This window comes from Ochotona curzoniae, unplaced genomic scaffold (genome assembly GCF_017591425.1).
Source record: "Ochotona curzoniae isolate NIBS_2020 unplaced genomic scaffold, NIBS_Ocur_1.0 contig_2305, whole genome shotgun sequence".
NCBI classification, from domain to species: domain Eukaryota; kingdom Metazoa; phylum Chordata; class Mammalia; order Lagomorpha; family Ochotonidae; genus Ochotona; species Ochotona curzoniae.
Window position 1 is genome coordinate 1 of NW_024465411.1, and position 72,089 is coordinate 72,089.

General features: G+C 43.3%; 1 protein-coding gene across 5 annotated transcripts; it reads left to right on the forward strand.

Moving 5' to 3' along the window:
- The first annotated feature begins 6,646 nt into the window (after window positions 1-6,646).
- LOC121151239 (ATP-dependent RNA helicase DDX3X-like) lies at window positions 6,647-20,359 on the forward strand. Of its 5 annotated transcripts, XM_040972514.1 has the most exons (18): window positions 6,647-6,753; window positions 8,657-8,717; window positions 9,165-9,212; window positions 11,452-11,581; window positions 11,991-12,149; window positions 12,226-12,325; window positions 12,671-12,806; window positions 13,470-13,555; window positions 13,852-13,950; window positions 14,031-14,191; window positions 15,097-15,241; window positions 15,342-15,486; window positions 15,686-15,867; window positions 15,952-16,069; window positions 16,627-16,629; window positions 17,376-17,457; window positions 17,738-17,865; window positions 18,025-20,359. In XM_040972514.1, exons 1-18 carry the CDS (start codon window positions 6,697-6,699, stop codon window positions 18,102-18,104), a joined length of 1,920 nt encoding a protein of 639 aa, XP_040828448.1. In that variant the 5' UTR covers window positions 6,647-6,696; the 3' UTR covers window positions 18,105-20,359. The 5 variants fall into 5 exon arrangements, with proteins under 5 accessions (XP_040828448.1, XP_040828444.1, XP_040828446.1 ...); XM_040972510.1 differs by lacking the exon at window positions 16,627-16,629 and having other exon boundaries at window positions 17,304-17,457; XM_040972512.1 differs by lacking the exon at window positions 16,627-16,629 and having other exon boundaries at window positions 9,168-9,212; window positions 17,304-17,457.
- The last annotated feature ends 51,730 nt before the right edge of the window (window positions 20,360-72,089 follow it).

Here is a 72,089-nt window from a genome sequence, read left to right on the forward strand (position 1 = left end):
TTTTTTTTTAAGATTTATTTTTATTATTTTTTCATTGGAAAGGCGGATATACAGAGAGGAGAGACAGAGAGGAAGATCTTCCGTCCGATGATTCACTCCCCAAGTGAGCACAACGGGCCGATACTATGCCGATCCGAAGCCAGGAGCCTCTTCCGGGTCTCCCACGCGGGTGCAGGTTCCCAAAGCTTTGGGCCGTCCTCGACTGCTTTCCCAGGCCACAGGCAGGGAGCTGGAAGGGAAGCGGGGCTGCCGGGATTAGAACCGGCGCCCATATGGGATCTCGGGCGTGCAAGGCAAGGACTTTAACCACTTGCGTCATCGCGCCGGGCCCGTAAATATAGGTTTTCAGATCCCCCTTTTTTGGGTATATTATTAGGAGCAGCACAGCTGGATCCTATGGCAGATTTATTTGCAATTTTCCAAGCACTGTCCATACTGATCTCCACAGTGGTAGTACTAGCCTACACTCCCACCAGCTGTGAAGGAGGGTGCCTTTCTCACCACACTCACACCAGCAGGTGTTGGTGAAAATGTCTGTTCATTTCCTTTGCCCATTTTTTACAGGTTTTTTTTTTTTTTCAAATGTTCTTGGGTTTCTGAAGCCCTTCATAAATCCTGGATATTAGTCCCCTATCACCTGTGTAGTGTACAACATTTTTTCTCCCATTCTGTTGGTTGCTTCTTCACTTTGTTTCCTTCAGCAAAGGTTTTAAAATGCTGTTCTGTATTAGAGCAATAATTCATATGCATGGTAGATGACTTGAGAAAATCAGAAAACTATGGATAGCAAAAATATTCAGCAGTAGAATCCCTCTTGGATATCATTGCCGTTGACATTTGGATGTGTATCCTTGTCCTCTGTGTGCCTTTGCATAGCTAGGGTCATAATTCATGTGTATCCAACTTAGTCTAGTCTCTTAACTTAGCATAATAAGCATTCTATAGCTAACATTATTTATTCTCATTGGAAGCATAATATTCCTATCTTGTGACTAAAATTTAACTCAGTCTTCTAGATTATTACTTTTACAGGTTATTGCTACTCTTTTCCAATATACATAATGCTTTATTATTTTTAACTAGTGCCTCAATAAGCATTTTATGCACAAATATTAGGCTGTACTTCAGATTTGTTTTCCTGATGACAGATTCCAGAGGTGGAATTAGCAAGTCAAGTTGAGAACATATTTTAGCTTTTGAAACTCACTATCAAATTATTTTCCGAAAAGGTCAATGCCTCTATAAATCCCCCCAAGTTTCCCAAAGTCATAAACAACATTTAAGGAAGAAAAAAAAAACCTCATTCGTATCATCTTTAAAATCATCTCTTTTTCAAATGAGAAAGTACTAGGATTTCACATATCATATGCGTGGCAGAGAGGGTGAAAAATAAGATTCTGCGTATGAGAACATCATTCGAATTTTGAGACCAAAACTGCAGCTCAATTATGAGCCAGCTAGAAGAGAACAAGTGAAACCGAGTGCACGTCAGACGTGTTCTGTAGGCATAGAAGTAGTCGTTACTAAATACATGTTGTTGCCCAGATGCAAGAGACTAAGAATTAAATTTAACACATTCTCTCTGAGTTATTCCAGGACTCACCTTCTCTCCTCTTCAGGTAGTGTAACGTGGAGCCTTCTGGGACAAACTCAAGTTTACCTAGAAGAAATGAAGCATGTGATGAACAGGAATATGTGGGTTCTAGAACAATTTATCACTTTTTAAGACAGTCATTTTAGCCTTTGTGTCAAGTAGGAATAATACTCCCATTGTGTGTCATGTCTCACAAAGCTTTTATGCAGATCAAATACACTAAAGAAATGGCAATGTACATATAAATATAATATATAATGTCTATATTACATAATATGTTTTCTCTCTCTCTCTCTCTCTCTCTCTGTCTGCATCAGGTGATACTACAGCTGTATTTAAGTCTCCAGCCCATTGTTTTGGGTACTTAAATGGGATCAGGGTCATTAATTCCTTTTTTTTCTGGGTTTGTCTTGTATTTTCAACAATTTACTTTTGGAGGACTCATTGGAATCACCCTGCTGTCCCTTTTCTCCTTCGCATCTAGTTCGGCATCCAGCACACACACACTCCACAAGGCTCTTTATAAATAAAGGACCGAGTGGGTGTCAAAGGGCTGAGGTCATGAGAAGAGGTCACTTGCCCATTGACGGGGACATTGAAGCCATCGATGTGTTTTGGTGTCTGAAGCAATCGTCATCACTTCCTGTACATACACACACGATTATGTACAGAAATATATTTGTATTTATCAGTATATATCAGTATATATATATGTGTGTGTGTGTATATATATCAGTATTCTCTTGGTACCATAAAACCCTGAGAATAGGGCCCAGCGCGGTGATGCAAGTGGTTAAGGTCCTTGCCTTGCACACCCGAGATCCCATATGGGCACCGGTTCTAATCCCGGCAGCCCCGCTTCCCTTCCAGCTCCCTGCCTGTGGCCTGGGAAAGCAGTCGAGGACGGCCCAAAGCCTTGGGACCCTGCACCTGCGTGGGAGACCCGGAAGAGGCTCCTGGCTTCGGATCGGCACAGCATCATCCGCCGTTGCGCTCACTTGGGGAGTGAATCATCGGACGGAAGATCTTCCTCTCTGTCTCTCCTCTCTGTATATCCACCTTTCCAATAAAAAAAATAATAAAAAGAAAAAAGAAAAAAAAAGAAAATCTATATTTACAGCAGCACAATCCACAATAGCAAAGACAGGAAGCAACCCAGACGCCTGTCCAAACAGGAGTGGGTAAAGAAATTGTGGTATATCTATTCTGTGGAATATTACTCAGCCATTAAAAGGAACAGTTCAGCTCTTGAACATAGCTCCAAAGCCCCGTGAGTGCACTCCTGTCGCTTTGCTGTGCTCACCTCCTCTCTTACTTCATTCTAGGCACGAGGCTTAACCTCACTTGTCCAGTTGTCTATTTTCCCACTCTCATTTGCCTTTTTTTTGTGTGTCACTTATCACACTTTGACACTAAGTTTGCTGATTTAATTTATGTGTGTCTCTCTCTGATTTAATGCAAGTGCCTGTGGGTGGGGATATGCTTTGTCCTTGACCACTGCCTGGTTTTTGTGTTCAGTCAACATTTGTGTGATGACATAAATATTATTATACTGGCTAGGAGAACTCTGCGGGAAATGAGTAATGGGTGAAAGCATAGTTATTGGCTCTACCCATGGCCAACAGTCAAAGTCAAGTCTGTCAAAGGCAGCCTAGCTTTAGCAGGAGAACAGAGTTCAGAAACAAACTAAAACTGCAACCAAAGCCATGTGGCAAATCAAAAAAAGAACAGATTACCTAATAATGGTTTTGGAATACTTCAGTCACTTACAAGAAAAAAAAAAAAAAGAAATCTCTGTATCTTCCCTTAGGCCAGATGGATCAAAGAAACATGTGAAAAACAAAAACATTTTGAAATCTTGAGGACAAAATCAGGAGGAATCTGCAATTTGCACTCAACACTAACCCTAACCCTAACCTAACGCTGACCCTAACCGTAACACTAGCTCTGACCCTGAACGTGACCCTGACCCTGACCCTAACCCTAACCCCAACCCCTAACCCCTAACCCCTAACCTCAACCCCTAACCCTAACCCCAACCCCTAACCCCTAACCCTAACCCTAACCCCAACCCCTAACCCCTAACCCCTAACCCCTAACCCTAACCCTAACCCTGCTTCTGGAGTCTCAGAGAAGGCAATCAGCCTCCCAGATGAAAACTATCCCAGTTGCAGGAGGCTTTCAGGTTGTGACCAGCACCCATTCTACAGACAAAAAAAGCGAGGCCCGGGGGCCCAAGGACACAGAGTTGCCTCCATGCACAGTGCTGAATCCTTTTGCTCAGTTATCGGTTGTGAATACTGAGTTAATTCACGGGGTTTTCAATCCCATCTACAACTAACCATCAGCTGTCTGAGTTCTGAGCATCCTCAGTGCCTCCCGCTTCCCCGAGTGGAGTGGCGGCGGCCAAAGTGCCAAAGCTCCCCAGGAGATTGCACCGTGCAGGCAGGAGTGGGTGTTACTTCCCTGGGGAGAGCAAATGACCCCGAAGGGCGCAAGAAGCTGTGCTGCAATATGCTGTGCTGCTCATACCGGGCAAATAGAAACGCTATGATGGATAATGTCAATGAATGGATTTTTTTCAACAACCTCATCGTGTTTGGAGAGGCAAGATTGGCAGCAGTTTCAAAACAGGGGACCTATTGAAACCACTTCAACGAGCATCTCGGAGCACGCCCCACACAGAGGACTTGGAGTGGGTGGGAAACCGGGTGGGGCTTCTCCCTCAATATCCCCCTCTACCTCAGGTAGATGAAGGAAACAATATGGAAATAATAGTCTTACCCACTTTCCTGTAGCCCTTGACCCTTTATGCACAAATTAACCATGTAAAGATTGTTAAAATAAAAAATATTAAAAAAAAAATATGCTGTGCTGCTCAGCCCACTTCCCAGACTCCCTGCAGCCACATATGCCTCTGCTCGGACCTTGCACTTGAGCCTGGAAAAGAATTAATGCGTTTGACAAATGTCCAAAGCTTAAATTCCTTCTGTCTCCTTAGAGAATGTTCCTGTTTCTAGGGATATCAGAACATCCACGAGACCCTTACATTTAATGCTTTCTAATGTCATTTCTGAGGCCAATGGGCCTCCCCAATACTCTATGCCGTGTTCCTTCATCGTTTTGGAAATACGCTGTGACTTGAACAGAGGGTGACGTAAACAAGGGACATTTAAGCCAGCAGAGAGCAGCTCTGGGATTGAGATGGGATGGAGGAGGCCAACATTTCATCTGATGACATTTATTACATTAGGAAAGATTTTTTTATCAAGATCTGGCTCTAGACAGCCCAATAACACTTGACATAAAAGGATGAAGATGTGTGCTAGGCGGATCACCGACTCATTCTTCCAATTCCATAGAAGTGTCGTTCCTAAGCAATTGCCATGCAGTACTACAATGGCAGGGAACTCGGAGGGTTACATTTTTGTGCCCCTGCGAGGTAATGCATGCACTTGCAGGGTTCCTTCACGTGGGTTCTGGAAGGACTCCAACCAGTGCTAAGATAATTGCAAGCTGTCTGCAGGGGCACAAAAGGACAGAGGCCATTTGGACACTGGCCGGGAGGCATCCACAGGAAGCTCTAGTTTAGGGGACAGTATCTGTTGGAAGGGTCTTGGTCAGGAGGTTCCTGGTTGCTCAAGAGGGTAGTTGCCCAGGAGCCAATGAGGTTTGAGCATGGCCCATCTACAGCAACATCCCGGCACCACTGGACCTCCAGGAGAGCTGGGAGGGGCTGGAGTCATGGATTAGGAACCCCATTCTATTCTTCCAAATGGCTGGCAGGGGCCCAAGGACTTGGACCATGTCCTGCTTCTTGCCAGGGGCATCAGCCAGGGAACTGGAGCAGAAGAGGAGCAGCCAGGACCAACTGACACGCTGTTATGGGATGCTGATGGCTTACATGATGGCTTAACCTACTGTAGCACAATGGCAACCCTGAAGGTTTAATTCTAACAGCGAGGAGAACTAAATCAATAGAAACATATGAATGTCGTTTCTATCTTTTGTGACCCCCCAGACCTAAACAAAGTACTCTAGGAATGGAAGGATGGTCATAAATCAAATAAATGATTCACATTTTAGTAGGCACATCATGCAAGTAACAATGTGACATTCTCAATGGGAGGCGGGTCCACCAATAGAGGTGGGTGAAACCCACTGCAGAATAAGGTCCTAATGAAAAAAAATGATTTTTTTTTTTCAGGCAGTTATCCCCAATTACCATGAAATAGGAATGTTCAACACACTGGACAAGTGTTCCCCTTCAGTCCCATACAGTTCTGGCTACCAGTTTCTGCTGGCCCAAATCCCCAGCTATTGTAGGCATTAGGGAATAAACCATTGGATGGGAGACCTCTACCTGCCTGCCTTTCAAATATAGAAAATAATATTTTTTTTCAAAATATTTTTAAAACGTTATTTTTATTTGAAAAGCAGATTTATAGAGAGAAAAAGAAGAGACAGTCTTCTGTCTGCTGGTTCACTCCCCAAAATGGCTCCAGTGCTAGGAGCTGGGCTGGTCTGAAGCCAGGAGCCAGGAGCTTCTTCCATGTCTCTCATGCGGGTGCAGGGGCCCAAACATTTTGGAGCCATCCTCTGCTGCTTTTGCAGGCATAAGCAGAGGGAGCTGGGTCAGAAGTGGAACAGCTGGGACTCAAACTTGGATGCTGACCCACATATGGAGTCTTAATTTACTGTACCACATGGTACTGGCTCTTCTTTTGAGGAGAATTTTACTCATTTTAAAAATTTACTCATTTATTTAATCAGTAAAATTTCATGAGTAAATTTTAAAAATGGAGGCTGAGCAGTTAAACGAAAGGGGGAGATTATCTCCCAAAGGCACCTCCCACATTATGGACTGGACAAAGAGTGCATGTTTCCACAAGGTTCTTTCCCTGCTCTTGTGCTGCCATATTGACCCACATCAACAAAGCGGCCGGTGGGAGGGGCGCAGCAGTCCGTAATCAGAACGTGCGTCTTGCGTGCTGACGTAATTGCTTGGGAAACCGTACGTTACGACCGGGGAGTACATTTTACACCGCCTAGAAGCCTATTATTAGGGCTCTTTATCCTCTAAGTGTAAAATCTGTCGTCCCATGTTTTCAGGAATGAGTCATGTGGCACTGGGAAATACGGTGGACCTGGACGAGCAGGTGAGTTGTAGTCACCGTACTGACGTTTTATAGTACCGTTACTGTGTTATGTTCGACTGCAGCAGTATACTAAGCAGTTACTACCCTGCTGGTAGGCGTCACTTATGTTGGGATTGTCTCTGCGGCGCGCCACGGTAGAAAAGCAAATGAATTAAATTCCGTGGCGGTTTGAGGCGCTGGTAATCACCGTTATCTGTAACGTTTATCACGTGTGTTCCGCTTGCGGAGAATTGAACTGTACCGGCCGCGCGCCATAGCGGCTTTTGTGCATGCGCCGTGCTCCGCATGCGCATGCGCAACTCTCCAGTGCTTGTCAACAACGGTTTCCCTAATTCGGACTTAATGTTTCTCCTGTTTTTCACCTATTTGTGTTTAAACGGCCCTGAGATAAATTTTACATGTTTCTGCGTGCTCATTCGAAAAAGTAATAAAGCTCCGGGATTTTAGAAATACCGCAATCAAACAGAAGGGAAATGGCGTTGCTTTTTGTATTAATACTAGCTTCCTTCTACAAACCTGGAGTACAGAGAGGTGGGAAAAAAAAAACCTGGTGATGATAAAGGAAAAATAAACGCCATGTAGTTTTTTAAATGGTCGTTCCTCCCCGCCCCGCGCCCCGCGCCCCGCGCCCCGCGCCCCGCGCCCCGCGCCCCGCGCCCCGCGCCCCGCGCCCCGCGCCCCGCCCCCCGTCCCCCGCCCCCCGTCCCCCGCCCCCCGGTCGCGGACGTTGGGAGCCCGCTGACGCAGCGGTGTTTCCGGAGTGGAAAGTTTTGTGACGCAGAACAACCGGAAGCGGATGCTGGCGAGGGAGGGAGGGAGGGAGGCGAGCCGACCGTACCAGAGGAGAAGAGGAATGGCCGCCGCGTGTTTCCGTTGACCTGTATGTGGAGATAATGGACGGTAGAAGCCAGCAAGACGACATCTGTGAGGTTAGAAACTGAGGATTGTAATAATTTCCATCCACAGAACAACTTAGATTCTTAATTGGGCGGTAAAAGGGCGTTTTGTGTCGTTAACTTGAGAATTTCATTCCCAATCGGCCACCATAAACTAAAGCCGCTTTGTTGATTCCACGCGTACTTTAGGTTTTAGTAAACAGGAAGATGCGGAAATACAATTACTTCTTTCTTATTTTTTATCGTTAGTACCTTATTCTTCTGTATCGTTGAGCCAGTCAGCTGTAACCTGCTTTTTTAACAAGTTTTACCGGCGTCTTAGTCGCGGTAATGAAATTCCAACCGGCTCAAGTCGTTTGGTCTCCTAAAACCTGTTCCACGCTGTGAGCTATGTGACTTGCCGTCTCCTCTACCTACTGTGACTAGTACATTACGTGGATATAAGAACTACAACCTTAATCTTGGTCCTAAATTTCATGGTAACTTGAAACATTCCCACCCTCCCTCTTTAGTAGATGTTTATTTATTGAAATTTATACAGTAGAAATGTAAAATGTCATTTTTCTCCCGTCATATATTTACTATCATTTTTTAGCATTCATAAATCATATATTCCTTACATTGCTAGCATTATATATTAAATGAACTAGCTTTACGAATTTGAAGTGTTAATGCTTAATTTCCTGTGATTTTATAGCTCTATATTGTATATTTGTTATTTATATATTTGTTATTACCCTTTATTTACATTTAGCAGTATTCCAGTTCACCCTGCAAACGAAATTTCATTTTTCTTGTGTATAGCTCACTTTAACATTTAGATTACTGAATTTTCATCAATTCAGTTAAGAAATTTTACAGAGGTTATAACATCGGCTTGGATTGGGTAAATTTCAACATTTTACAGAGGTATTTGTGACATCCAGGTGCTCCTTAACCGAATCATCCTTTGTAAACTGGGAGGGTTCTAAGGACAAGGATAAGAATTATTGATAACTCTTTTCCAGTTGGCTGGTCTAGACCTGAATGCTTCTGGTACTCAGTCTGCAGGAGGAAGCACTGCAAGCAGTAAGTAAAAAGTTTTAAATATACAGAAAAGCTTTATTACATTGATGCTAGGTTGTGACACATAATTAGATTTAAATTAAACATTTTTTTCTGCTGAATTTAACATAAACACATAATGACATATTTGAATTTAGTTAGTATATGTTCTCTTCTCTCCTAACTTTAACTAGCTTTTAACAGGCTGTCCTAGTAAAATAATGGTCTTATTTAATGTTAGTAAATGTTCTTTACATAAACCACTTAGGACATTTTAAGTCATGACTAGTAACTACTGAACTGTTGGAATATTTTTATTCTTGTGACCCAAGGGTCTGAACTTATTTACAAGCTTAGTTTTTGTTTAGAGAAAATGTTAGATTGGTGAACCATTAAGTTTGCATTTAAATTGAGCTTGAAAACTTGCTCAGCTTGTAGTTTTCCAAGTTCCTTCCTTTTTTTCTTTTATAGAAGGGCGCTATATACCTCCTCACTTGCGGAATAGAGAAGCTTCTAAAGGTATGTCATTTAAAAAAACGCTCATAATCTCACTTTTATTCCCAAAAGTAATTAAACCATAGGAAAAATATTTTTCAGAAATTTTAACACTTTATTTCTCCAGTGTTTCTGTTAGATATTTCTTTTGGGACCTAGCACTTACTAACTTTGGAAATGTTCATGTGATAACAATAATGAGCAATTCTTGTTTCTTTTGATTGTGAAAAACTTGAGTTTTGTTGTTTTATTACTGTAGTGCGTTACTTGTAGACGTTGATAGATTTGTTTGAAAGAGGTGCCTTTGTGGTGATGCTTCAGAAAAAGCCTCATGATGATAAAGCACTGTTTAAACCCTGTGTTAAAGTTTTCACAATTGAAATGTGAGTTTTGAGGAAGAGTAAATTTTGGCCACAGTCAGTAGTATGTGTGGTTGGTTTTTTTAGTGTTTTGCCTGAAATGCTTAATTTAAAAATTTTGACACATGTAGTGTGTTTTCACTTGTAAGAATGGATAGATTAGAAAAATATTTATTATTATTTTAACCTTTTTTAAAGATAACTCATTTACACTGCTCTGGTTTAGTCCCCAACACTTGTGGTTTTGCAGTGTCAAAAGGGGAAGGTGTGCATCTGGCCTACGACTTTCAGGTTGGTGGCGGAGACTCACCTACTGGAACTATAAGTTGATAACTCAGGATACACATTGGCATGGCCCAATAATGAAACTAACTTGAACTCAGCTTCTCTTGTGGAAAGCAGATACTGCAACCCAAGGGGTATTAATTTGAAATTTGTATATATACCAAAAAGAATGACCTCAAATTTTTGAAAGACAACAAGGTCATGGAGTATGTAAGCAAAAAGAGACTGATAATAGAGTTTAGAGAAGTATTGAGTATTGAAGGTGAAAAGATAAATCATTTATGGTTGAGTGCTTTTTTTTTCCATTTAATTTGTGATTGCCAGGAGATTATTTAGATAATGATGGCAGTTTTCCAAAGAAACAATTTCTTTTGTTGATGTTGTTGGTGTTGCTTAGAAGTATTGTTGACTAACTATAACTAAGCTATACTAAACACCTAAACTATAATAAACATTGTGAAGGGAATGGCAGTATTTTAAGGTTTTTTGAGATGGAAGAGATGTTAGAAATGTTTTTCCTATACTAAGAAGCTATTGATCAGCTGCCTGATAGTGGAGTTTTAACTGATAGCAACTTTTCCATCTTATGTCTGAATTTGATGAAGCATCTAAATTGATGGTGGGATGAAGTTACGCTTGGCTTTTAACTCTACTCTCGATACCTGTCTGCTTGCAAAATAGGCAGCAATGAGGTCACCCCCTATTCCTAACTAGATAATGTTTTACCTGGTTCAGATTTAGTACAATGTTGGTAGCTTCCTTAAGTTAGACAGAATATGTACATGAATTTAGCACAATGATATTTATAGAAGTTGTTAATTATTAATGTTGAAACACGTTTGACAGTGGGAATTAATAGGAAACTCTTAAGTTTATTTTGATTGTTATGCTGTCACATATGGCTGAAGTTCTGAGTGATAGTTTTGAAGACATGCACTTTTTTACAGAGGCATTTGCTCTCTAAGAAAAACGTGTGTATATAAAAGATAGTGGACAAGTCATGTTTAGTTTGCTGAATGGTTACCCAGTAAACTTGTTCTGGAATAAATGGTTAAGCAATGAAGTTCCAGCATATTTTGAAGGTTTGTAATTGCCCAAATAACTAGTATAGAGGTATGGAATTGCAAATTTTTAGTAAGATTTCTCAAAGCTGTAATGCCTAATATTAGTATAGTTAATTACAGCCACATACTAGCAACCAAATTTTTGTACCAAATTGTTCATGTTAATTTTTCTCTAGGGATAAACATAACTGGAAGTTAGTGTCATAACTGCCCCTGAGCAACTTCCTTTGAGCTCAGATTTCATGGAGGCACTTCAGTTCTTAATTCCTACTTTATTTTTTTTTATTTGCTTCTAAACAGTCTAATCAAAATAGAGTATACTTGTATTTTGAGTGCAGCTTATACTGTTGAAGCAAATGGAAACTGAAGAAATGATGCTTACTCAGCCTACTTTTATGCAGTGAGATGGTTTTTCTTGCTCAAAATAATTTCTGTTGATTAAAAATTCTGTGGGACTACTGACCTTAAGAACACAAAAAGTAAGATTATAGAAAGCTATGTGCTTGTTTATATTTAAGAAGGCAGCAAGGTTTAATTTTTGGTGTTCTATTGAAGGGTTTTATGATAAGGACAGTTCAGGCTGGAGTTCTTCTAAAGATAAGGATGCATACAGCAGTTTTGGGTCTCGTGATTCAAGAGGAAAGTCCAGTTACTTCAGTGACCGTGGAAGTGGATCAAGGGGAAGGTAAATTCTTGTGCATATACAGAAGTGATTTAGAATTCTAAGTTGGTAAGTCTTCATTTTTTTTAATGTTTCAAGTTCTCAAGCTTTTTGCATTTTTGGGTTGGTAAGCTTTTTTTTTTCTTTAATTGATCCTCTGTTAAAAACCATTGGCTTATTGCCTGTTAAATTTGTTACTAAAAATAGTCTTAAATAATGTAGTTAATAACTAAGTTTGACAGAATGTGAAAATAGATAAAAGATACCTGTATGGTTAGTTCTTAAATATTTTTATTATTGATGTGATGCCTTGATCATGATGTCATGGCTGTATTTAATCCTTGTATTGTTTTCACATGTAAAAAGTTTTTCTTTATTCTGAATTTCATTATGAGTAGAACTGACTAAAAAGCATTCTGATTGTGCTGTACAGATTTGAAGATCGTGGACGGAGTGACTATGATGGTATTGGCAGCCGTGGTGATAGAACTGGCTTTGGCAAATTTGAACGCAGTGGCCACAGTCGTTGGTGTGACAAATCAGATGATGATGATTGGTCAAAACCACTTCCACCAAGTGAACGCTTAGAACAGTAAGTTGCTGAAATGTGCTGTAACTGTTAGAATTCTTACTATCCTACATAATGTATAATAATTATTTGACTTCAGGGAACTGTTTTCTGGAGGAAACACTGGAATAAACTTTGAGAAGTATGATGATATACCAGTAGAAGCGACCGGCAATAACTGTCCTCCACATATAGAAAGTGTAAGTTTTTACCAAAGTCATTTGTTTACTTGTTCTAAAGATTATTTATGTTTATTTAAAAGGCAAATTGGATAGATACAGAAAGAGGGAACTCTCTCTTTGTCTCCTTCCCTAAATGGCTGCAACAGCTGTACCTAGCCCAGTAAGGAGCCAGGAGCTTCTTCCAGGTCTTCAATGTGGGTGTGGAGTCCTAGACCATGAGCAGGGAGCTGGATCAGAAGTGGTGCAGCAGTGGAACCAGTAGCTATTAGATGCCATCATTGTGCTTGACCCAATTTTTAGTGACTTTAGAAAATGTTTCTCTTTTTGCTTGTATTTGATTAACTTGTTTAAATTTCTTAACAGTTCAGTGATGTTGAAATGGGAGAGATTATCATGGGGAATATTGAGCTTACCCGTTACTCTCGTCCTACTCCAGTGCAAAAACATGCCATTCCCATTATCAAAGAAAAAAGAGATTTAATGGCTTGTGCCCAAACAGGTGAGCTGACTTGATAAAGAGTGAAAATGAAGAATACTTTAACTGGGCTTGCTACAGAAGTGTTGAGAAGACAGGAATTATGTATTGAGGATGCTTTTGAGATAGCTTGATTCTGTCAGTTTTGCCATTGAACCCCAGGGATCAAACTAGGATTTCTACAAGGGTGTCTTTGGGAGTCCTGTCTAGATTGACTTGCTGATATAATGCAACAGGGAGAATATTGAGTTTGAGAAATGCCTTTTTTTTTTAAGTAAGAATATGGTTTCCAAAAAAAGAAAAGAATCTGGCCTCAATTATTCTCTATTTAATACACCTTTATCAGGAAATAAAATTGTGTATTGTAGATAAAAAAGCAAAACCAACACTTGCTTAGTTTTTATGTTTTGCTGAAAAATTTATACCCATTTGTTCCTTTATATATCAAGATTATAAAACACACTGGCTTGCATAGGCTCATATTGTTATTTCAGAAAGAAAGTTTAAGTCAGCCTGTTTTGTGCTATTGTACTGTTGAAGTTGATGCTGTCGGTACTGTGAGGGAAAAATTAGTATCTTTTCAGAAAAGTATAGATAGGATACAAAAATTTCAGTAGGAAGACATAGGGTGTATGAAATACTTGATTTTTATTCACGTCATTAATGGTTAAACATTTTCTTAACCAGGGTCTGGAAAAACTGCAGCATTTCTTCTGCCTATTCTGAGTCAGATATATACAGATGGTCCAGGTGAAGCTCTAAAGGCTGTGAAGGTAAAAATTTTCTTACTAAGTAGGAAATTAAGATTTTGTAAATATTATTTTTAGGCATATGTAACTTTGTTTTAGACATGTACTTATTTGAGATGCAATAGAGAAGGGAGCTTTATTTCTTGGTTTATTCGTGAAAGATCCACAACAGCTAGGAGCTGGGAACTGAATCCACTTAGATTTGCCAAGGTATTGTGTGTTACATCCCAGTGTCTGGTGTTTGTAGGAAGTTGAGCAGGTAGCAAATGGGCACTTTAATTATAGAAGTCATAAAGCTAAAAATTTTATGTATTTCTCAGGAAAATGGAAGATATGGACGTCGTAAACAATACCCGATATCTTTGGTTTTAGCACCAACAAGAGAATTGGCAGTACAGATCTATGAGGAAGCCAGAAAAGTAAGTAGTGCCTTGGTAAGGTACTTTTCATCTAGTACAATGGTGAAAAATTATAAATGCTTAATAAATATTTTGTTTAGTTTTCATACCGATCTAGAGTTCGCCCTTGCGTGGTTTATGGTGGTGCAGATATTGGTCAGCAGATTCGAGATTTGGAACGTGGATGCCACTTATTAGTAGCCACTCCAGGACGTCTGGTGGACATGATGGAAAGAGGAAAAATTGGGCTAGATTTCTGCAAGTATGTTTAAATTTTTTAGTATGAAATGTATTTTAATTAATGCTTTCTCTCTTTTCCTCTAAGATTTATTTATTTTTTTTAATTGGAAAGTCAGGTATATAGAGAGCAGGAAAGACAGAGAGCAAGATCTTCCATCTGATGATTCACTCCCCAAGTAGCTACAATGGCCAGAGCTGTGCTGATCTGAAACCAGGAGCCCAGATCCTCTTCCGGGTCTCCCACGCGGGTGCAGGGTTCCAAAGCCTTGGGCCGTCCTCGACTGCTTTCCCGGGCCACAGGCAGGGAGCTGGAAGGGAAGCGGGGCTGCCGGGATAGAACTGGCGCCTGTACAGAATTTCAGTGCTTGCAAGGTGAGGTCTTTAGCGTCTAGGCTACTGTGCCTGATCCCTTTTTTGTTTGTTAAGTGTTCTGATAATTGTGTGGTTTTAAAGAATTAACAGTATGAACAATTATATTCTACAAGACTGTATTGTTCACTTACATAGCTGAATAGTAATATTCAAAATTAGATTTTAGGCACAGTAGCATAGAGGCAACCTCTGGGATCCCATATGAGCACTGGTTCTAGTCCCAGCAGCGCCACTTCCCATCCGGCTCCCTGCCTGTGGCCTGGAAAAGCAGTCGAGGACGGCCCAAAGCCTTGGGACCCTGCACTCATATGGGAGACCTGGAAGAGGCTCCTGGCTCCTGACTTGGATCGGTTCAGCTCCAGCTGTTGTGGCTAGTTGGGGTAAGCCAGAGTGAGGAAGATTTTTACCTGTCTTCTTCTCTGCGTATCTGACTTTGCAATTAAAATAAATCCAAGGAAAAAAATTAGAAGTTAGATTTAATAACTAAATAGTAATGTGATTGATATTGCTTGACGCAGTAACCAATGGAGAATTTACTGAGTGTTTTTCAACCAGGTATTTAGTGTTGGATGAAGCTGACCGAATGCTGGATATGGGATTTGAACCTCAGATCCGTCGTATAGTTGAACAAGATACTATGCCACCAAAAGGTGTTCGTCACACCATGATGTTTAGTGCTACTTTTCCTAAGGAAATACAGGTACTGCTTCATGCTAATGATTTTTCTTTGGTACTCTGAACTTGAATATAAAATAATTGTTAAAATAATGAGATTTTAAAAATTCTTTGCTGTTTTTCAGATGCTTGCCCGTGACTTCTTGGATGAATATATCTTTTTGGCTGTAGGTCGAGTTGGTTCTACTTCTGAGAACATCACGCAGAAAGTAGTTTGGGTGGAAGAGTCAGATAAACGATCCTTTCTACTTGATCTCTTAAATGCAACAGGTAAGATTTTAATTCATGCTCTCTGTTAGATGTGAGAAAAATATTCTGATATTTTCTTTCTACTCACCACCTTTCCTTTAATTTTTAATCATTAGTAAAACTTCTTAATTTGCATGCTTAACAGGTGCAAGAAAAATTAAGCCAGATATTTTTCAGATCAGTACATGATGCTAACTTGGAAAACATTCTGATTTTTCAGGGAAGGAATCATTAACTTTAGTGTTCGTGGAGACCAAAAAAGGTGCCGATTCTCTGGAGGACTTTTTATACCATGAAGGATATGCTTGTACCAGCATTCATGGAGATCGATCTCAGAGAGATCGGGAGGAAGCCCTTCACCAATTCCGCTCTGGGAAAAGTCCAATTCTAGTAGCTACAGCTGTATGTATATTAAACATTTGAGCTGATTATATCTCAATACTTTTTCTTTTTTTTAAATTTTTTTTAATTAATCTTATTTTTTAGGTGGCTGCAAGAGGGCTAGACATTTCCAATGTGAAACATGTTATCAATTTTGATTTGCCAAGTGATATTGAAGAGTATGTACATCGTATAGGCCGTACAGGACGTGTAGGAAATCTTGGTAAGAGTTTGTAAAATAGTTTGATAGGTTATTTTGAGTTGTGCATTTACTAAAGGATTTGACCACAATCTTAAAAATAGATCTTTGCAAATAATCATTTTAATATTTCATCTAAAAGAGTGGCTACTGCATTGTAAATTAATTTTTATTTTAGGATCTACTTAATATTTTAGAGACCTTTTTTTTTAAGGTTTATTTTTATTGTAAGGTAAGATATACAGACAGCAGTGGAAAGAGAGAGAGGAAGTCTGCCACAATAACCAGAGCTGAGCGAGTCCAGAGTCAGGAGCCAGGAGCCAGGAGCCTCTTCCGGGTCTCCCTCTTGGGTGCAGGGTCCCAAGGCTTTGGGCCGTCCTCCACTGCTTTCCCAGGCCACAGGGAGGGAGCTGGATGGGAAGTGGCGCTGCCGGGATTAGAACCAGTGCCCATATGGGATCCTGGTATGTTCACAGTGAAGACTTTACAACTAGGCCTTTACGCCAGGCTTTAGAAGTGCTTTTAAAAATTTTGCAAGTAATGCATACTATGCAGCAATGTGGGTTTCTCATTGTTACCAGAAGGTGGTAGATAACACCTTGTAATTTCACTTTTCCACAACCTTTTTTAATTTTAAGAGTTATTTTTACTGGGAAGGCAGAATTATAGAGAGAAGAGATGTAAAAATCTGCATCCACTCATTTACTCCCTGAATGGCCACAGCAGACTTAACTGGGCCCATTTGAAGCCAGAATCCAGGAGCACCTTACAGGTCTTTCATGTATGTCCTAGGTCTACAGGCCACCAGCGGGGAGCTGGGAACACAAACCAGAGCCCATATAGGATCCTGGAGATAGCAAGGCAAGAACTTCAGCTGCTGCGGCTGACTTGTGTGTGAAAAAAAAATTTTTTTGTGTGTGAAAGGTAGAGTAACACACCCTCTTCTGCTAGTATGCTTAACTCAAGAGCAGTGATTGGGCTGAAGCTGTGAGTCCAAATCTAATTCTGGATCTCATGTGTGAACTGACAAGGACATGACTAATAAATGCGTCTAAGGTACATATTAGGAGGAAACTTAATTTAGAAATGAAGCTGGACACACCTAAGTGACTTAAAAGGGACACATGCGTTTCAGGCAATACCCTAACCACTATATTAAGTTCTGGCCTGTCCTACAATTTTTGGAGTAAGTAAAAGTAACGGCAAAATACACATTGCTGTAATTAAGTCTGACCTTTTACGTACTTTGTTAATTCAGGCCTTGCTACCTCTTTCTTCAATGAACGAAATGCAAATATCACAAAGGATTTGTTGGATCTGCTTGTTGAAGCTAAACAAGAAGTTCCATCTTGGTTGGAAAATATGGCTTATGAACACCACTACAAAGGTGGTAGTCGTGGACGTTCCAAGAGGTACACATTGTTTTCAGTTTTCACTTGTGTAATTGAAAAGTGTTGGTTAGACAGCTGTATTGTACTCACTTTGGATGAGGAATAATCATTAAAAAAGATGCCAACTAATAAATCATCTGTTCATTGCTAATGAGTTGAAAACACTAAATTTGAATCTGATGAACTGGAGCTTGAATTTATCATGTGAGAATTGGAATTTCAAGTAGCAATTATTTCATTCTATTTTTATAGTCATGTGACATGCAAAATTTTTTTTGTGTGTTTTGTGTTGTTAAACTAGATTCAGTGGAGGGTTTGGTGCCAGAGACTATCGTCAAAGTAGTTCCAGCAGTTCTGGCTTCGGTAGTCGTACAGGCAGCAACCGGAGCAGTGGAAGTGGTCACAGCAGCAACAGAGGGTACGGCGGAGGTAATAGAAATTTTTTCCTTTGGGTTTACTGTGGAATTTTAATTTTAAAGAGCACAAAATCAAATAGTTTTTTTATATTTATATCAAAGAACTGAAGAAAATGGGGAAAACTTCTGAGGGTAGATGGCTTAATTTCTCTTTCTGAACATTTCTTAATAGGTGCCTATGGAGGCTTCTACACTAGTGATGGATACGGAGGAAATTATAGCTCACAAGGAGTTGACTGGTGGGGCAACTGAAAATCCTTTGCAGTAAAGTCAAACAAGCTAATGTGTACCTTTAGCCAGACTGTGTTGTATAGCTTCAAGAACATAGCAGTATGTTACCAGTTGATTCTCGTGAAAATGCAAGAGAGCTCACAAGTCACAAAGAAGAAATGAACAATCAGCAGCCCTGTTAAGAAATTTGAAGACTTAATTGCTATCATTTGGATAACTCCTCTCCTGCTTTGTTCAATCCCAAACTGCATTTGTAACTGTGACTGAGGATCATTTGTTAGTATTCTGTGACTTTTAACTTTAGTCAATGTTTTGATACCTGTTGGCTCAATAATACTCAAGGTAACAGTTGTTTGACAAAATAAATTTACTGAATTGAGCTACCATCAACCTTGGCACACAAGTGTTATGATACAACTTTAGTGATTATTTTTCCACAAATAGAAAAAAATATGATGTCTTTCTTTTGATCCTGGAAGTCGAGTTAAAAACAACTTAAAAATAAGTAATTTTCAGTATGGCCAGCTGTATTAAGTTAAAGTTCTGATTTGCTCACTCTATCCTTAAAAGGAGTTTAGAACCTCCATCTAGTTAAGCCATTTCAATGGTGAAGAGATAGGATGTAAGAATACACCCAAAACATTTTTGAAACCATTCTTCAAAGTTAATACAAATATCGACAGTAATTTTTCATTTGATATTTGCGCAGGGTATTCTAGGATACACAAATATGGGCGCATTGTTACAGAGAAAATTTAGAGTTCTATTGTCTTAATTTCGCAAACATTTAAATTTTTAATGCCTACCATAATAAAATGAAAGTGTTAGGCTGGCTGACACTGTTAGTCAACAAATCTTACTGCAGATTGGGTTCAATTTTGATCTTCAGGGCATGCTAGCTGTTAATGTTTTTTGGTCAAGAGGGTTTGAGCAGGAAGGGCTATGCAGCAGGCTTTGAGTTAATTTGGATTCACATTGCATTGTAGAGCTGCATTAAAAAGTTAAAATGGCTTACATTTGCAAATTTTTGTAAATTTCAAAAGTAAATAAATCCTTGCAATCACACAGGTCGGAAATACATGCTAAGCTGCAAAGGGAATCAATTTGATATTTTTAAAGATAATATTTAAGGCAGTATTTTAGTTGAGTAGGTTTCCATTGAATTTGTAGTCCTTGTACTAAATTTGGCCAAAGATGATTGTCCATTACTGAAAATGCCTCTGCTGCTTGGAGTTCTGTGCTTTTTGGGCCAGAATACAGTTTTAAAAAAAATGTGTTTTACAGTAAGCATAAAAACTGGCAGGAATTCTTGAAGTGCAATATATTTTCAAGTGTGTTGTGCCTTGTTCTAAAACTTTAATAAAGTAGGTGCAGTTGACCACTTGACAGTTTTAAGGTCATTTGTTATGGTGCTATTTAAATTAGTATAGATTAGACACCTGGACATTTTGCCCATAACTTTTTACAAAGTACCTATTTTATTGCACATTCAGAAAATTTATATATGTATGTGCATGTTTGTCTTATGTGTAAGTTTTTCAATTTCAAATATTTGTCTCTTGGAAATGCAGCTTGTTAAGTTTCATCTGGGACCATTGCTTGTTGAAAATTTTTTGCACATGGCAGATTTTGGTAGATATTTTTTTGCTTGTGTAATATTTATTGAGCCTTTTGAAAGATATTTATTTTTATTTTTGTAAGCCTAAAAATGATTCTTAGAAAGTTTAATGAAACTTGACCAAAAGTACACAAACACTGGCACTTGAATGTTGATTGTCACCATATGTGAAAAAATTTATTGTGGGGTAGTGTGAGCTTTTAATGTCAAGTCCTATTAAACTTGAGTCAAATTAAGCAGACCCAAAATTGGCAGCATAGCTACAATTTCGTGATAAAATTTAGAGCAAAATTAGCAGTGTGAAACTAAAGCATGCCAAGGTTATGATAACACTTCTGAAAGCAGATAGGAATAATCCAAATTCTCAAAGGTTCTCAGATTTTATTTAGATAATGTGTTTTGTTGTGTTTGATTTCTTTAACTGTCTGGCATTTGCAGTTCTCAAACATGCTTGTTTTTCTGTATTGCCATGCTCAGTGACTTCTGCATTCAGTTTAATTACTCAGCAATACTTGGAGTAAAAAATAAAAGTGGATTTAGTTTGCTGAATGGAACCTGAAGTCACTGCTTAGTAATTGCCTATTGTATTGTGTTAGATGGTAGCACTGCATGTGCTGCTCTTTGTTCTGATTTTACTTAAATAAAAAGTTAAAGTCTTTTTATGGTATTAGTTGAAGTTTGCTGCTATTGAGAAAGGTGAAGATAAAAGTTTGAAGAACTGGAAATTTTCTAGCTCCCCAGCAAGCTGTGAAACACCTATGAAGCCACGATATTTCTATGCTTTCAGTAGTTGAGTAATGGATGGTTTAAGTTGACGTACAGGAGAAAAATGAATTTACATAAACACAAATGGAATTCTGTAAGGTGTGTGTAGTATGTTTTGAGTGATATTTCTTTTAACATTACAGAATGCTATAATTCAACTTGCTGGTGTTTCACAGTCAGTAAATGAGGATAGGAAGATGGCACATACACCTACGCTGGCTTAGGGTGAACAATACATTGTCAGATGAATTGATACCTTTTTAATGGAATCTTATTTTTTCATCTAGCATCTTAATCATGGAAAGCAAGCAGTATATTGGTAAGGTAGTATAGATTAAATTGCATCTTTCTAAATCTTATATGAAATCACACAGCTTTTAAATTTGTGGGGTGAGATCTATTGTCAGAGCTTTCAGATGAAAAACAGGCTTGTAGTTAGTGGCTGTTACAAATTGCATGTAGAATTATTTCAAAACACCAATGCGAGCCTTCATTGTAGTTCCATTGCCAAAAGACTGGCATTCATCCCCAATTTTCCATCTGGTGGCAAGTAAACTACTTAAGTTTCCCTGTGATCTCCTAGGGAATCTAGTGTCAGGAAGCTACAATTGCTGCTTCTGGAAGGTGGCAACTCACAGGGAATAATTGGATTAAAGGACACAGGGATCTTCACTGCTATGTCACATGTCCATCAAAAAGTCACAAGTGTGTTTTACAATGAGACAAGTTCATTTTCTCAAAGGGAATTCTTGGATCTACATGTTCTAAACATTTTCAGTAAATGCTACCACTCACATTTTAGAAATACACAGTTTATACTTTATGAGGCTATGTATATATAAAACTTTGTCAATATGAATCATTACATAGAATAAATCATTTAAATTTTTTTTTATTGGAAAGTCAGAATTACACAGAGAAAAGGAGGAAGATCCTCCTTTTTGGTTGGTTTGCTCAACTAGAACGGTTACAACAGCTAGAGATGACTCAGTTCATAAAAAGGAGCCAGGAGCCTCTTCCAGGTCTCCCACGCGGGTGCAGGGTCCCAAAGCTTTGGGCCGTCCTCGACTGCTTTTCCAGGCCACAGGCAGGGAGCTGGAAGGGAAGTGGAGCAGTGCCCATGTAGAATCCTGTGCATGCAAAGTGAGGACTTGAGCACCAGGCCTGTGGGTGTGTTTTAAGTAATATTTTCCTTCATTGATGACAAGGGACCAGAAGTTTCATACACTATTTGAAATGATTTAGCATGGACTGAGTGCAATAGCCTAGCAGCTAAAGTCCTCGGCTTGTATGTCCTGCATCCATGTGGGAGAACCAAAGAAGTCTCTGGCTTCAGGCTTCACATCAGCTTAGCTCTGGCAAGTGAATCAACGGATGGAAGATCCTCTCCCCTTGTCTCTGTACATCTGATTTTTCGATAAAAATTTTAAAAAGAAATGGGTTAACAGTAAAAGAGGGAGGAGGTGGGACAGGCTGAGCTTCCCCTACCTTTGTGGCTCTGCAAGGTAATCTAGGAAACCTGGGGAGACTTAAGAATACTGGCAGGTGGTTTTTATTTTGTTTTTGCTTAGTCCTCACAGCATGATGTGGAATAAAGGAGTGAATAAAATTTTTTTTTTAAAAGTAACACATGCAGAAGGGAATACAAATCAGATATACAAACCATGAAATCAACCTTTTATGGAAACAAGGCTAAACATAGAAGGGCATAAACTGAAAAGACAGAGGCATAGACAAACAGCATGTTTACACATGTTGAATTTCAAAAGATAATTTCATGAAACTACGGAGTGTGTAGGTATTAAGCTACAGAATGATAAATCATTGCTTGGAATGGCTAAATCCATCAGTGAGACCTTTTAAGTTTTTTTATTATTATTATTATTTTTTTTTATTGGAAAGGCGGATATACAGAGAGGAGAGACAGAGAGGAAGATCTTCCATCCGATGATTCACTCCCCAAGTGAGTGCAACAGCCGATACTATGCCGATCCGAAGCCAGGAGACTCTTCGGGTCTCCCACATGGGTGCAGGGTCCCAAAGCTTTGGGCCATCCTCGACTGCTTTCCCAGGCCACAGGCAGGGAGCTGGAAGGGAAGGGGGGCTGGCGGGATTAGAACAGGCAGTGCCCATATGGGATCCCAGCACAGTAAAGCTAGTCTAACATGCTGGGCCTTTTTTTTTTTTTCTTAAGATTTATTCACCTTTATTCATTTCTGACCCAGCTTGCTGCTAATGCTTACTCTGGCAGATAGCATGTAATGATACAAGTATTTAAGTTTTGTAACTTTAACTGGGATCTCACATGGAACAATCTCCTTGCTTCAGCTTTACCTGATGCCAGCTGCATAACATTTGAGGTTGGACCAATGGAAGTGAGATATCTCCTCCCCCTTATTCTGTTTAAAAATTTATGTATAAAGTAGGAAATATTATGCTAGTTAGAGGAAGATGTAAAGTGGAAAGAGTTGACTACAGTTTATATAGTTAGGGCTGGTCCTGTTACATAGTTGATTAAATTGCAGCCAGTAACTACTAACATCCCAAATCAGTGCTAGTTTTAAGTTCTGCTACTGATGTGGTGTAGCTCCCAATTATGCCCCTGGAAAGCAGTGAAAGATAACCCAGGTGCTAGGACTTCTGAGTAACCACCTGAGAGATGCAGCCAGGATGAGCCCATTAGGAGACAAGCAAGTGTTTGAAATATATCTATCTGTCCCTGTGTAATTCCTCCTTTAAAATAAATACTGAAGGGCCCTGCGCAATACCATAGTGGTTAAAGTCCTCGCCTTGCATGCCCGGGATCCCCTATGGGTGCCGGTTCTATCCCGGCAGCCCCGCTTCCCTTCCAGCTCCCTGCCTGTGCCCTGGGAAAGCAGTGGAGGACGGCCCAAAGCCTTGGGATCCTGCACCCACGTGGGAGACCCGGAAGAGGCTCCTGGATCCTGGCTTCGGATCGGCAATCGGGCTGTTGCGCTCACTTGGGGAGTGAATCATCGGATGGAAGATCTTCCTCTCTGTCTCTCCTCTCTGTATATCTGACTTTCCAATAAAAATAAATACATCTTCTAAAAAAATTTAGACTGGCTTTAGAGATTAAAAACCAAGTTCCAGGTCCTTGTTGCCTACAAAAATACACCTCAGCTACAAGAAGCATACCAACAAGAAGCATACAACAAAAATACACATAGATTGAAAGTGAAAGAATGAAAAGACATTTTTGCAAAGTAAAGGATTAGTGAGTGGTTGAGGTGCTCTGATCAGACAACATGAATTTAGCACAGGACCATTAGAAGCAATAAAGCAGGATACTACATGATCATGACATCAATTCAACATGAAGTATATTGTGAATGTATAAACACTCAATGCCAGTTATTTAAAACTTTTTATTTGTTTATTTAGCAAAATCATTAACATTTTTTAGCATTTACTACAAAGGTGAGTGAATGGTGTTTAATATAGTGGTGAGGGGATGAGGATTGCAAACCCATAGGTGCCTCTGGTAGTGACAAAAATAAAACATAAAGGAAGGGAAAGGATGAGAGATAGGTTGCTGTTGAGGGAGGAGAGGATACACCCGTTGGCCTGATATCCCTGATATCTGAAACCCTATAAGTTTAAGGTAATCTTTTGATTCAAGGGATACATTCCAATCCAGGTCAAGCCTACCAAGCCTGCACTCAGCTCCTGTCCTCTACCCTTCAGCAACTTCACAAATTTATGTGAAGCCATCTATTATTCCTGAACACCAGGAAATGAAGATGGTAAGCAACAAATCAATAAAAAGTGTGTAAACACATGGCAACTAAATAAAATGCTACTGAATGAATAGCAAATCTTACAGGAGCCCTAAAGGAAAATTTCAAAAATCATAGAAATGAATGAAGATGACAACACATGTCAGAACAAATGCGATGCAATAAACACAGTGTAAAAGTAACAATCAATTAGTATACATATCAATAAATCAGAAGGTATCAAAAAAATGACCTATCAATACATCTAACAGACCTAGAACACAAACAAACCAAACCTCCCAAGTTAATAGAAAGAAATAATTAAGATTAGGATAAACAATAAAAACAAAAACAGGTAGTATTGGTGAATTGAATAGCTGTTCTTTTGAGAAAAATTTGCAAAATCAATACAGCACTGGTACAAATAACAAAAAAAAAAAAGAGAGAGAGAGAGAGGAAGAAGATCGATAATAAACAAACAAGAGAGACATGGGCCTGGTGCTGAAACCTAATAGCTAAAGACCCCACTTTGCATTTTTCCAGGTGCCAGTTCATTTCCTGGCTGCTCCATTTTCCTGTTTTTGCCCTGGGAAAGCAGTTGAGGATAGTCCAAAGACTTTGAGACCCTGTACCCACAAAGCAGACCCAAAAGAAGCTCCTGGATTCAGATTGGCTCAGCTCCAGCTGTTGCGATCACTTAGGGTGTGAATTCTCAGACAGAAGATCTTCCTCTCTCTGTCTCCTCTCTCTATATATATCTGACTTTACAATAAAAAATAAAAATCTAAAAACATTTAAAAATTTAAAGTCCCCACCTTGCATCCACTGGGATCTCCCATGGGCACTGGGGCAATGTTTATGTCCTAGCAGCTTCATGTGCCATCTAGCTGCCTGCTTGTGTCCTGGGAAAGCAATTTTAGGATGGTTCAAAGCCTTGAGACCCTTCACCCAAATGGGAGAATTGAAAGAGGCTCATGGTTCCTGGCTTCAGATCAGCTCAGCTTCAGCCATTATGAGTTCTTGGAGAGTGAACAAATGAATGAAAAATCTTTATCTGTAAATATGACTTGCAGCAACAAAATTTAAAAAAATTTTAAATAAACCAATAAAATGCTACAACAAATAAGTCTTCAAAAAAACTAAAAGAAAAAAAATGAAGCAAAAAGACTTTGTAGAGATAATGTATCATCCACATATTCTAAAGACTTTTATCATAATAACCTTATTTTACTCTTGATAATTTTGTTTTACTTTTGATATTGTTTAAATAGTTATAAAGGATACATGCCCATGTGAAGCACTGATTAGGGTTGGGAGGGTCAAGGAATGGGAGAAGTAGATAAAATTGTTTGTAATCTCTCTTTTTCTTCCTGTATCTGGGTAAAGTGGGAGACATTTCCTAGCAACCAAACCACCTCAGTGCCTGGGATTGGTGGATGGCCACCAGATCTGATCCCTGAGTCCCTGATGTGGAGCATATTCTTAGGGTACTGCTTGGCCTGGAAACCTATCCAATTTATTCTATCCTCCAATGTACTAGATGTCTTCTTCAGGCCGCAATGAACTGGTTGTATTGCTCCCCGTATATATCTGGGCATACCATCTGCCACATTGGCTTCAGCAACCAAGGAGGCCCAGTTTTGACACAGACACTCCACAGTTAGCTTGGGATTTTCCCCATGGCTAGTATTCTAAGTCTATTAATGTAGTTTGGGTAAGCAGGGGGAGGTTTCTCAAAGAAGCCTCATTGGACGTGACCCTAGACTCTTGTGTACTCTAGCAAGTCTGGGATCAGCTCAGTCTTTCACTAATATCATTGTACACGCATACCATTAGTTTAGTGAAGTTCCATTTCCATTCCCATGTATTATGCAAATCAGTGGATGCTGTGGCCCAATCCAACTCTGTTCACCACACACCTGACCCTTTAGCCTAGCAGGAATAACTTCTAAATAACTCTACAAGGCGTTTCCCCAAACCTGGTATGTGCACTTACCATATGTGCAGCATATGTCCTGTTTCCAGTCCGGTTCAAATACACTTCAGTAAATGTTGCAGCCAGCTCAGCATGACAATCCCATTATCCAGCCCACACTCATGCTAGCAGTGCCACCACCTATTCAGCCAGACCTGCTCTTCTAATGATTTTATTGGAGAGGTTCACATTACCCAGAAAAGTTGTATTCGGATTCAATGGACCCATTTAAAAATTCTACATATGTGGATGCTGGTTCTAATCTCAGTACTGCCACTTTCCATCCAACTCCCTGCTTGTGGCCTAGGAAAGCAGTCAAAGACAGCCCAAGACCTTAGGACCCACCAGCTGCATGGCAAACATGGAAGACGCTCTGGGCTCCTGAATTTAGATTGACTCAGCTCAATCTCCCTTCAAGTGAATCAACAGTTAGAAGATCTTCCTCCCTGTTTCTCCTCCTCACTGTCTATCTGACTTTCAAATAAGTAAATCTTAATTTGAAAAAATTCTACATTTGAGGTCCTGCATAGTAACCTAGTAGCTAAAATCCTCACCTTGCATGCACCGGGATCCCATATGGGTGTTGGTTCATGTCCTGGATTCTCCACTTCCCATCTAGCACCCTGCTTGTGGCCTAGGAAAGCAGTAGAGCATGGCTAAACAGCAGCCTAGTGGTTGATGGGAACACCCAAATTAGGTCAGGGTCACTGCTTGGGGTTCTGGGCACAGCGACTGCTGCAACACGGTGAGAGAGTCTTGAGCTTTTGGGTTCAAGAGCCATTCCCCTTCCTGGTTAGTACTCTGGGAGGGGATTACTTGGGAAGAAAGGCGAGCTTCAGCCCCACACACCACAACCATTGAGTGACAGGCCATTTGACCTCAGGGCCTAGGTGCAGAGGGTTTCCAGCAGCCCTGTTGCTGCTAGAAATACCCAGTCTAGGTCAGGCACAATGCTTGGGGCCCTGCTGTCAGAGGGTGAGCAACCCCTGGGCTTTTGAGGACCATTGCACCAACTAGCACCAGGTTCTGCCTGCTGGCCACCCAACTGTGAGCTCTGGGGTCTTGCGAGTGTAGAATTGCTGCCTAGGTATGTCCATGAATGAAGGCACTGTACACATTGCTCAGGAATCAATCCTGAGAGACTTTCAAAGACAAGGTAACTTTATTCAAGGTTACTGAGACCTGGTGGTTTGGAGTGGAGAGTCTGTTTGGAGTATGATCTGTATGGGCCAGACATACCAACTTACATATGAATCTTGGGTAGGACTTGTTACCACTGAACAATGATGACTGGCACATGCCAGCTCACACAAAAGCTATTGCTGTGGGCATCTCTCGAAGGGCTAGATCTCAGAACCTGACAATGTCACAAAAGAGGACAGGTCTCACATTAGGAAGGGTCATGACACCAGCCACATTGTGAAAGAACCAGGTCTGGGGGTAGATTCTCGGGGGACAGGGTGGATAAATAGGCCCAACAATGTGGAGATAGGGTCCCTCTGGTTAGCTCATGAGTTGGTGACAGGTTGAGCTAGGTATGACCATGGAACCTGCCATCACTCATGAGTAAAGGAACTGACAACAGTCTAGGCAGCTGCACCTGTGTGTGCATCCTAAAACAGGATGTGGTGTGCAGTGGCCTGCAACATTCATCAGTTCATGTAAGGCCAAGATGGAAGGGCAAACTAAGCCAGGCAATGGCCAAATACCCATTGGCATGTATGAGAACTGGGTCTGGGAGTGGGCCAAGTGGAGGGACTTGGAAAACTCCCCTAATGAGTTACAACTCACATTGCTGATCACATGGTCTAGGCCTGGGGGTCAGGCAAGCTGGGCAGAGTAGCTCCTGGCTAATGTGTGGGTCAGTAATGGAACAGGGTGGACCGGGCAGGGCTGAGCAAACCTTAGCTCACCAGCAAGAACAAAAATCAGACTGCAGCACAGGTCATGCCGAGCTAGGCTCTTACACCTACTGGTTTGCATGAACCAGGGATGGGAATAGACTGAGCAGGGCCAGGATCCATCACCCACCAGTGAGAATTGGGATGGGGGGAGGGGCAGACTGGGTCAGGCCAGGCTACAGCATCTAAGGCAAAAATCAAGGCAGGTGAGGGCCTAAGCTAACTGGGTCAGAGTAACCACTGGCATGTGCATGATAATGGCTGGGAACAGACCTGGTTGGGAGATAAGGAGACACCCTGGCTGGATTGGGGCTCCCACTGGTGTGTGTGAGTGCTGGAGTGGAAGCTGCATTCCGGTCTGGATATGGCTGAAGTGTCCCTCGGCATAAGTGAGAACTGGGGCTGCGTGCACCAAGCTGGACAAAACTCCAGCATCAACTAGTGTCCTGGAGGATTAGGGGTAGGTGTAGAACTGGCTAGGCTAGCTCTCTGCCCCTACTGAGCCATGTGTGAGCTGTATCTGGTTAGAGATGAGCCTTGGCTGGGCTTAAACATCCAATAGTAAGGTCTAGGATGGATTGAAAGCCAGTCAAGAAGGTCACTGTTCCTTCCTGGACAGGAGATAGACTAAGTAGGACTGACTCATGGACAAACTAATGTGCGTGAGATCAGATATTGGGAGAGGAACCTCAGAATCATTAGAGCTAATGAAGAAGCTTCGGAAACTCCTTTATTGGAAAACAGTTCCTGCAGATGAGCACAAGAACCGTGATAGAGAACAGCCCAGACCAGGCCAGGGAATGGTACCCACCGGCATACATTTGGTATAGGAGGACCAGGCTAAACTAGTTCACATCATCTGCTGGCAAATCTGAACACAGTAATAGACTGTGGGTCGAGCCAAGTTAATTGGCAACATATACTAACCTACACTTCAGCTAGAACTGGGTGCCAGCTCAGCTAAGCTAGGCCGTTAACTCCCACCCTCAGGAACTGGAATTGGGAGTGGGCCATGCCAGGCTGGGCCACGCTACAGCACCCACTTGCAAAAGCCAAGTAAGGTGGGCCATGCCAGACTGGGCTGCAGCGCCTAACCAGCACATGTGAGAACCAGAGGAGGAGTGAGGAGGCAAAGCTGGTAGCGGGAATGTGAAGGGCTCCCCTACTGGGCAACCACTCTCACTGGAGAGTATGAGCTGGGATGGGGGCAAACCAGACCAGGCAGAGCTGTAACATCTGTGTGCCTCATGTGAACTGGATCAGCGAAAAGTTAGGCTGGGTTGACTGTTCCCACTGGTGTAAACATAAGTCAGAGTAGGTGAGGGTTGTTCGGGCTTTGCCACAGCAGCAACTGGCAGATGCTGGAACCAGGGGCTAATTCTGTCAAGTCAAACCACAATACCACCTAGAGAGTGCATAATCCAGAATTGGGAGTGGCCCAGTAGGGATAGTGGGCACCTCCCTCTTGGGTTACCATTCTCACTGGAGAGCATGAACACCAGGACTGGTTTGACAGAGAGTCATCTGCCATTATCTGTCTGGGCTGGGTAGTGGTGTTGGTTGGGTTGAACCAGACTTCAGTGCCCATTGGCATGTATGAGAGCTAAATGGGATGTGGGACAGATAGGACCAACCTGTTGTACATACTGGCAATCATGGGAACCAGGATAGAGGGCAGACCTGGTGGGGGATATGGGAAGCCACTCTGAATAGGCTGAAGCTCCTGCTAGTTTGCATGAAGGCCAGCATGAAATGGGGGTAGATCGGGTTGTACTGCAACACTCAGCAGTTTGTGGAAGACAGGGCTGGAAACAGAACTGACCCAGCAATTGCAATGACCAGCATGTGCATAAGCTGATTGAGGCAATGGACTGTGCTGGACCCTATACTGAATGCACATGCAGGAATCAGGTCTAGGATCACATCAGATGGATAAAGTGTCTTTTTGGATCCCTCCAACTTAAGTGTTCATCTCAGAACCCTAACCATGAAAGTCTATGTCAGTCCCGGGATTCTGAAGCGATTGTGCTTGGAACTGCAAGATTGGCAGCAATTTAAAACTATTGATCCATCAAAATTGCTTGAGCAGGACCCTCGGAGCATGTGCCACATTGGGGACCTGGGATGGATGGGAGATTGGGTGGGGCTTCCCCTCTCTATGTTTCTGCTTACCCCACTAATAGAAAGAAGAAATATTAATCTGGAAACAATGGTCTTACCCACTTTCCTGTAGCCTTTGATCCTTTGTGCTGTAATCAACTATGTAGATTATAAAAATTATAACTTTGATTATATGATCAAAGTCTGTTGATGCTCTGTCTGTTGTGCTCAGACCAGTGCAGTAACAGAACAAGGGTTTGAGCACCTAGAACCTCAGTGTCATGTCCCTAGATTGCCAAAGGCCATCAGTGGGAACCCATTACAGCCTAAGCCTCAGGCCTCTAGCCTAGCAAGGTGGTGGAGATAGGTGCAGTCTTCCTTGGACCTGTGAGTACTGTGGAGTACACTGGACTGCCAGCACTGTGGAGTGACATTTGTGGCCTTTGTATGACACTGGCATCAGATACCTAGCCTGCCAAAGGCCTTTACTGGAACCCATGGGACCTTGGCGTACGTTCTTGTTATGCCTTGGGAGCCACCCCTAGAACCTATGAAGCTCAGGAACATCCTTCTTCCAAATCAGCATGAGAGTGTGTCATGACACAGTTTGTCCAGGACCCATGAGGCTTCCAATCTATTTTCTGGTCTTCTGAGTTCATCATGGTCTCTTCCCTAGGATGTGAAGCAGGGAAGTGTACCATGCATATGGTTTGTCTTGGACCCGTGAAATCCAGGGCTTGCCTACTCCCAGATCAGCACTGTGGTACTTCATGGGTGCAGGTTGCCTAGGAACCTGGTGTCATGTCCCTAGTCTACCAAAGACCTTCACTAGGCAATCCCTTGGCCTCTGACCCAACATGACACAATTTGGTAGCAACCTCCCAGGACTGGTGAGGCTCCAGCATTTCCTGATCCCATATCATCATGCTGGCACACGTTGGGTACCTGATTCATGAGACCCTCAATCTGTGTGCCCCTTGCCTGGGTACACTCTATCTAGGACCCATGTGGTTTCCAGCTTGTACACTCCTGGATTAGCATGGTAGCACACTGCATAAGTGGTCTCCTTAGATCCTGGCATCAGGTTCCTGGCCTAACACTTCAAAATTGGCACAGTGACATGCCATGGGAGTGGCTTGCCTCCAGTCCCAGGCTTTCTGCTCCTAGATGGGAAGAGTGGCATGCTACAGTGCTGTTTGTCTAGGAACTTGGTGATAGGTTCCTGGTCTGCCATGCCACAGCCATCAAGGAGATATGCTATTGGTGTGATCTACCAAAGACCAATGAGGTCCCAAGCCTGTTCATTCCTGACCTGTGCCAATGGTCACATGCCATTAGTTAATCCTGTCTAGGACCATGGTGTTCTGCCTTTGGCTGTTGAGATTATCAGTGGGGACCTCTAAGACCCTGCCTCAGGTTTCTGGTCTCGTGTTGGTGGTGTTGTATAAAGCATGACACCTGCTGGCTTGAGAGAAGGCCCTGGTTGGGGCTAGGCCAGGTAAGGATTCTTTAGCGTTTAGTGACTAGGCTGTAGCACACACCAGTACACATGTGAACTGGGTTGGGGACAGGCTGGGTTGGGTTAGGTGGCTGTATCCACCAGTTTGCTGAGAGTCGGGGCTGACAGGTTGAATGACCAGGCAGCTGTACCCAGTGGTACATGCATTGGCTGATGTAGAGGATGTAGACTGAGCCTAACCCTGTACCAGCTAGCTCCCCGGTATGTAAAGATCTCCCAGGTTCAATTTCTTTCTTTCTTTCTTCTTCTTCTTTTTTTTAAATTACATTTCATTTTATGACATAGTATTATGGGCTTTGGGATTGCCCCAGCCCCTTCCCATACTCCCATAGTGGATTCCTCCACCTTGATGCAGTATTACAGTTCAAATCCAGTCATACTTCTTTCAATGCAAGCATGTGCTTTGCATAGTGTCCAGCATCTTATGGTCCAGATCAATTTACCAGTTTCTTGAGGAGACCATCTCTGGTCTAAAAGCAGAGATGGTAGGATATCACCCCGATCAATTAAAAGCCACAACATAACATCAACAACAGTTTACAACATTATGGAGATAATTGGCTTGGTATTTAGTGACTGATATGTTAGAAAATGCAAGTTCTTTTTTTTTTTTTTAATTGTTGCTTACATTGTACTATGTGGTACAGTTTTATAGGCGCTGGGGATTCCCCCACCCCTCCCATACCCCTCCCCCCATGGTGGATTCCTCCACCTTGCTGCATAACCACAGTTCAAGTTCAGTTGAGATTCGTTCCTTGCAAACACATGCCTAGCATAAAGTTCAGCGTCTTATTGTCCAGATAAGTTCAGTGGCCTCTTGGGGAGACCTTCTATGGTCTGAAGATAGGTCTAACAGAGTAAAGATCCGGTCAGTTAAAAGCCCCAACAAGGCCTCAGTATCAATATACAACATTATGGGATTAATTGACATAGTATTGGGTAAACAATATGTTAAAAATAATGCAAGTTCCATTCTTCGAAACATCTGGGTTGAGACAGTATCAATGACAGGTTCAAAAAATAACAAACAACCAAACAAAAAATTACAGGTTAAATCAAGGCAAACATGTGGTATCTAATCTTTTGGGATTCGCTCATTTCCCTTAGCATTATAGTTTCCAGTTGGGCCCATTTAGCCAAAAAGAGCTGCATTTTAATTTTTTTTAATAGCTGAGTAGTATTCCATGGAGTAGATGAACCAAAGCTTTCTTATCCAATCTTCTGCTGATGGGCATTTTGGTTGCTTCCATGTTTTTGCAATTACTGATTGTGCTGCAATGAACATAGGGATGCATGTTGGTTTGTCGTAAAACAGGTGTTTTGGATATATTCCTAGGAGTGCAATTGCTGGGTCATATGGTATGCAGATTTTGAGTTGTTTGAGTGTTCTCCAGACTGATTTCCATAAAGGCTGTACCAATTTGCAGCTCCACCAGCAGTGGAGTAGGGTTCCCTTTTCCCCGCATCCTCGCCAGCAGGCGTCGTTGGTGTTCTTGTTTATGTGGACCAATCTTACTGGTGTTAGGTGGTACCTCATCGATGTTTTAATTTGGATTTCCCTTATTGCCAGGGAGCTGGAACATTTTTTCATATGTTTGTTTGCCATTTGGACTTGTTCCTTTGTGAAATGTTTGCCCATTTCCCATGCCCATTTCTTGAGTGGCTTGTTTGTTTTGGTTTTTTGGTTGTTTTGAAGTTCTTTGTATATCCTGGAAATTAGCCCACTATCGCCTATGTAGTGTGCAAAGATCTTCTCCCACTCTGTGGGTTGCTTTTTTACTTTGTTGATTGTTTCCCTTGCTGTACAGAAGCTTCTTGGTTTGATGAGGTCCCATTTGTTTATTCTGTTCTCAACTGCTATTGCTTTTGGTGTCCTTCTTAGAAAGTCGGGACCTACTCCTAGGTCTTGCAGGGTATTTCCTACATTTTCTTGCAAGAGTCTGAAGGTTTCTGGATGTAGGTTTAGGTCTTTTATCCATGTAGATTGGATCTTGGTGTATGGTGATAGATGTGCGGCCATCTTAAAACCCTCGAAAATGCAAGTTCTTAACCACATCCTGTGACTACTTCATTGACATTTCAATTTTAATTTATACACAGAACCGGCTGCTATGCACCTTAAAATGGCTATAGGATACTATTCAGCTGTCTTGTGTCTATTTTCATTTTTGTTTAGTAGTTTATAGTGTTGAAGCATAATTTTGCTGAACTTGGCAGATTTTGGCTTATAAGTGCAACCAGGCATATGTCAACAGTTGAGGTTCAGAACAGTTTTAGGAAGGGTGTGCAGAGAAATCGTCAATACCTTTGAATCTTTGTGTCCTACATAGTAAGGTATATGTGAGTCCAGGCTAACCATTTCCTGTTTGGTTCTAAGCTTTCCTTGTTGTTCTCTGTTTATCTAATTAATTCTTTGGGAGGGGTTGGCTTTGGGGTAACCCTGATGGTCATTGCTAGAGAAGGTGGGGATCCAAAGTTAGAACTAAATAAGGACCAGAGAAAGCTCCTCTCATTAGTCCTGAACGAAGTTTACTGTTCTTCTTTTTCTGAGGCCTGCTCAGTGCTTCCGGCTGTTATTCCAATGACCTTGGATCCTGCAAGGAAGGATTTGGGCTTCTTGCATCCCATGTGGTGGATCCGAAAGGGGTGGATGACCTCAGAGTTCTCGGGCTCCAAAGGCATTCCAATTCCTTGTGGTTTCCTTGGCAGTTGGGATATACACCTTGGTGCTCATATTTATAGTCCTTGGTGAGGATCAGGGAGTCTCCAGGGTTGGGATACAAGCCTCCTCCTGTCCAGGTGCTCCACTCTGCCCCGCCTCCGCACTCTGTGCACATGACCTTCTGTTAAGAGGTTGTTAGGATCACTCTTGATTCCCACTGTATGACTTTATAGTTTTGCTATGTCTAGTGCTGATTCAAATCTGTTGTCTATAAGTTACCTGTTATCTTCTTGATAGGTTATACTTCACATCTTCCTCACACATTCTAGCAAGATGGAAGATTTCTCTGCTCTCCTGCCTCATTACCAAAGAGCCTAGGGTCTTCAAAGTGCATTAAGGTTTTACAATTCTTTGATGTAGATCATAAGCCATCTGATTCACATTGATTGTTAGTTTATTGGTTACATCACAATATCTTATTGCATGTGAGATAGGCTGTTTGAGGTTGAAATAATATTACAATTTACAGGTACTATTTTTCAGATTGACATCATTTCATCTTAAATTAAGACATGCGTGGTATCTAACCTTTTAGGATTGGCTCATTTCCCTTAGCATAATGATTTTCAGTTGGGCCCATTTGGCCACAAAGAACTGCAATTCAATTTTTTTTTTTTTTTAACAGCTGAGTAGTATTCCATGGAGTAGATGAACCATAGCTTTCTTATCCAGTCCTCTGTTGATGGGCATTTCGGTTGCTTCCAGGTTTTTGCAATTATTGATTGTGCTGCTATAAACATGGGGGTGCATGTTGGTTTCTCGTAAAACAGGTGTTTTGGATATATTCCTAGGAGCGCTATTGCTGGGTCGTATGGTATGCTGATTTTCAATTGATTTAGTATCCTCCATACTGATTTCCATAGAGGCTGTACAAGTTTGCAGCTCCACCAGCAGTGGAGTAGGGTTCTCTTTTCCCCGCATCTTCGCCAGCAAGTGTTGTTGGTGGTTTTTTGTATGTGAGCCATCCTTGCTGGCGTTAGGTGGTACCTCATTGATGTGTTAATTTGCATTTTCCTTATTGCCAGGGAACTTGAGCATTTTTTCATGTTTGTTTACTATTTGGGTTTGTTCCTTTTTGAATTGTTTGCTCATTTCCCGTGACAGTTTCTTGAATGGTTTGTTTTGGTGTTTTGATTTCTCTGGAGATCTTTGTATATCCTGGAGATTAGCCCTCTGCCACCTATGTAGTGTGCAAAGATCTTCTCCCATTCTGTGGGTTGCTTTTTTACTTTGTCGATTGTTTCCCTTGCTGTGCAGAAGCTTCTTAGTTTGATGAAGTCCCATTTTGTTGTTGCTTTTAGAGTTCTTTTTAGAAAGTCAGGGTCTACACTCAAATCTTGCAGAGTGTTTCCAACACTTTCTTCCAAAAGTTTAAAGGTTTCTGAATGTAGGTTTAGGTCTTTTATCCGTTTAGATTTGATCTTAGTGTGTGGTGAGAGATGTGGATCTATTTTGTTGTTTCTAGAGGTTATCGACCAGTTGTCCCAACAGCATTTATTGAACAGACCTTCCCATTTGCCTGGATTGTTGTTTGTTTTTTTGTTAAAGATTAATTGGCTGTGTCTATGTGGGTTTCCTTTCTGTTGTTGCTATTCCGCTCCATTGATCCTCCTTTCTATCTTTGTGCCAGTACCAGGCTGTTTTGATAACCACTGCCCAACAGTATGTCTAAAGGTCTGGAAGTACGATACACCCTGTTACCAGGCTCGATTTCTTAGGTGCTCCCCAATTAGACAACTTTGCTTAATTCCTAACCCTGGGGAAAAAATCATAGAGAGAGGTGTTGTCTGATACTAAAGCACATTTTGCAGGACTGTGCCACCTTAGTTGCAAGAATGAAGAGCAAACCCAAATGCACATGAAGACAAGGCAACCAGCACATTTAGGCTGGCAGAATTCAAATACTTGAAAGAATGTGAAAAAGAACAGTTTGAATAACACTCCAGGCCAGGCTCTATAACAACCACCTAGGTCTGTTGGCATACTAAGGTAATCATAGACAGCCATCAGTCGTTGGAATTTCTTACCTCTGGTACAAGGAAGTTCACTGTTGTCTAAGCAGTTGAACCCACTCAAATAACACCCTCAGAACATTCTTACTTACATTGGGCTTCAAAGTGTGAGAGCAAGGAAAAGGGGCATTTCTCTGGTCACTCTTATCCCATTGAGGATACTGGACAGAAAACTGAACTGTTCACCTCACCTACCTTCCCCAGTCTCTTGCCCAGCCCAACCCTCTCAATTGTAATCATAGGTTCACATTTTTAAATTATTTGTACCAAATATTAAAATAAAAATTAATCATAATAATAAAGAAGATTTTTTTTAAATGATTAGCCTACTGATATGACTTAAAATTTTTTTCCAGACATCTGTTCTTTTTTCTTTGTCAGAATGTCATGGAAGTTGGTCATATAATATATAGCTTTTTCATACAATATATAGTATTCACTTCTTTCAATGTTAGTTTTTTAAGGTTCTTTCATAATTTCTGTGGCTTAATAGCTATTGTGTTTTTTTGGTTAATGCTGTCTCTGTCATAGTTGTCTCTTTTTTGTTTTTTAAGATTTATTTATATATTTGAAATGCAGAGTTAAATTAAAGAGAAGGAAAAATAGGGACCAGAAATCTTTCTTCTGCTGGTTTATTTCCCAAATGCTTACCAGGGCTGGAGCTGGGCATCTGTGAAGCTAGATGTTCTGGGTTAACCGCAAGAGTATAACAGCCCAAGAATTAGTGCCATCCTCCACTGCTTTTCTATTAGCCTGGAGCTGGATCGATAGTGGAGTAGTCTTGATTTGAATGGGTGCCTCTATGGGTTGCTGCAGCTGTAGGTAGAAGCTTAGCCATGAGCCAGTCCTCATGTATAATACATTTTAGGGTTAATAGCAAAGTCAAAGAGAGAGTATGATTTTAAGCATCTTTTCATTTACATTTCTTTTTTCAAAAGATTTTTCAAATCTTTTACATTTGCTATCTATGTATCTTCTATGGTTGGGTTTTCAAATATCTTGAGAACTTTTAAACTTGGTTAATCTCATGTGTGGTTGAGTTTATGTATTTTATATTTGATTTTATGGCATCTTAATCATTCGTTTTTAGTTTTCTTATTCTCTTTAACAGTATCGTTCATGGAGCTAAGTTTTTTTTTTTAATTTAATTGTAGAAAAATATTTAATTGAAGCCAATCAGTTATTCTCTGGATCTGTGATTCTTGTAGATTCTTGTACATTGTCTACTGTTATTTTCTAAAATATTTTAATTTTTTGTGCAGTGTTGTGTTTTTATGAAGTACTTAAATGCCCCTTCTTGTAAATCCTTTTTGTGTTTTTATAATATCCAGTTGTTCCAGTAGTTTTATTGAGATGAATTTCTTTGCCTCAGTTTTATCTTGCTTCTTTAGTAGATTAGTTGTTTTTATTGCTGTTGATTTCCTTCTGGTTCTATTCTGTCCCATTGACCTTCTTCTTTTAATCCAGTACAACCATACTGTTTTAGTAAGTGTAATTATTTATTGTGGATTTGAAGTTGGAGTGTAGAACTGATTTTATTTTCTTCCAGGATTGTGTTAGCTTTTGGTGTATATGTAGGTTACATGGTTCCTACGAATGTTGCAAATACTTTTCTAATAACTAGTAATTAATCTTTTGAAGTGATCATATAAGTAATACTTAATGTTCTTTATTATTCCTAAGAGGGGGTAGTTTGATATTATGTATGAATGTGCATCTTGTAATCTTTTAGTCTTGTATTAGGTTCAGGAGTTATTTGTTAGTTTCTGTATATCACAGTCATTTCATGCACAAACATCTTTCTCAGCTTTTTCCTCTTTTCTAGTCCTTTTATGCTTCATTTTCTTTTTTGGGGTGTGGGGCTTTTGTTATTACCTTAGACTTTCAAGACAGTGCTATAAAGATTAGCCAAAGGGATCATCGTTAATTTGTCCTGGTCTCAGCAGAAGTTTTTGCTCTCTCAGTCTTAAATCTCAGTTTCCCTATGGTTCTTGTAGATGTGCTTTACCGTGTTGAAGATGGTGTTTTCCTATTGTACAGATAGTGTTTGTCATAAAGGATATGGATTTGTTTATCTTTTTCCTATATTTGTAATGTTGATGTAAATTTTCTTTAGCTGATTGAATGAGAAGTTGCATTAATTGATTTTTTTAAAAATTAAGTTCCAAATGATTCAGAAAAAAATTGGTTCTCTATTCATTTCCTGTATTCCAGCAACAGCCTTGATTAGAGCAGGTTGAAGTCATGATCCAGATATTCTGTCTGGTCTCCCTCCTGCATGACAGTATCCAAATACTTAAGTTATCAACTCTTGCCTCTCAGAAAACACATCAAAAAGAAACTGGAGGGCTCGGTGCAGTGGCACAGTGGTTAAGGTCCTCGCCTAACATGCCCGGGATCCCATATGGGCGCCGGTTCTGATCCCGGCAGCCCCGCTTCCCTTCCAGCTCCCTGCCTGTGGCCTGGGAAAGCAGTCAAGGACGGCCCAAAGCTTTGGGAACCTGCACCTGCGTGGGAGACCCGGAAGAGGCTCCTGGCTTCGGATCAGCATAGCATCGGCTGTTGCGCTCACTTGGGGAGTGAATCATCGGACGGAAGATCTTCCTCTCTGTCTCTCCTCTCTGTATATCCGCCTTTCCAATAAAAAAATAATAAAAATAAATCTTTAAAAAAAAAAGAAACTGGAAGGGAGAGAGACATTGTAGGGCATTTGCCAAGGATCTGAACAGCATTAAGAGCACAGGGGCTCTGTCAATGTTCCAAAGGTGACATGGTTCACGTAGGGCTCTGCCATGATTCTGAGGGTGACATGGTTCACATGGGGCTCTGCCATGTATCTAAGGCCTGCAAAGACCACCTGGGGCTCAGTCATGGTTCTGAGAGCTGTGCAGGTCATGCGTGGCTCTGTCATGGATCTGAGGGCCATGCAAACCATGTGGGGATCTGCCATGGAGCTGAGGGCAATGAGAATTATATTGCTCTGCCATGGATCTGAGTGCCATGCAGCTCACAGGGATCTGCTAAGGATCTAGAGGTGTACGGCTGATTCAGGACTCTGCCATGGCATTGAAGGTCACTGCTCATTCAGGGCTGTGCCAATATTGTGTGTCTTATGGATCATGTGGGGCTCTGCCATGGATGTGAAGACTGTAGACCTCAGCCAGCCTTACCATTGGGTATAAGGGTGATGCATGATACTCAGGGCCATGCAGACTGGATGTAGGGGTGTGTGGACCTAGTGATGCTCTACCATTTATCTGACTGGTGTGACAATCACACAGGTGTCTGCCATCGATTTGAGGGATGTGTGGGTCGCATGAGGCTCTACCAAGGAGTTCTTAGCTGTGTGGATCTCTTGAGGCTCTGCCAGTGATTAAAAGATCATGCAGTGCTGCAGTCTGTGTAGTTGATATCACGCACATTAAGAGGTGAAGTGTATTGTTCCATTGCAGGCAGGGCATCACGGAACTTCTGCTGTATGGCAAGGCCCAGCAGATGTCTCTAAAACCACTTGAATGCAACTCCACCTTCCCTTGCTTGGACATTGGACCACCCTTCAAAAGAACACTAATCCATTCAGACTTTCTTTGCTACTGTGGAGTTGGCCTTTCTTTCAATGTGAGCTTGGAGGTTAATGTCAATAATAACATCGTGCAAAAGTGCCTTTTATTACTCATACTGTTTTGGCTGTGCCCATTGAGCTTATGGTAATCAAGGGACCTGCATTTATGTTTTCATTCTTTCTTTGATGTTGAGGTTCTCCTTTTCTTTGTGATATAAGATGGACTTGTAGAATACGCATTGTAGCAGGAAGTTCTATTGTTTTAAGGTGAAACAAATGGCAGAATTATTCTTTGCTACTCCCACTTGACAATGACTTCAAAAGTCTGTGGCAATGCTTGTGAGTGCTTCTGTATAAATAAAAGGGACAGCTTTCTTGCATTGTGCATTATGATTCTAGAATTGTGGTTGCCTGTTTTGTTCCTCTTTGTGCCTCATCCATACATCCTTCAAGAGTTCTGAGCTCAGCTGGAGTCAGACGCTGGCAATGCAGCCCATGCAGTCTCTTCCACGTATCTGAGGTGCATATGGAAAACATTGTGCTCTGCTTACAGAGCACACAGGACTTTGCCACAGATTTGAGGGACATGCAGATTGTTCAGGCTTTGCCAAAAGCCTAAGACCTGCGGACCAGCTGGGGTTCTGCCATAGAACTGAGCGTTGAGAAGCCCATGCTGGGCTCTGCCATGAATCTGAGTGCCTTTAGAACCACATTAGGCTCTGCCACGGATAAGTGCTGTATAGACCACATGGTGTTCTGCCATGGATCTGAGTTCTGAGTGCCTTTAGCACATTATGTGTTTCTACCATAGATCAGAGGGTCGTGTGGCATAGCCATGGCTCTATGATGTATCTGATTGGTGCAGCTACATGGGTTCTCCCATGGATCTGAGGAGTGCATGAAGAACATGGGGCTTTGACATAGATCCAAAGGTAGTGCAAACCGCTTGGTGCTCTGCCAGGGATCTAAGTGCCTTGAGTATGACAAGAGGCTCTGTGATGCCTCTGACGGATATTGGGATCACATGTTGTCTGCCATGAATCTGAAGGGCATGCGAACCATGCATGGCTCTGCCATGGATCTGAGAGATGTGTGGTTCATACAGGGCTCTGACAAGGATCTGAGGATTGTGTAGCTCATTTTGTTTTCTGGCATGTGTGAGAGGCTTAAGGCTTATGCAGGGCTCTGTGATGTATCTGAGGGCTATGAGGGCCACATGAGGCTCTGCCATGGGTCTGAGTTTTTGAGGGTAATGCAGGGTTCTGCCATGGATCTGAGCAGCATGTGGCTCCTGTGATGCCCTGCCATGGATCAGAGGTGCATGTGGGACACATGGGGGTCTCCTCATTGGAGCAAAGGCCTTCTGGACCACAGGGGAATCTGCTATTAATCTGAGAGCTGTGTATTGTACCTGGGGCTCTGCTATGGATCAGAGGTAAATGTGGCTCACCAGGGGCTCTGCCATGGATCTGAGGGTCATGAAGACCAAGATATCTCTGAAATGTATGTCAGTGTCCTGAGGACCACATGGGGGTCTGTCATGGATCTGAGGGCCGTGAGGACCACACGGGGCTCTGCCATGGATCTGAGGTCTGTTTAGCTCACGTGGGTTTCTTTTGTGGATCTGAAAGTCATCAGACCACATGGGACTCTGACATGAATCTGAAAGTTGTGTAGCTCACACAGGGCTCTGACATGGAACTGAGGACCATGCAGACAACATGGGACACTTTCATGGATCTGAGGTTTCTGTGGGCCAAATGGGAGTCTCTGCAATGGATCAAAGGCCTTCCAGACCACATGGGGCTCCGCCATGGATCAAAGGGAAGTGTACCTGAACAGGAGGTTTGCCATGGGTCTGAGGCCAGTGAGTACCACAGAGGTTTCTGCCATGGATCAAAGGGAAGTGTACCTCAACAGGAGCTTTGTTATGGGTCTGAGGCCAGTGAGTACCACATGCATTTCTGCCACAGATCTGAGGGCCATGACGACCTCATGGGTCTCTGACATGGATATGAGGGGCTTTTGACCACTTGGGGCTCTGCCATAGAGGGGTTTGCAGAGTGACATGAGGCTCTGCTATTGAACTGAAGGTTGCAATTCTCAGGACCCAGAGTCTTCACAATGGATTTGAAGGGCCTGCAGTCCATATGTGGCTCTGTCATGCGTGAGGACCTTGCAGCTCCTGCAGGGCTTTCTGATTTGTCTGACGGCTGTGAGGCTGACATAGGGCTTTGCCTTGGATCTGAGGAGATTGTGGCTCATATGGGGCACTGCCATGGCTTTGAGGGCTAGGTGGTCTATGTGGCACCCAGCCATGAACCTGAAAGCCCTGCAGACCACCTGAGGCTCTGCCATGAATCTGAGGTGCGCAGCTCATGCATGCTCTGTCACGGATCTGAAGGCTGTGCAGCCCAAGCGGGGCTCTGCCATGGGTCTGATAGTTGGGCTTTGAGGACCCACGTGAACCTCACCTGCCACAGTCCTCACGTCATATACAGGCAGAGGACTCACACTACCTTTCCTCTCTCTGATCCCACTTGTGATGGCTCAAAGTCCCTCCTCCAAACACTAACATTTGGGGTCATCTCATGCACTCTGTACTTGGGGGACACAGAAGTTGTAACTCACAATCAACTGAGTGGAATAATGGCTGGTGTCCCCAAGCAAAATGGGGTCCTGACAGATGGAATTCCCCAGTCCCCATGTGTCCTACTCTCTGCAATGCCCCTGACCACTGAGCAGCTGTCCACTCTCCTCTTTGCACTCCTCCTGGAGTTGAGGGCAGGCACGCTTCCCTCTGGAGCAATGTCCACTGAGGACAACAGTCCCTGTCTTGGAAATCAGGTGTTGGGATCCTGCAGCTTGTGAGGTGGGTTGTTGGAGAGAGCCAGCTGACAGCAGCGAATTGGACAATAATGTGGCATCACTCATCCCATAAGGCTCTTGATGATGTCATTTCCCTTGTACTGGGTCTGAGAAGCCATGGCCTGGACCAATGCCCCCTGCCAGGGAGTTCATGTGTTGGATGGTCTTGGTTTGACAGCTCCCCTTACACTTCACACCTGGTGTCTCAATGGTCACTGGTGATGCTAGGGCTATCTGCATCTTATGCTTGTGCTCCCATGAACTCACCAAGCTTGGCATGGTTTCAGGCTGTGGGCATATGCCCACATAGGATACCAGGAGACCAGAGTTGGAACTTCCCATGATATCAGAAACCAAGCCACAGCTGCACTGGGCTTTTTTCTTTGGCAGGGCAGGGGCTCCTCATGTACATCCTTGATCACTTGAAACATGTTCAGCGTTGTTTTGAAAAAATGCAAAAAATCCAGGCTGCCATGTGATTCTTGTGTAATGCAACTGAGCAGGCTAAGGTAAGTTCCTTTAGCATCATGGCAGCACAAACTATGTAACTATGTATCAAAGCCTTGAGCTTTGCAACAGTGCAAGATATTGTTACCTGCAAATGTGAAAATCAGGCCTGGACAAAATCCCTGCATTCCCAAAGAACTTGTCTGCACCACAGGCCCAGTAATCCAAATAGAGATCTTAAGGACAGGGGATCCAGCAACCCACAGCATGGTGGGGCAGGGAGCCCACCAAAGCCACCCAGGACCCACCACCAGAGCAATCGTATATTAGCCCACTCTGGGCACGTGTCCTTCCACATGCTTTTCTTCCAGCTGACCCACAATGGCTACCTCAGCATGCCTACACCAGAAACATGGCCCAGCAGCAGGGCTGAACCCAGGCAGCCCGTGTCAGACAGGAGGGCTGCTGTCTGCCCCCTTCACCCGCACCCTGCATCCCTGGTACAAGGCTGAGCTGGGCACACCCCGCAAAGGCTCCCCTCCCTGTGCACAGGGAGCCTGGGGCCAGGCTCAGGTTGACACACTCGCTTTCCTGTTCGCACACCGCACTTCCCGGGAGAGCTCAGCACGCTGGGGGTGGGTCGGGGGTCCACTCCACGCACTGCGTCGCCCCGCCCCGCGTCAACGCCGAGATCTCTGCGCATGCGCCTGGCGTTGGCCTGTCGCCACTTCCGGGAGACAGTGCGGGGCCCTGGGGTGACCCGGGCAGTGTTCAGGCAGGGAGAAGTCGGGACATTCCCCACACGCTCCTTTCAGGATGGCGTCGGTTTTGTCTTCATACTCCTTTTTATGAGTTATTTTTCTCCTTATGACGGGTGATACAGATTGATTTTTGTTTACCCAAATGAGCAGCTTACTTAGTGGATTGAACTACATTTAAAAAAATTCAACTTTATTTGAAGAAAAATAGAAATGCGAGTACTGCCAATGCACAAATTCCTTGGTTAGAAAGCTGAGGGGGGAGATCATATTTCATTTTGCACTGAAGAAAAATGAAATTCTGCTTCCTGATAGAGAAACTGGACTCTGGACAGCCCAGAGAAAAAAGGGTGGTTGAAAGTCAACAGAAATTATCTCTGCAGCACCAGGGTAGTAAGAGACACAAGGAGAGTTGGAGAATCTTACATTTCAGCACTGCCTGGCAGCAAGCTGCATGTGGCCAGGGAGGGTGATATGTCAGTCTAGAGTCAGAGGGAAAGTGAAATTAATTAAGTCGTTCTTGCATATCCTTTCACCCAAAGTCCTGAGGTAGAATTGAATGGAGGGACTATCCTGCATCCTAAAGTCCTTGGAGTTACATTCATTCTGGCAGTCAGAAGTCCCAGGCAGCTTTTAAATCCTCAATCCTGCATGTGAATTGGGCATAACTGGAAGATGTCTCCATGAAAGTCAGTGCATTCCCTGTAGTCTCCATTAGGGATCACCAGGTTACTTCTTGCAAAGGAGGAATCTCATCCACCACAATCCATATTTTTCTTGTGATAAACCCACCACTGAATGAATACAGTCTGATATATCCATTGTGTGGTCTGGAGTCAGGGTTTCTAATTCAGGACATTTGAACCCAGTAAAAGTCTGATCAAAGGTACAAGAAGTGACCTAGAAAACCACCCCTGTGTGCTCTGTCTCTTTCACAGATCCAGTCTTGCACAGAATTACCAAGCCTCGTTGGCCTGGAAGTCCATCCTCAGGGGGCCCTCCTCTACCCCCAGAGGCCTCCTCCTCCAACGCCAATGATCCCAAGATTCTGAGTTGTGAGACTATGTGCACAGGCCAGGGTTTTTCTATGACTGTGGTTGTGATGTTCAGAAGCTTTGCCCTTCCTTCTCCAGCCCTTCTTTGTGCACCTCACTGATTTAGACAGAGTGAGAGAAAGAGATGCATTTACATTTGACTGGAGGTGGTGTCAGATGCAGAAGTCAGCAAGTGAGTCCACATGGAAGAAAAAAGCAAAAAGGAGAGTTGGATGAGTTTTGACATGACCTGTCTAGTCCATTTCCACAAGCTTTTCCTCACTCCTTTATGGGACTTGCATGTTACAATATTGGGAGAGACTTTAATAGACTGATTTTATATAAATCAATAGAATGGTAATACTGTGTTGGCATTGGTGCTAGAAAAGTTGTATAACCTCTAAGTTATAAACATTATTGTAACAAATATCTACTTATCCAGATACCAATATAAGAATATACACATTTAGATATCTAATAATCCTGGATAAAAATCATCTTAAAGATGAGTGTGTACGAGATATTTTCAGTTTTTAATTCTCACAGTGATTCTCTAAGTAACAAGAGTACTTTTGTAGCAAGCATTTACATTGTATTCAGTAGCATAGGCAACCAGAGATGATTTAATCATCAATTTGTGCCAGGGTTATATGAAACTACCGAACTTTTTTTTTCAAGATTTATTTATTTTATTACAAAGTCAGATATACAGAGAGGAGGAGAGACAGAGAGGAAGATCTTCCATCCAATGATTCACTTCCCAAGTGAGCGCAATGGCTGGTGTTGTGCTGATCCGAAGCTGGGACCCAGGAACCTCTTCCGGTCTCCCACGTGGGTGGAGAGTCCCAAAGCTTTAGGTGGTCCTTGACTGCTTTCCCAAGCCACAGGCAGGGAGCTTGTTCTTCCATGTGATAAGCACAGGCATGTCCTTCTATTCTGTTTTGCCACCCTTCTACATAGGTGTGTGTTGGTTGATGCAGCTGGTTCCTGCACACTGTGTGGGAGACCCAGAAGAGCTCCTCACTCCTGGCTTCAGATTGTCTCAGTTCCAGCTGTTTTAGTCAATTGCAGAGTGAACCATTGGACAGAAGATCTTCCTCTCTGTCTCTGCTCCTCTCTGTATTTCTGCCTTTCCAATAAAAACAAATAAATCTTTTAAAAATTGCCGGGCATGATGTCCAGTATAATACTTGGCCCAAGCTGAGTTCCACACTATTAAAATGGAACACATCTACACCTCTCCTTGGCACTGGACACCCTACTTGGAGAGTGTCGTTAAGCTGTAAACAGGGTGATACCAGCGTGATGGACTCTCTCATTCAGGAACCCATGAATGAGGTGACCTGCAGCTCAACAAAGTCAAAATTGAGGCCAGCTGGGTACCAGTTGTGTGCCAGTGGGGGGCTCCTGGTGAGGGACATTCCACACACATGCTGCAGGTGCCAGGAAAATCCGCCTGCCATAATATTGCCTGTCATGGCTCCTGTACAAGGACAAGGTTCTCAGGTGGATCTTGAGATGGTGCCTGAAGATGCCCAACTGCTGGAGGGACAGGTCACAGATCTCACAGCAGTAGGATGTTGTGTTAGTGTGGATGAGGTAGTGCACATTGAGGTTCCCCTTGTGGCTGAAGCACAGGCTGCAGTACTTGCAGATGTGCGGCCATTCCTGTGTGTGGATGCACCTGTGTGTGACCAGGCTGGCCTCGTATGAGAACATGTGGTCACATTCGACACACACAAATGGCTTCTCACAGTGAGGATCCGCTGGTGGACACGGAGGTCAGAGGCTTGTGTCAAGCCCTTGTTGTTACATTCCTTGCACTGGAATGGCCTCTCACCAGTGTGTGAACTCTGGTGGATGACAAGATGGGATTTGTAGCAGAAACTCTTGCTGCAGTCCCCACACTGATACGGATGTGTGGCTGGCTCTGTGGAGTGTAGGGGCTCTGTCCCAGCCAGGCAGGCAGGTCCTGGGAACCGGCTACTCTCTGCCTGTAGGTTTTCCCCCAGACTCCTCTGGAAAGACCCTCCTTTTTTTGACATTTCTCCGACGGTGACTGCAGCTACAGGTTGATGCTTCTCTCTCCAAATCCTTGGTGGGAGAGGGGTCAGTACCTGAGCCTCTGGCAACGAATTCTTCACTGGAGTTATCCCCTGAATCTGCTGTAAGAAGCAAAATGAGTATTTGGCACTTAACACAGAGCTAGTACCCATGGTCACTGCAGTCACACAGTCAGCCTCAGCTGCCTGTAGGTCCCAACCTTGGGACCCTACAGAACCAGCCACAGTCCATGCCTGCTCCAAAACAGCCAACTCCCCAGTGCCAAGCATCTGAGGGCATCAGGGTCATTTCAGCCCCACACTCACCAGGAGCCCATGGCAGCTGCAGCCTTTCCCTGTCCTTCTTCTTGTCCTCCATGTTCAGATGTGGCCAGGCATTTGTTCCCTTTGGGTCTCTCTTTGCTATGTTCGTCTTCTGGGGTGTCTCTACCTGACAAAGACAACCAGCAATCACTGACATGCCAACGACACTAGTGCTCACCAGGTGCTTCTTGGCCACAACCTGGAGAGGCTTCTAGGAGACTGCCCGTCATCGCCCATAAACCATACCAGGCCTGTGACTTCTGCATTTTACTGCTTTAAGCACATAAACTGTCTTCAAATAAGTTGTGGAAAATGCCTACTAAATACAAAACAAAAAAATTGCAGTTGGCTTTAAAAAATTTTTATACATAAATTAGCTTATCTTTAAGAAATATATATTTATTTTCATCTATCTGAAAGGCAGAGCAAAAAGAGGTCTTTTATGCACTGGTTCACTGCCCACATGACCTGTGACAGCCAGGACTGGCCACCCTGGAGCGAGCAGCACAGAACTCCCCTGGGTCTCCCAGGTGTCACAGGAGCCATCACCTGCCTGCTTCAGGATGCTTTACCAGAAGGCTAGATGAGAAGCAGACATGGAGGCCTGGCGGCGTGGCATAGTGGCTAAAGTCCGTGCATTGAACACGCCAGGATCCCATATGGACGCTGGTTCTAATCCCGGCAGCTCCACTTCACATCCAGTTCCCTGCCTGTGGCCTGGGAAAGCCGTTGAGGACTGCCCAAAGCCTTGGGACCCTGCACCTGTGTGGGAGACCTGGGAGAGTTTCCTGGCTTCTGGCTTTGGATTGGCACAGCATTGGCTGTTGCACTCACTTGGGGAGTGAATCATCAGGTGGAAGACTTTCTCTCTGTCTCTCTTCCTCTCTGTATATCTGACTTTGTATTAAAAATTCTGCTATTAGATTACACACATTCTCATTTTGATTTCCATTTGCACGATTTCTATTGCCATTCTGTCAAAATCTTGGGCTGTGTGTCTATGCTGGCGAGGCATACTCCTATTTGGCCAGAATAGAATGGTCTTATTTTCCAACCCATTTATACAATCAATAAATTTTGGCTAAAATATAGAGCTTTCTATGCAGACTCATTTTGGAAATGCAAAGACATCACCCTACCACTTTTGCTTATATTTTCTCATTGTTTGCTTTGAATTTCTCTGTTGCCTTTAACCAAAGTTTTCTTTTTTTTTCTTTTCTTTTTTTTTAAATTTTGTCAATCTTTACATAGTTAAATTGGTGAAAAAGGGTCAAGGGCTACAGGAAAGTGGGTAAGTATTATTTCCGTATTGTTTCCTTCATCTACCTGAGGTAGAGGGGGATATTGAGGGAGAAGCCCCACCCGGTTTCCCTCCCACTCCAAGTCCCGTGTGTGGGGCGTGCTCCGAGATGCTCGTTGAAGTGGTTTCAATAGGTCACCAGTTTTGAAACTGCTGCCAATCTTGCCTCTCCAAACACGATGAGGTTGTTGAAAAATTCATTAATTGACCTTGTCCATCATAGCGTCTCTATTTGCCTGGTATTTTATTGCCAACCTATAACTGAGGTGGTTGATTAACTTGTTCCATCTTCTGTCCCTTCATGGTTTGGGTTCTGAGTCTGGCATTTCAATTGGGGAGATCTCCAAAGATCTTCGTCTGAGGTGTTCCCAGGCTAGATACTAGTATGCACCAGCAAGCACAGGGCCCAGCACAGTCCATCACCCGGTCAGCTGGTTGTTGTAATTGCTGAGTTGGTTCTGTTTTCAGCCCCGCCTTCTACTGGGACCAATGGGTGTTGCAGTCCAGCCTGAATCTGCACAGCACATGCTCGGTCTTCACCAAAACCAGTGGGAGCTGTATCCTGATGAGAGCTGCCCACAATAACCCCCACTAGGCCCACCCCCTACCCTGGTTTGCCAATATGTGTGGCAGACCAGTCCAATCTGTCCCACATACCCCCTGACTCTTGTACATGGCAAATGGCATTGAAGCTTGGATCCATCTACCCAGCTCAACAGTTAAGCCTTCGCGGGTGTGGTTGAGTGCCTTTCTGTCTATCTACCCCAGCCCCTGTCCTAGTTCTCGTGCCCTTCCGTGGGAGTGGTAACCCAAGAGGGGGGAACCCACTATTTCCCTCCCAGGTCTCTCACTCCCGGATTGTGCACTTTCCAGGTGGTTCTGCAGTTTAACATGACAGGATTAGCCCCAGCGCCAGTTTCTGCCAGCTGATGCTACGGCTATGCCCAAACGGCCCTTTCCCATTCTAATTGTAGGTTTCACCCATAGGAACAATCAACCCATCCTGGCTTTTCCCTGATCTAATCCACATGAGGTGCACAGATGTTGTAGCCCTGCTTAGTCTGGTCTGCCCCCATCCCAGTCCATGCTCTCCACTGGGAGTAGCTGTCCAGCAGGGGAACCACCCCCAATGACATTTTAACAAGTAAGGTGCATAACTGGTTTGGGGGGACTTACAGAGAAATCTCTCAAACTTTGGTGATGGGTACTTATTCTTTGTGCTCTATCTAACAGGGTATGTGTGTCTTTAATGTCCTATCTTTCTTTATTCTCTGCTTATCTATTCCTATGTGTGTGTGTGTGTGTGTGTGTGTGTGTGTGTGTGAATGTGTGTGTGTGGGTGTGTAGAGGAGGAGGAAGTTCTGGGGCAACCTTGTTGGTCATTGTACCGGCTGGAGGCCCAGAGCTGGAACTAGGCAAGGACTGGAAAAGGCTCTTCTCCCATGTTCTGAAGGAAGTCTATTGATCTTCTGATTCTGATGACCAATCATGGTTCGTGGTCATTGTTCTGATGACGTTGGTCCTATGTGGAAGGACTCGGGCTTCTTTCGTCTCATGCAGTTTGTCCAGAGAGTGGGATGTCTGCCCTCTGGGTTCTTGGCCTCCGAAGGCAATCCAGTTCCCTGTGTTCTCTTTGGCTGTTGTGATGACGTCCTTAGTGCCCATTCTGGTAGACCTTGATGTGAGTCCAGAAGCCCTCAAGAGTGGGATACTAGCCTCTTCCTGTCCTGCAGCTCTGCTCTGGGATTCTCCCCTATTCTGTGCATATGACCATGTTTTAATGGATTACCAGGGTTGCTCCTGATTCCCTCTGCATGTCATTGTAGTTTTTTACTGTTGTCCAATACTGTTCCAAGTCTACCAGCTATAAGATACCTGTCCAGATCCTGTAAGTTTCACTTCACTGCTGCCTTACTCTTTCAAGGAGATGAGAGATTTCTCTGTGCTCCCATCTAGTTGTTGTGTATCACCAGGATTTAGGAGTGTGTTGGGTATTACAATCATTCAAAACACATGGAGTGAGACCGTGTTAGTTGCATATTCATCTGAGGAAGATTTGTCATCAATGGAAATCTTTAGGATTGCTTCCCGTCCCTTAAACACTGCAGATTTGGCTAGGAGTTGTCTGAGCAGCATTCAGAGTGCCAAGTTCCCAGGGCTCCCTGGCAGAGCAGCCAGCAGGTGAAGCCTGGCGCCAACTGGCACCAACTGGCCACCGGTGGCGGTCCCCTACAAGGACGCAGGGATCGCCGGTGCTTACTGAGCTAAAGGCGGCCCGAACGGAGCACTCCAACACCCGCATGGCACTGGGGCACCATCTCTCCGGCTTCTGGCTCAGCCTACCCCCAGCTGTGTCCACGGCTACAGCCTACGTCCCTGGGCGACCCGCGAACACCTTGGAGGAATAAGGATCTTTCCTTACTGTAGCACTTGCATTGATTCAGAGTTTGTGGTGGGAGCCTGCTACTGCCATCAATTCTGGAAGCAATTCACTCTACACACTTTGTGTGCCCCTCTTTCTGCTCAGCTGGATTTCATGATTTGTGGCACAGTTGTTCTTACTTGAAGTAGGAGAGGGCTGTGTCCTTGCTGATGACTGAAAATAGCATTTCCAGTGTCTGCTGTGCGTTTCGTAGGGCTTCCACTGTTCTCTCATACTCTGCTGAAAATTACTATTTGACTGTCTTCTGGACCCTCCATCCTATCTCTATGCTGTTTATGTCTCTGAAAATCTTGGTTAGTGCAGTTGTTTTCTACTTAACCATATTTAGAAATGCTTGCATCTAAATTTATCTTAGATTTGAACCCATTTTTAAAAGTAACACTTTGATGGTTGGGGCACTTTTGTCTCAGAATATTAGACGGCCCAGAAATGCCAGATGCCGTCCATATTAGGAAGGACTGGAAACAATGTAGTTCCTTTTTTTTTTTTTTTTTTTTTAATTTCAGGTCTTAAGAACAGGCACAGGTATAGTTTGCTTTCTGTCAGTTGATTAAGGATGTGTGATGTTTAATTCATTTCAGAAGTCAGATAATCAGTGTGTACATGAATGCCCTAATCGTGCAGACCCCAAGAAATTGCCTAGCCTTGTCAGTCAGGTATATGTGGTAGTTATCAAAGTTTTGTATTTCGTCTGTAAATGACAGACCTCTTCTTTGTGCCAGTCAGAGGTAGATAAGTGGCTTGTGGTTAGCAAGGAAGCTTACGTGTCTCTTTATCCACCACTGTGTCTCTATTTGAAATAGCTGTGAGTTCTCTACATAATAGCAGAGACACTGGGTTAGCATTGTGGTGCAGAGAGTCTAATGACTGTGTGTGTAAGGGCTGCTATTTGAAGCTGTTGCTGAGGCTGCCTCTATCTCACAGGTTTCTCATGTAGGGATTCTCATGTAGACCCTGGTTGGTGCCTCTGCTGCTCTTTTAGGTGAAGGACTTTTGGTGAAACCATGGAGTGTAGAAGTGTGATGGTTTAGAGAGAATCATACTTCTTGGAAGCATCAAATCAATTTTCTTTGTGTCAATATAGTTTTAATACGGAAAACACCTGTCTGAAGGTGTTGTGAGTGACTCCTTGTATGCCTTTGGTGTATATGCCATTATGCTTGTTAGGAAGGTGGACTGAAAAGAGAAAGGGACACAGAAAGAGATCTTCCATCTGCTGGTTCACTCACTAAATGGTAGCATTGGCCAGAGCAGAGTTGCTTCAAGTCCAGGACCTAGGAAATTCTCCTTTTCTCCCATTTTGGGTAGAGGGGCACGAGGATGTGAGTCATTGCCTGCTGCTCTCCCAGTGTATAAGTAGGAAGCCTTTCTGAAGTGGAGCATCTGAGACACAAACTAGTGCCATTTGGACTACCAGCAGCACCCTGAACAATTCTGATGTTATGTGCACATATTCATTACAAAAACAAAAAAAAAATGTACACATGAAATAAAAGGTGTTGAGGATCATATATTAGGTGTCCAGGATGGGGGTCTGTAGGCTAATCCTCCACATTCACGTATTGACATGACATGTGAGCAAAGATTCATGTCTCAGATGCTCCAGCTCCAATCCAAGTCTCTGCTTAAGGCCAGAAAAAAATATTGAAGATGGCCCATGTCTTTTTGCCTTGGCAGCCAGTTGGGATCCCGGGAAGAAGCATTTAACTCCCCAGATGTACATCAGCTGTGCTCCACATTGTAGCTGTATGGTGAGTGAACAAGAAAAGGGAACACATGTCCCTGTCTTTTTCTACATGTAAATTGTCTTTCAGATAAAAATAAAGACATCTTGAAAGAAAGATCACATATTGAGATCTACCATAAAGCTATTGAGGTTAATAAAATCTAGTGTCATTTTGGCAAAAATGTATCTTTCTACCTTTACTACATTTTATGATTTTTCCCCATTTTTCCAGAGAATGGAAAGGTGAAATATTTGGAGGTGCTGTTACTATTCTCATGTGAAACTTTCTGTTTTGTATGAACCAAGCTCTGCTCTCCACTCATGCGAATGACAGTGTAGCCAGTGTCTACCAAACAAGACGAAAAGAGTAATAAGCAGATAAAATAAACAGATGTTGCCAAGGCAGCACACTCAGTTTAGAAACAAGAGTCTTGACATGGCTATGTCAACCTCACCAGAAGAACGTACTTATCAGGTGACAGCTTTGAAGACTCAGTCAGCAGCTGATGTAGTCCCTGGGAACTCTTCAGTTCAAACAAGAGACATAAGGGCTTTCACAAGAACATAGAAACTTGTTGTAAATCTGTTTGCGTTGCAGGAAAATGTTTCTTTGGAATCTCATATGGGGAGAAACTTTGAATGTGGGCATGAAAATGACTTGAATGTTTCAAATGTGCAAGAACAAACGTCCTGTGGCAGCATCCTTGCCTGTGGAAACACAAAATTCAAACTTACTTGCTGGTTTTGTGGTCGGCTGTTTGATGACCAGGAGCAGTGGATGAGTCATGGCCAACAACCTTTGACAGAAGCAACTTGAGACTGGGATGTTCTTACTTCAGATGGCAAATAACTCTGAGATCTGTGAGGGTAAGCCATGTGATTGGCCTGTCACATCTGCTGGAATCCCTTGAGTTTTGTTTCTCCAGACAGCTGTACGTGAACTTTACTTTGTGAAAGGCTGTATTTGGACCTGTGTCTGTCCTTTAGATATCAGTCTTTCCTCAGTAGACACACATCACCCCAATTTCCACTTTAGAGATTCACTTGGGCTATGTTTGTGGCAGGTTGTCAAATCTACTTGGCATGTCCACATTCCTCATCAGGCCACCTGATGGCGAGCTTGTCTCAGTACCTGATGCAACGTCCTGAAAAGGAGCCTCTCAGAAGCAGCAGCAGCAGATGGACTGTGGTGTTTACATTCATCCTGGCCTTAGCTGAAACTCAGAAGGATTTGTCTGTCACGTCACCTTCATGAGCAACAATGATCCACGTGTTTGAAGGGTGCATTGATGCAGTTTCTGTCTCACTCTCATTCCAATATCTTGTATTTGACGTAACAAATTAAGCTCATATGGCTGAGAAGCTACAGTTGGATTTTGTCTTCATATTTTTATTTTCCTGAATTGTATCCCCAATATTCAGTTCCTGTTTAATTGATGTCTTAATTTCTGTGCCTGTCTTTAATATTTTCTGTACCCTCAATGATTTTTTTGCATAATTTTTAACACCCTATAATATTCACAGCTTTTTCTGTGATTGATTCACATATCAATTCAGTATTTACCAAAAAATGTTCAACATATGTTCATTGAGCCTATGGTTATTCATTTCCTGACAATTAAAAAGTTGCATTCTTATAAATGTGTATGTACAAATGGTACACATGTATGTATGGGTTACACTATGTGAAATAATTCTTAAAAATGACATGATCTCTCTTAAATTTGGAAGGAGTTAGTTGGAGGTACATTTGCATGATGCAATGACAGTTTCTTTAGAGTTGGGAGATACACAAGGTTTTGGATGCTCAATATTTGACTATCTGTGAGATCATTTTAGCATGTATCTATGTCTTGAGATCATTTTATTGAGCATATTAGTCCTTACTCATGGGTGGGTTTAAGGCTGGGTGGAAAGGGTTACTGAATATGGTCCTTTGTCAAATATGTTTGGTTTTTCTGTCCTTCTCTATGACATACTGAAAATCCTTTTTTTTTTTTAATGAACAGCTCTTCGCTGTGCATGTGTAACAGGGATTTCAGATAATAAAATATAACCTTATTGAAATTATTGAGCTTCAAATTATTTTATTAATGGAGACAGTTCGGTGTAACAGGGATTTAAGTCACCTGTGGGTGTTTGTACCAAGTGGATTGTTAGATACTCACACATGCCATGGACTGAAAGTTATGTTAAAGCTTGGAAATTCTCTGCCTGAATTTCATCGTGCATTTTGTTGAGCAGCAGGTCACTTGTCTAATGACACTGAGTGGTATCAGAGGGATATCTATTGCATCTACAACTAGGTAACTGTATGATTAGGAAGACTAGTTGTATACCATAAGGCATATGTAGGAAACATTGAATAATCTTCAATGGATTGTATGCACTTCTTGCAGCAATACATCTTTCTCCTATTTTATTTTTTATTTTCCTTTGTTTTATTATTATCATTTTATGATATAGTTCCATAGGCCCTGGGGTTTCCTTTATCCCTGCCCCAATTTCCTCCTCCATCACCGAGTTCCCCTATAACATTACAATAGTATAGTTCTTCATATACATCATTGTGGGCATGGACAATGTCAGAGAGTCCAGCATCCTATTGTCAAGATAGAGTAAACAGTTTCACTAAGAGTCTATCTTTGGAAAATTCTGCTTTGGAAAATTCTGTATCTTGCTTGGGTGAAATTGTGCTGGGAAACAGATGGAGTTTAACAAATTATCAAACAGTGTTAAGTGCAGGCTAGTAATGATTAAGCAACATACACATTACAGTAGATTACTAAGAACATTTAAAGGGAAATATGCTAAGTCCAAAAGAACATTTGAATATGATTCTATGCAATATCTGAGGTTTTGGGTATATCAAGTATGTTAAGAGGCAAATGCATATCAATCACTCACAAGTTGAAAAACGCAACCTACTTGGTAAATGATCTACCAATGGATGCCTAGGACACAGACAATGAAGCATGAATCCTGCTGAAATTTACTAGAGGGCAAGTGATAACGTAAGTCGACATGCCATAAACACAATTGAAAACATAGTGTACAGCATTTAGTGAAAAAGCAATAGGAGGTTTACTTGAAATAAGCAAAGAAATGTGTATACTACCAGGCCATGGAACCACAGAATGGATAGCAAACACCTTAGTAGAACTGTTGGTAAAAAGGCAGATTCTACAATTGAGACCATCACAGCAAAATCAGTTATTTGTCAATAGCAGCATTTAAGGTCAAGGTTTCAAAAATTTAGAAAAATGAATTTCTTGACAAACATCATTTAACTAAGTAAGTCAGTGAAGTTATGTATGAATATATAGAATAATACTGTGTTACTAAGCAGGTTAAAATTGGATCATTAGGGCGCCGGTTCTAATCCCGGCAGCCCCACTTCCCTTCCAGCTCCCTGCCTGTGGCCTGGGAAAGCAGTCGAGGACGGCCCAAAGCTTTGGGACCCTGCACCTGCGTGGGAGACCCGGAAGAGGCTCCTGGCTTCGGATCGGCATAGTATCGGCCGTTGCGCTCACTTGGGGAGTGAATCATCGGACGGAAGATCTTCCACTCTGTCTCTCCTCTCTGTATATCCGCCTTTCCAATGAAAAAATAATAAAAAAATAAATAAAAAAAAAATTGGATCATTAATAATGTTAGCCCAGAGGACCCGAGGTAGGGGAAAAGCTCCTAGGTGGCACCACAAGTTCCCACTCATTAAAATGGAGCCGACCAATCAGAAGACAACACGCAACTTTACGTCAAGCCACATTAGCATCACTAATTAACGAGTGTGTGGTTTAGTTCAGGTGCAAATTTGTGGCCTATGAACATTAGCTTCTTCGCAAACCAATGAGCCTCACTTGGGAGTAGATCTCAATAAACTTGGTTTTGACATCATTCTAGTCTTTTTAGCTTTGGTGTTTCATTGTGGTTTAGTATCTAACAAATAACATTTTACAAAAGCCCAGTTTCAGGTATTACTATTTCTTATTCTTCCAAAAAAGAAATAATCAATCCAATTCTTTGTAAGTCATTAACAAGAAAATCCTGAAAGTGAGCAAATCCGGGCAGACCATTTCTGATATTGTTGATCATAAAACGTAAGAAAAATGGAAGAAAGAAAATGAAATAACCTTGCACAAATCATGTGCTCATGAGCATCTGTTTAGAAATCCCAACAAGATACTACTTGATAGAAAGAAACTATTCGTCAAATACATCATCCAAAGAAAATGAAATTTATCCCAAGAAAGCAGAGTTGATGCAGGGTATACAGGTCAGTGAACCAGATGTCTAACTCTAACAATTTGACAGATGAAATTATAGGTTCTTACAAAGGTTTAAAGCTGAAATCATTTGGTCAAAAGCTGACAACTTTATGGCCAGCAGCAGCGTATGTGAATGTGACAAAGGAAGATAAATCAAAACAACTAAGAATATATGTATGATGCATCCACAAACAGCACCCGTTGAACTGGAAAAAGCTGGAGCCACACTCAATAGATCCAGAAAGGGCTCTCTGCTCTGGCCTATTCTGCTATATCTCGTCCTTGAAAGTTTAGTAAAAAGTGATTAGACAAGAAAGGAAAACTCAAGGGATACATATTGGAAAGGAAGAATATGAAATTCTCCTTTTTATAGACAGTCTGATCCTCTAATTCTTAGAACCACAAACCTTAAGTGATGTATGGAGTTCCTAGGAGTAACGGGCAAAATGGCATTTTACAACTCAGAAGGAAGCTATAAGAAAGTAACGGTTGGGGGTGTCTCAGGCCCGGGCGTCTCTTGCCCAGATCCCAGACGCCAGCCACCACATGCACGTGGTGAGCTGTCCCTGGGCCTGCCTGGGCTCCAGGGGCTGCTCCCTTCAGGGTGAGTACACTGAAGGGGAAGTCTCTGGGGCTGGGCGGGCCTGGGGCCAGGGGCCTGGGGACACCCACCACCCTCATTGAGTGGTGGATGGGATGGGGGAGGGGTGCAACCTTGGGCTTCGGGGTTTAAACTTCCAGCAGCCTCCCAGCTGCTGAGGGGGCTCTCAGGCCGGGGTGTCTCATGCCCAGATCCCAGATGCCAGCCACAACGTGCATGTGGTCAGTTGTCCCTGGGCAGGCAGCCAGCCATTTGGCGCTAGGCTCTGCCTGCTGACAGCCACGCTGGGTAACTCTGGGGTTTTGGTTCTTTCAATCACTGCTTAGGTAGCTCCCATTGGAACCCACTGTGCTTCTGCTATATGAATCTATCCTAAAGATTCCCAATGACAATGCTTACCACCAAACACCAGCCCTTGCAAAAGCTAAGGCTCAGGGCTTGTCCAACAAGATTATATCCTATACCTGACATGATGATGTTTCAGGAAACGGGTCACATTATGCATGACCATGACATTAACTAGCACTTGAGAACCATATCTGAGGGTAGATTCTGTGGGGAGTATGTGGGCCAAACCCTGTGGAAGCTCCAGCCCCATTGGATAGCGCAAGAGCTGGGATGGTGTTGGACTGAAGTAGAAGTGACCCACGAGCATGCCATCACTCACAGCTAAAGCAACCAACAACAGTCTGGACTGGTCAGGGCAGCAGCACCCGAAAATGCATCCTGAATGGGATATGGGGTGGGCTGGGCTGCAGCATTCACCAGCTCATACAAGACCAAATGGAAGGCCAGACTTCGCTGGGCATAAAACGCAACAGCACATATGAGAACCGGGTCAGGGAGTGAATCAAATTGAGGAACTTGAGAAACTCCCCTGATGGTTCATAGCTCCTGCTGGTGAACATGTGGGTCAGACCTGGGGGGTTGGACAAGCTGGGCAAAGTAGCTCCAACAGCTGCTTAATGTGTTAATTGCTAATGGAACAGGTTATAGCGAGCAGTACTGAGCAAACCTTAGCCCACAAGTGAAACTAGAGACCAGGAAGGAGACAGGTCAAGCAGAGCTAGGATGTTGCACCTACTGGTCTGCTTGAGCCAGGGACACTAAGCCACAGTGTCTAAGGCAGATGCCAGGCAGGTTGGGGACAGAGCCATGCTGAGTCAGAGCAACCACTGGCATACGCATATGATCTATGGCTGGGAGCAGGCCTGGTTGGGGATCAAAGGGGACACCCTAACTGGGTTGAGGTTCCCACCAGGGGCTCATGGGATGGAATGGGGGCTGCATTCTGATCAGGATACGGTTGTAGTCTCCTTGGCACAAGTGCTAAACTGGGACTGTAAACACCAAGCAGGGCTAGATTCTAACACCGTCTATTGCTCTGGAGCACCAGGGTAGATGTGGGACAGACTAGGCTAGTTCTCAACCCCTACTGAGCCATGTGTGAGCTGTATGTGGGTATGGATGATGCGTGGATGGGTTTGAAACATCCAACAGCAAGAACCAATTTGGGTTGAAGGCCAGTCGGGAAAAGCCACTGTTCCTGCTAGGACAGGAGGTGAACTGAGTAGGGCTGGCTCATGGACCCACTGGTATGTGCAAAATCTGGCATTGGGAAGGGTTCTGATGGAGCAGCCTGGGCAACTCCTCTGGCAAGACACAGACCCGCCAGGTAAGCACTAAAAAGCATGATAGGAAACAGCCCAGAACAGGACAAGGAAAGTTGCCCACGGGCATACATTTGGCATGGGTTGGGGACAGACCAGGCTGAATCTGTCCACATCATTCACTGGCAAATCCAAGCACCAGAACAGTGTGGCTCGAGCCAGGTTCAGCCGTGACAAAGGCAAGTGCACAATACAGAATGGCAAGGTGAGGTTGCCTATACCAGATGTGACTGCAGTGCCCATCCAGCATGAATGAGAGCCATGAAGGGAAGGGGTGGAGCCGGTTCGGGGAATTTGGGGGTGCTTTCCTTGCTGCACAGCTACTCCCTCTGGAGAGCATGAGCTGGGAAGGGCGCAGACCAGACAAAACAAGGCTACAACACCTGTATGCCTCATGTGGAACAGATCAGGGAAAAGCCAGGATGGGCTGATTATTCCTCCTGGTGCAAACAAAATTAGAATGGGTGAGGGTTGTTTGGGCTTAGCCGCAGCATCAGCTGGCAGACGCTGGGGGATAATTCTGTCTAGTCAAACCACAGAACCACCTGGAGAGTGCATAATCCGGAAGTGGGAGACACCTGGGAGGGAAATAGTGGGCCCCTTCCTCTTGGGTTACCACTTCCACGGGAGGGCATGAAAACTAGGACAGGGGCTGGGGATGGCTAGACAGAAAGGCACCCAACAACATCCATGTGGACTGCATAGTGGAATTAGTTAGATGGAACTAGGTTTCAATGCCCATTAACATGTATGAGAGCTGAATGGGATGTGGGACAGAATGGACTAGTCTGGTGCACATATTGGCAAACCAGGGTAAGGGGCGAGCCTGGTGGGGGTTATTGCAGGTCACTCCAACTAGGCTGCAGCTACCACTGGTTTATGTGAGGTCCGAGTATGTGCTGGGCAGAACCAGGCTGGATTGCAATGCCCATTGGTTCCAGTGGAAGTCAGGGCTGGTAACAAAACCAACCCAGCAATTGCAACCACCAGCTGAGTGGAGCAATGGACTGTGCCGGGCCTTGTATTTGCTAGTAAACACAAGAATCTGGTCTGAGAACACTCAGACAAAGTTTCTTTTGGGATCTCCCCAATTGAACTGCTGGACTCAGAACCCTAACCATGAAGAGACAGAGGACAGAACAGGTCAATCAACCACCTCAGCCATATGTTGGCAGTGAAAAACAGGGCAAACAGAGACTCTAAGATGGACTGTGTGAAACAGTGGATTCTTCAATAATCTCATTGTACTTGGAGTGGGGAGACTGGCAGTGATTCATAACTGGTGAACTATCCAAACCACTTGAGCAAGTATCTCAGAGCATGCCCCACATCCAGGACCTGGGGTAGGTGGGAAATTGGGTTGGGCTTCTCCCTTATAACCCCCTTTACCTCAGATACATGGAGGAAAAAATGCAGAAATAAAAGCGTTAACCACTTTGCTGTAGCCCTTGAACTTTTCCCTAATTAACTATGTAAAGATTGCCAAAAATATAATAAAAAATAAAAAAAGTTAAAAAAAATTAAAAATAAAATATAGAGCTGAGAGACAAACATAATTTATGCTGCGCATGACTGAAATTACTTCCAGGCATTCTAACATTTTTTCAATTTTCTTGTAACATTTTTTTAATACATTTATATTCCCCAGGTAAAATTTTTAATAGGTTTACATTTTGGCCTCTTAAAATTTAGATTTGTACTCTTGTAAGGTGGCATTTAATGTTTTATATATTGAAAATCATGAAAAAATGTTATGAGAAATTTATTGTCATTAAGAGGTTTTTTGAATCAATGAAGCACAGATATCTGCTAGGCACTGAAAAAATCAGTACTACAGTTAAGATTTCAAAAAAAAAAAAAAACCAACACCTCAAGGATTTTTGTTTATGCTAGTATTTAAGACATCATTGCCCATACTCAGATATCAGCACACTTTCTATTCTACCAAATTGAAGACTAATTGGTAATCCCACCAACAGTGAATAATCCAGCCATCACACTCATGGGAATTACCTACTCCAAATGAAACCAGGGCATGGCAGGCTTAGTTTTAATACCTTGTAATTAGCAAATCAATCCATATGAACTAAGACAAAGATCCTGGAAGTCACTCAATAGTTAAGTGTATGTAAAAATTGTGGTTCTTATCCACTATAGAATATTACAAACTCATAAAAAAGACATCTGGGGCTGGTGCAGCAAGGAAGCAGGCTAATACTTTGACTGTAGTGCTGGCATCCCATATGCGCAGCAGTCTACTCCTGGCTGCTCCATTTCAAATGTAACTCCCAGATTTGGGGCTGGGAAAGCAGAGGCTAAACGTAGTACTTTTGCCCCTGCCCCCATGCGGGAAGCCTGTAAGAAGTTCCTGATGACTGTATATTGGAATCAGTTCTGACCTGCACTGACTCTTGCATATGCTACCCAGGTCAATATCAAAAGCGAGGAAGAGCATCACTAATCCCTTATTTGGAGCATTTTATCACAAGGCTTCTGTTGTAGGAGCTGGACTCAACAAAGAAGAACTCCAAACATCCCTGCTTCCTCTTTTCTCTCTGCTTCCAATACAAAACGGTTTTTTGAAATACTTATTTTGAAACACTTATTCTGGCACTGGTATTTGAGGGCAGGCTTAACCCATCTCTACAATGGTCTTAGCCCAAAAACTGTACAGAATAGCACATCCCAGGCTTGGAACAGGAAATCTCATGTGGACTTGATCTACATTTCTTTTCCCAATCTGGCGTAGAATCACTGGAACACACACAACATGCACATCACAGAATTTATTGTATTAGGTTGGGTTTACACAGCTGTTCCCAATGTGCACTCGAGGTCTGTATCTTCCTTCAGTGATGTGGCAGACAAGCTCATATATTCCATACCAGGATTTTCAGGGTTTTTACACATCTCCAACAGATTCCAGTCTAAATGAAAAGCTCTCTGAAACACACAAATTCATAAGGACACATGTCCCCCTCAGAACAACACTAAATGTGTATCAAAATGGAAAGGATCTGCATAGAAAGCTATCCAAAACTCACGTGTGACCCTTCATTAGCGCTCCCACAAGAGAGCACTAATGAGAGGGATTAAAATCAGTTTCCCCTTCTTCCAGAGCAATTGCTAGTGTTCACTGAAAAAATACATTGACATATATTAAAATACAAGGACATCTATTATTAAAATCTAAACTCCTAATGTGTCTTAGGACAAAGATGTAACCTAAATAGTCATGGATATTTCTGAAATCAGTGATGAAAGAAACTTAAGATGAAACAAAAATATAACTTTCTGGTATGGAGCTGAAGATGGACTTGACATTGATGGCCAGGAACAGGTCTGTTAAAGTGAAGTGATGCTTCAAATTTATTTAGTATCTGAGTGGGTGGCCATAAGCATGCCTACATGTTTGTGTTCACATACAACCATGAGCCAGTTTGTATCATACTTCTTCCAACATCAGCTTCACTCTGATAGGCAGGCTGACCAGAATTTTGTGAATCCCATTTTTCTCCACTAAACTTCAGCTACACCCTTTGGGAATTAAGGGACCATGTCCCTACACACAAGCTCTTACCCAAGGACACGGGCTGCTCATCACCTTTCTCCTTTCCATCTTCAGCTGCCTCAGTCCCAAGGTAATATGGCAGGGGTTTGAGCCAAATATCCTTGCAGATTATCTGTTAAGAATAAGGACAAATTAGCTCACTGTTAAGTTGCCCCGGAACTTCCAACATGCACTTAGAATTTCCCCCAGTGAGCACCCACCTCAGCAATCCTGCTGCGGTCTAGACAGTTGTGGTCCACAAGCCAGTTGAACATGCTGACACTGTTGTTATATGCCATGCACCTTGGAGCTTCACCCATATAACCCTGAAGCCACTTAATTGGAGAGGAACGATATGCTCTATAGCCTAAGGGATGAGAATGCAGAACAGAGCCAGATCACATCGCCAGTTACCTGTCACCCATGTCCAATATCCAGTCTCTTAGTAACATCTCACCATTGATGTTAGCTCGATATTCCTTAACAATCACTGTGTTAGAGAAGTAAGGATTGCTGCGGAAGAACAACCTGATCTTGAAGCGATTCCTGGGATGCTTGAGTTTGACCACCTGTCAGGATAAGATGGAGCATGCTGATTTTTCACCAGTGAGTCTCCTTTCAACTGTTCTAAACTACTTCTGTTACTCACAGTGCCTTCTGAATAGGACTAGGCTGAGGCTCAAGGAACTCACCTGTAGGTTGGTCATGTAGCTAAGGATGTCTTCGTCCTTATCACAGATGATGGGAGATATCTGGGAATGGTTCACAAACTACCTATCAAGGAAATTTCACAAGAAAAGCTCAGTGAGTGTGAGTGTGTGTGTGTGTGTGTGTGTGTGTGTGTGCGCGCACAAGAGAGCCAAAAGCAAGGGGAATATGGAAAGAACGGGAAGTGGAAACAAGAAACCATAGTTGTTGGGTGTTCCTTAATATATCGTTATGTAGATCTTTTGACTTCCAAGACTTGTTCGGATATTTCTTTTTCACAACTCACAGGAAATAAGTGAAGAGCAAGCATCACATTCTCAGAGCTGTTTGAACATAGCACAGAATCATAAATATTGAACTCGACTCCCTTCATGTGGGACTTGAATTCAGACCTACACAATGCACAGCTGGGTTATTAATATTACTGGATCACAATCTCCCAATGTATCCTAAAATAAGAGCTCCTGGTAGTACATGTTAATCTTTAAGTGGTGGACAAAATGAGGGCCTCTGTCCTCAGTATAGTGAGAGCCCTGATTCTTGTGAGCTAAGGATGAACTGCACCGAGCACTTCATACCTCTGTGTGCCACAGGTTCTTACTGGCAACCTGGCAGCAATGGCAAAGACAAGAATCTCGTTTCTCTGACAGGATCCACACCGAGCTGGTGCTTCCTTTGAGAGCCACCTCAAGCATCACAGTTATTGGCAGTAGTCTTCCAACCAGTTGTCAGTGACTGGGTTGGAGAATCGTTCTGTTACCCTAACGTCTCCAACACAGGCAAGACTGTGCTTTCAAAGAACCTTCCTTCCAAGTTGGAGGAATACCTTGACAGTTGGTGGACTTGTGCATAACAGTGTAGGTTCAGTCAGCATGCCCTCCAGGCCTCCCTAGAGTGTTTTAATGTGCTGTGGAGGAAATTCACTTTCCTCACAACAGACACTTTTTCACAGTGATGCATTTCCTCAATGCTAATTGGGTAACTGGCTACACTCTCGACTCTGACTCAGCACATAAAAGGATACAACTTTAGACCAGAAGCCAGGGAGGTTGTGGATGATCATCCCTCTGCGTTCCATCAGAACCTTGCGTTTCTGCTTCAGCTTCTGCAGCAGCCTCTGCTTCAGCCTCTCATGGGCCCTGGTCGATGGATGTCTCCCACGACGCACTTGCACCTGGGGGGCTCCCAGTTGCTCCAGAACAGGTTGGAGGGCCCTTGACCCAAATGCCGGTGGGGCCTGCTGGTTCTCATGCCGCCTTTCCTGGTGGGCAACACAGACTGCTAGGAGCTCCTGCTCCTCTCCTCCTCCTCTGCTCACCTCCCTCCAGCACGCTCCTCCCACCTCCTGCTCAGCCACTACCCCAGCACCTTCAAAGTACACAGCAGCCATGTTGATGCTGCTGCCGCCCAGCAGGGCCGGACTCTCTCCCTCAGCTCACAGACCTCACTTTCCTGGGGTTCTCCTCAGAACGGACACAGGGCCCCTTTTCCCAGCAATGGACACAAACCGCCTGGCACCTGACGGCAGTGGTAACTGCGCAGGCCCTGCCGCCTTTCCTGCGAGGAGGCTCCATGTAGGGCCTCTTTCCTAAAGCCCCTCTTGGCCCTTCTACCCGCCCCGCACCACAGCCATACTCCACCTCAGTGGATTCTGGGCCCGGGTCTGCAGCTGTTGCCATCCTGAAAGGAGCGTGTGGGGAATGTCCCGACTTCTCCCTGCCTGAACACTGCCCGGGTCACCCCAGGGCCCCGCACTGTCTCCCGGAAGTGGCGACAGGCCAACGCCAGGCGCATGCGCAGAGATCTCGGCGTTGACGCGGGGCGGGGCGACGCAGTGCGTGGAGTGGACCCCCGACCCACCCCCAGCGTGCTGAGCTCTCCCGGGAAGTGCGGTGTGCGAACAGGAAAGCGAGTGTGTCAACCTGAGCCTGGCCCCAGGCTCCCTGTGCACAGGGAGGGGAGCCTTTGCGGGGTGTGCCCAGCTCAGCCTTGTACCAGGGATGCAGGGTGCGGGTGAAGGGGGCAGACAGCAGCCCTCCTGTCTGACACGGGCTGCCTGGGTTCAGCCCTGCTGCTGGGCCATGTTTCTGGTGCAGGCATGCTGAGGCAGCCATTGTGGGTCTGCTGGAAGAAAAGCATGTGGAAGGACACGTGCCCAGAGTGGGCTAATATACGATTGCTCTGGTGGTGGGTCCTGGGTGGCTTTGGTGGGCTCCCTGCCCCACCATGCTGTGGGTTGCTGGATCCCCTGTCCTTAAGATCTCTATTTGGATTACTGGGCCTGTGGTGCAGACAAGTTCTTTGGGAATGCAGGGATTTTTGCCCCCTTCCGGACCTGCTCCTCACTTTAAAGGCAACTAAGTGTTAGCAGAATTACCAAGCTCGAGGCTTTCTTTTGTGTTCATTTCTTTTCTTTTTGTTCATGAGGAGTTTAGCCATAATTTTATCTGGCAGAAGCATTGTTGAATACCGTGCATGTATCTTTTTCCAGAATGTTAGTTTTCCAAAAACTCCTTTATCTGATTTGTATACATAGATTTCAGAATTTTAATCGCACTTTTTGATGATGAATAACGATGAAAAGCATTATCTATGTGCCTTTTGCCATGAAATGTCTTTGACAAAATGTCTATTGAGGTCCTTTATCAAATTTATATATATATAATTTATATAATAATATAATTATTATGTAACTGTAATAAATATTTATATATATGCACACAAATATTTGTAGGTCTGTATTTATAAATCTGTGTGTATATATATATGTACAGAAATGTTTATGTATATGTATAGTCAGATATATATGTGTGTATAGAGTCAGAAATGTGTATATATATGTGCACATATATATACATTTCAACTACATGACATTTTATTTACTGTAAGTCAGAGAGTTACAGAGACATGGAGACATGGAGCAATATCTTCCATCTGCTGGTTTGCTCCCAGATTAACTTGGTCAGACAAACCCAGGAGCCTGGAATCTATCCAGGTCTCATACTTTAAGTCCTTGGTCATTTCCTACTGCCTTCCCAAATGCATTAGCAGGGAACATTTGCCTCTGGAAACAACATCTATTTTCTCTTGTTTTAAAAATTGTCTTTTAGTCAACACCAAAGTGTTTGGGGTGTGTCACACAGTATGTAATGTGGAATGGTGTCTTATTAATAACAAAAACCTTCTGAAGTGTTCCAGGGACGCTCAGTTTTAGGTCTGTCTTCTGGAGTGAGATAGGGAGCTTAAGCCTACCAGATTTGCCTATAAGTGCAGTGGCACATTAACTGGGGAGTAGAAGAGGAAGCCACGGCCTCCCTGTTGGGTGGTGATGAGGAGTATGGAGTCAGGATAGTTCTGTAACAGTTTGTGGCATCTCTTCGTGCCACTTAACTTGTGGATGGATGAAGGGAGAGAACAGGGCCATGTCGCATCTCTTCCCCAAAACCATGGGTTAGGATGATTTCAGGATATTAATCACAGTGTGAAGTATGCCATCTGCAATTCTCAGGTGACAAATCTGTTTGTTCTCTATATTTCTGCAGAAGTGTGACTAGCTGATTACCATGTCTCATGTCTTGATGGCAACATCAGAGGAATGGAATTTGTTGCAATTTGGATTTTCAGAGTGTGCCATAATCCTGGTAGGGAGTCAGGAAGAGGCAGGCCCTGTTCCTCTCATGCAATATTCAGCAGCAGAATCTGCCTAGAAGGGACAGAGGGTGGGATGAGAAGTCTCCCTCATCTGCCTATTCATTTTCCTATTCTGCCCAGTCTTTCAGTGAGTTGATCACTCAGGAAATCCAGGCAGACCTGAAAGGCAGCAGCTTCTAGAAGAGCCTTGTCCTAGTTAATTCCCAAAAGATGGCTTCAGAACTGATATGGTCTCAGGAGGGCAGCACTGGCCCCAAGCTGCCGTCACCTGTGTCAGCCCAAGACACTCAGCTTGAGTGCCAGATGGCAGCCCTGAGGAGTGGCACATGAGGTTCAGAACATTCAGCAGCTGGGAGAATGCTGACCCCATCAAGGACCTCAGGATGCTGAGTGAGATGTGCCAGGGTGGCTGTGGCCAGACCTGTGCATCAAGGGGCAGATCATGGTCCAGCTGGTGCTGGAGCAATTCTTCATCTCCATGCCTCCGGATGTCCAGGTCCTAGTCAAGGATGAGCTGCCAGGACTTGGTGTGATGAGCTGCTAGGACGTGGAGGAGCAGCTGTGAGACAGCTGGAGGAAGACCACAAGTTATGTGAGTAGGACTCTGGTGCAAGCTGTTGGACAGGAAGCAGACATAGAGGGGACACAGGGCAGCCAGGCCAGGAGCTGGCTCCCAACATCTGGGAAATGCACATAACTCCTGCCTGTCCACCCACCAGGGGAGAGAAACACTAGTGTAATTTCCTCTAAGTTGTTCACAGCTCACCTCACTGATGGGTGGACCCAGGGGTGCATAGTGCTATTGAGGAAGTGTCATTGAATGATGATGGGATGAACAATGTCCTTTTTGAAGGATGCAGATGAAGTCCAAACAATGATTTCTGCATTTTCCCCAGGAGCCGCAGATTGGCAGTTGCAAGTTGGGAACTAGAAGTCTCCAGATGTTGGCAATTGTCCCAAGGGAAAAATCTTTCCTGGTAGAGAAGTGCCCAGTTAAGGAGAATGTGATTGGGACAGGGGAGTTGCCTTTTGAACTGGTAGTTTAAGTCTCTGGTGAGGGCCTTGGTGAGGGTGTTCTGATAGGTAGAGCACTCAGCTTGTGCGGTCTTGGGAGTGCAGGTGTAAGTGCTGACAAAGCAATGTGCTTTCCACCATGCAAGAACTGTGAGAGCTGCCTATTTGGCAGGATAATTCAGAGGGCTGCCTGTCCAGCACACCTCAGGCAGGTTCTGGAATCCCACTGGGCTGCAGCTCCCTGTTTATGTTGGCAGAGAGCCCTTAGGAAGATACCAGCTGGAATCTCACTTGCTGAGGCAGGCGTCATGACCAGAGAGGGTGAGACAACCTAATCTTCAAAGTCTACACTAACTTTTGTAAACATATAGATTCAGGAGCCAGATCAAGAAGCATTCTATGCGGGATTGAAATCATGAAGAATGGTCTTTAAAAATGTTTGCAAAATGGGCATGCATCCCATGAAGCTCCCGAGGTGGGAGCACTCTGGGCATCTGACCTTTTAATTCCATTTTCCCCAGAGCAGATTTTGAAGCACCATGTACATCCCAGGAGTGGTGCAGGAACAACATTGGTCACACTCAGAATGGGCACAGCCTGGGGCCCGGCGCGATGGCGCAGTGGTTAAGGTCCTCGCCTGGCACGCCCGGGATCCCATATGGGCACTGGTTCTATCCCGCAGCCCCGCTTCCCTTCCAGCTCCCTGCCTGTGGCCTGGGAAAGCAGTCGAGGACGGCCCAAAGCTTTGGGAACCTGCACCCGCGTGGGAGACCTGGAAGAGGCTCCTGGCTTCGGATCAGCATAGCATCGGCCGTTGCGCTCACTTGGGGAGTGAATCATTGGACGGAAGATCTTCCTCTCTGTCTCTCCTCTCTGTATATCCGCCTTTCCAATAAAAAAATAATAAGAACAAATCTCTAGAATGGGCACAGCCAGGTCCTGGGGGGCAGGAAGTCAAGGACTCCATTTAGCTAAGAAAGAAGTACTGTAAGATGCTAGTCCTGCTTGGGCTGAGAACTGGTCTAGAATATTTGCTTTCTGGGAGAACACAGAACAATGTGTGTGGCCAGCATCAAGGAGGCAAGCAGATGTAAAGAGTGGAGCAGGCATAAGAGAGGAAGTTAGGCTGGTTGGTGCCGCAGATCAGTGGCCACTACCAAGGATATCCCTTGGAGCACTTCAAGCCAGGCTCCAGGTGTGATGCCCGTGGTAAGGTTGGCATTTGCCCAGAGTATCCTTGTTCTCCATGTATTTTGAGACTGATTTCTCCAAATGACCCCATGTTGGTGAGGTTCTAAATGACCATGGTGGGGCACGTGCTGGTATTGACACTGCAGAGTAGTCCAAATGGGCTTGCTGTCTGCTGTGCTGATTTTAGTTTAATGCAATGCAGCTTGTATACTATGGGAGAAGCCATGTGAAAATTATCCTGAGACTTTTTGTTGGGTTTTGTTTTGTTTTTAAAGAAGTATTTACTTGGAAAACAGAGCCACAGGGAGAAACAACAAACCTCATATGGCTAACTCCACTGATGGTTACTTTTTTTTTCATTTTATTATTATTACCATTTTATGATACAGTTTCATAGGCTCTTGTTATTTCCCTTTTTCCAGCCCCAATTCCCCCCTCCTATTTCCTCTATATCATTAATAAAGTATAGTTCTTAATACATAATCATATGTCCATCGTTGTGGACATGGACAATGGCAAAGAGTCCAGCATCCTATTGTCAAGATATAGTGAACAGTTTCATTGTAAGTTCATCTCTGTCTGGAAGTAGAAATGCATACTGCATTGTGTCCCTATCTGGATGTTAATCTTCATTTCATTGCTGCTATACATCCCCTTAAATGAAATGTCATATTACAAATCAATAGAAAGGACAATAGAAATTTACAACACCATGAAGTTAAATGACATGTTACTAGATATGTCAGTCTCCATTGCACAGCTACTATACATCCGCTTAAATGAAGGGCCACAAAACAAAATCGACATTAGGAAGAAAAAAGACATTTACTACAGCATGAAGTTAAATAACATGCTACTAAATGACTAACATGTAGCTGAATAAATGAAAATCAAGAATCTTCTAGAAGAAAATGATGCTGCTGTATGATCTATGAGTCATTGAATGATTTAATCAAAAGAAGGTGTTTTGAATAGATGAAACTACAGAAATCATCAAACTCCATGCGATATAGTTTCCACCGTGTGGTTTCAACAGTTAAGGCTGCTGCACGAGGCCAAATCTAGAGGGATGGAGCTCCATCTTGGGTTCAGGCAAGTGGTTGCAGCTAAGGAAGTTAGGGCTTCATCAGCTGCATTCCCAGGCACATTAGCAGGGCAGTAGATCGGAAGTGGAGCCCTGATCTGTGGTGCAGCTGTCACCCCACTGCCCTCCTCACCCAGGTCAGGTGCCCAGATGTGGAATTCAGCGGTCACAGGGGGCTACCCCTATTGTCCTGCACACCAAGCTTGCCTCAGTTGGTCTGATGTGTGTTTCCCTTCTCTTTCCAGTCCATCATTGTCTCACAGGACAGAAATTCCTTCCCTGAAAATCGGATACATAGATGGTTGAATCTGAGACCACTGATATGGAGGATATGATGGACTTGGCCAGGCAGCATCAGCCATCTGGGGCTAGGATCCCTCCTGAGGAAAGCCAGAGTCCATCCCAAGCCTTGTAGGGGCCAGCAGGGATGCAGGACCCATCTGGGGTGACTGGTGAATGGGTGGTCTGTGAAAGGCACAGCAGACCTGGTGAGGCTGTGGCGAGTTCAAGTGGGACTAGACCTACTGACCATGGTCTTAGTACATCCTCTGATGCTTCTGAGTAATGTGAGCTCTGAATCACTGATTTTTGTCCTTCTGCCAATAAGTCTTTCAGTGTTAAGGTTCTAAGGGAATAGGCTATAGATGGATAGCTAAAAGCTAATTTCCCCATAGCCAGTCTCCTCAGAGATACTTCTAGAAATGATTGGTTGAAGAAAGTGTTGCAATAACTGTCTGAACCTTCTTTAAGGGTGACACTCATACTGGCTCATTTTTTTTTTTCTTTTCAGGGGTATTTAGAAGTTTTGAGTTGCTGTAGTTCAAGCGGACCTCAATGGTGTGGTGTGTTAGTTGCCTGGTGTTGGTCGGTCCAGCAGCCTTCCTGGGCAGGAAATAGGGCAGCCCCCACCAGAGGGAATGTGCAGCCCAGTGCAGTCACAGTGTTGCCAGTGTCCACTGCAGGGAGAGTAGGAGGACATTGCAGAAAGCTCATGGGAAATGTACTTGCCTGGTACCTTCAGAGGTGGCATTGCTGTACAGTGGGAGAAGCTCCCTCCCGTGTCACAGTGCCATGTCTGCTTCTCATCCAGCCTTCTGGTAAAGCATCTTGAAGCAGGCAGGTGATGGCTCCTGTGACACCTGGGAGACCCAGGGGAGTTCTGTGCTGCTCGCTCCAGGGTGGCCAGTCCTGGCTGTCACAGGTCATGTGGGCAGTGAACCAGTGCATAAAAGACCTCTTTTTGCTCTGCCTTTCAGATAGATGAAAATAAATATATATTTCTTAAAGATAAGCTAATTTATGTATAAAAATTTTTTAAAGCCAACTGCAATTTTTTTGTTTTGTTTTTTTTTTATATTTAGTAGGCATTTTCCACAACTTATTTGAAGACAGTTTATGTGCTTAAAGTAGTAA

Coding starts and splice junctions, on each gene's coding strand:
- LOC121151239 (XM_040972510.1), top strand. CDS start 6,697: ATGTTTTCAGGAATGAGTCATGTGGCACTGGGAAATACGGTGGACCTG. Junction 12,150..12,225: donor CCAAGTGAACGCTTAGAACA/GTAAGTTGCTGA, acceptor ATTTGACTTCAG/GGAACTGTTTTCTGGAGGAA. Junction 13,951..14,030: donor TCTATGAGGAAGCCAGAAAA/GTAAGTAGTGCC, acceptor TATTTTGTTTAG/TTTTCATACCGATCTAGAGT.